The 70,850-nt window shown below is 33.3% G+C and overlaps 9 protein-coding genes, 1 long non-coding RNA gene and 1 pseudogene across 15 annotated transcripts in view; 3 read left to right on the top strand and 8 right to left on the bottom strand.

Moving 5' to 3' along the window:
• The window catches only part of LOC122602594 (DEAD-box ATP-dependent RNA helicase 38-like), a 6,747-nt gene extending 2,892 nt beyond the window's left edge, over positions 1–3,855 (bottom strand). The window contains exons 1-3 of one of the 3 annotated variants that reach the window (XM_043775191.1): positions 3,735–3,855; positions 3,569–3,638; positions 1,282–1,325 (exon numbers count right to left, since the gene is read on the bottom strand). In XM_043775191.1, the coding sequence (XP_043631126.1) occupies positions 1,282–1,325; positions 3,569–3,596 (72 nt within the window). In that variant the 5' untranslated portion in view covers positions 3,597–3,638; positions 3,735–3,855. Of the gene's footprint in view, positions 1–1,281; positions 1,326–1,469; positions 2,278–3,568; positions 3,639–3,734 lie in introns of those variants that run through there. The other 2 variants (XM_043775192.1, XR_006324334.1) reach the window with 2 other exon arrangements.
• A 5,070-nt stretch (positions 3,856–8,925) lies between these two features.
• On the bottom strand, positions 8,926–15,275 carry LOC122603573 (ABC transporter G family member 24). 2 transcript variants are annotated; one of them, XM_043776311.1, is made up of 15 exons: positions 15,195–15,275; positions 14,830–15,089; positions 14,061–14,137; positions 13,710–13,973; positions 13,564–13,627; positions 13,336–13,482; positions 13,218–13,252; positions 13,006–13,079; positions 11,733–12,604; positions 10,948–11,244; positions 10,344–10,844; positions 10,077–10,225; positions 9,631–9,920; positions 9,420–9,553; positions 8,926–9,287 (listed from the first exon to the last, which is right to left on the bottom strand). In XM_043776311.1, the coding sequence occupies exons 2-15, from the start codon at positions 15,051–15,053 to the stop codon at positions 9,131–9,133; spliced, it is 3,285 nt and encodes a 1,094-aa protein (XP_043632246.1). In that variant the 5' UTR covers positions 15,054–15,089; positions 15,195–15,275; the 3' UTR covers positions 8,926–9,130. The 2 variants fall into 2 exon arrangements, with proteins under 2 accessions (XP_043632246.1, XP_043632245.1); XM_043776310.1 differs by lacking the exon at positions 15,195–15,275 and having other exon boundaries at positions 14,830–15,176.
• A 3,070-nt stretch (positions 15,276–18,345) lies between these two features.
• On the bottom strand, positions 18,346–22,852 carry LOC122605890 (small nuclear ribonucleoprotein-associated protein B'-like). Its single transcript, XM_043778847.1, has 2 exons — positions 21,949–22,852; positions 18,346–18,560 (listed from the first exon to the last, which is right to left on the bottom strand). The coding sequence occupies exon 1, from the start codon at positions 22,771–22,773 to the stop codon at positions 21,952–21,954; it is 822 nt and encodes a 273-aa protein (XP_043634782.1). The 5' UTR covers positions 22,774–22,852; the 3' UTR covers positions 18,346–18,560; positions 21,949–21,951.
• A 4,044-nt stretch (positions 22,853–26,896) lies between these two features.
• LOC122605470 (serine/threonine-protein kinase PCRK1-like) lies at positions 26,897–29,166 on the top strand. The gene is made up of 4 exons (XM_043778425.1): positions 26,897–27,351; positions 27,749–28,009; positions 28,312–28,434; positions 28,543–29,166. The coding sequence occupies exons 1-4, from the start codon at positions 26,947–26,949 to the stop codon at positions 29,068–29,070; spliced, it is 1,317 nt and encodes a 438-aa protein (XP_043634360.1). The 5' UTR covers positions 26,897–26,946; the 3' UTR covers positions 29,071–29,166.
• A 621-nt stretch (positions 29,167–29,787) lies between these two features.
• LOC122605952 lies at positions 29,788–32,970 on the bottom strand. 2 transcript variants are annotated; one of them, XR_006324762.1, is made up of 3 exons: positions 32,650–32,970; positions 30,604–31,098; positions 29,788–30,118 (listed from the first exon to the last, which is right to left on the bottom strand). It is a non-coding gene; the product is annotated as an uncharacterized LOC122605952 (long non-coding RNA). The 2 variants fall into 2 exon arrangements; XR_006324763.1 differs by having other exon boundaries at positions 30,604–30,801.
• Positions 32,971–38,376: 5,406 nt separating this feature from the next.
• LOC122604865 (glutathione S-transferase T3-like) lies at positions 38,377–39,229 on the top strand. The gene is made up of 2 exons (XM_043777727.1): positions 38,377–38,760; positions 39,104–39,229. The coding sequence occupies exons 1-2, from the start codon at positions 38,377–38,379 to the stop codon at positions 39,227–39,229; spliced, it is 510 nt and encodes a 169-aa protein (XP_043633662.1).
• A 983-nt stretch (positions 39,230–40,212) lies between these two features.
• On the bottom strand, positions 40,213–44,115 carry LOC122603321 (OVARIAN TUMOR DOMAIN-containing deubiquitinating enzyme 12). 2 transcript variants are annotated; one of them, XM_043775997.1, is made up of 10 exons: positions 43,262–44,114; positions 43,034–43,179; positions 42,774–42,847; positions 42,593–42,647; positions 42,106–42,180; positions 41,269–41,342; positions 41,142–41,190; positions 40,960–41,044; positions 40,640–40,696; positions 40,213–40,468 (listed from the first exon to the last, which is right to left on the bottom strand). In XM_043775997.1, the coding sequence occupies exons 1-10, from the start codon at positions 43,641–43,643 to the stop codon at positions 40,413–40,415; spliced, it is 1,053 nt and encodes a 350-aa protein (XP_043631932.1). In that variant the 5' UTR covers positions 43,644–44,114; the 3' UTR covers positions 40,213–40,412. The 2 variants fall into 2 exon arrangements, with proteins under 2 accessions (XP_043631932.1, XP_043631933.1); XM_043775998.1 differs by lacking the exon at positions 42,106–42,180 and having other exon boundaries at positions 43,262–44,115.
• Positions 44,116–47,165: 3,050 nt separating this feature from the next.
• LOC122605851 (protein HYPER-SENSITIVITY-RELATED 4-like) lies at positions 47,166–50,196 on the top strand. The gene is made up of 2 exons (XM_043778809.1): positions 47,166–48,245; positions 49,625–50,196. The coding sequence occupies exons 1-2, from the start codon at positions 47,214–47,216 to the stop codon at positions 50,069–50,071; spliced, it is 1,479 nt and encodes a 492-aa protein (XP_043634744.1). The 5' UTR covers positions 47,166–47,213; the 3' UTR covers positions 50,072–50,196.
• A 7-nt stretch (positions 50,197–50,203) lies between these two features.
• Positions 50,204–54,710, bottom strand: LOC122604864 (pumilio homolog 4). The gene is made up of 11 exons (XM_043777726.1): positions 54,018–54,710; positions 53,353–53,932; positions 53,246–53,283; positions 52,179–52,729; positions 51,940–52,081; positions 51,753–51,860; positions 51,393–51,605; positions 51,207–51,314; positions 50,905–51,099; positions 50,647–50,821; positions 50,204–50,550 (listed from the first exon to the last, which is right to left on the bottom strand). Exons 1-11 carry the CDS (start codon positions 54,708–54,710, stop codon positions 50,513–50,515), a joined length of 2,841 nt encoding a protein of 946 aa, XP_043633661.1. The 3' UTR covers positions 50,204–50,512.
• A 2,306-nt stretch (positions 54,711–57,016) lies between these two features.
• On the bottom strand, positions 57,017–59,184 carry LOC122602524 (annotated as a pseudogene).
• Positions 59,185–59,918: 734 nt separating this feature from the next.
• LOC122602960 (amino acid transporter AVT1C-like) lies at positions 59,919–65,324 on the bottom strand. The gene is made up of 13 exons (XM_043775576.1): positions 65,200–65,324; positions 64,716–64,939; positions 63,784–64,109; positions 62,394–62,608; positions 62,271–62,294; positions 61,512–61,692; positions 61,208–61,430; positions 60,988–61,123; positions 60,881–60,900; positions 60,594–60,739; positions 60,465–60,508; positions 60,288–60,350; positions 59,919–60,198 (listed from the first exon to the last, which is right to left on the bottom strand). Exons 2-13 carry the CDS (start codon positions 64,901–64,903, stop codon positions 60,103–60,105), a joined length of 1,662 nt encoding a protein of 553 aa, XP_043631511.1. The 5' UTR covers positions 64,904–64,939; positions 65,200–65,324; the 3' UTR covers positions 59,919–60,102.
• Between the last annotated feature and the right edge of the window lie 5,526 nt (positions 65,325–70,850).

Raw genomic sequence — 70,850 nt, 5'->3', positions numbered from 1 at the left:
TAGCAGCCCCCATTACATTTGATTAATATTCCAAAGAGTTTTCAGCTCATCATAAGTACTACAACTTACAAACTTTAAGCTCAGAATTCTCAGCTTAATACATTCCAAAATCACGTCTTTCATTCTTTCTTTAGAATTGTTATCCTGCCTAAATAATCTGCCATCTCTTTCTTTCCAAATCGAATATACACTAGCAGCAAAACCTATTCTCTGGATAACATTCCACACAGTTTTGGGGAATTTTGTGTCAACAAACCAGTTAATAATATTTTCCCAGTCGTAGGTCTGTCACCCCCTTTAACTTTATCCTTCACCTCCTCCCAAACCCATCTGGTAACTCACAGTCGAAGAACAACTGGCTAATAGAGTCAGGTACTCAGGTTGCCCTTTACACAATACACATTCATACTTGTTCATAGGATACCGTTTCCCCAGTCTGTGTGTTTAGTGTTCCTTTCATAGCAATCCAAACAATAAATGCATGACTGGGAATGCATTGAGAAAACCACACCAGTTTTGCAACCATACTCTCTTGTGTCAGCCCAAACAGAGAACTTACTTTCCACCCCTTTATACCACCCTATCCTCATATCCATGCCCAAAGACTTCACACTGTTTGCACATAGCAGGTTTCCAAGCAAATTCAACATTTGCAAACTTAACATTTTTTACCAAACTATTCTCATCTAGATAGTTTATTTCAATCTCCTCAGAAAAACCTTTCTTTGCCTCTAATTCCACTAGGGCTCTACCAAAATCAGCCCTTCCTACTCCATCTGCACAAATTTTCACTTCCTCTACATTATTATCATTAGTTTTATCTGTAGTAGCATTTGTACTAACTTTATCTTGATTATCACTATCACTAATCCCTTTTCCTTTAGAAGTCCGAGTTCCATTTTTCTTCAGTTCGATCAGGCCATTCCTCTAAGAAATTAACATTCTTATCACTAGTATTCATAGGACTTACATTTCCCTCTATGCATTCCATTACACGCTTCCTCTTCCTTAATTCCATTTCCACTATGTGGTAAAGTTAATTTAGTAGTCGGTCATTTGGTCATTTTGTAGTAAATTCGAAATGGACAAGTTAACCTGTTTTTGAGATATATTAAAAGGATTTCCGCAAATTACGGAATTGAATCATGGTCAATGGTTTCGTCTTCTCTTAGTTCAGATTTTGGGACATTCCTTAGGGTCAAACAAGTGTGAAACATCTTGTAATAGTATTATTTCGTTAAAAGGATATCCTAGTAAAACAAATCGGTTTTAATTTTATACCTGTCTGAAAACTATGAGATCTTCAGATGGTGTAGATGATAAGCCTGTGATAAAACAAAAGAAAAAGGTCATGTTAAACACTAAAATCGAGTAACTAATACAGTAAAATGTAACACATAGTATTCACTAATGGAACCCTAATACTTTAATACATTTTCTAACTAAAAAAAACCCTTAAATTACCCTACCATTCCATGTAAAGGGTAAAGGAGGGCACCCTCTCTCCGGAAACACATTGGATCTCCATCATCCCACTCCCACCCCGTAAGGGTTATGATGCCGGTAAAATACCTTAACTTAATACCCACACAATTTGGCATCCCCAAGGATTGAACCCGCATCTCTCAACTTCACATGTGGGCCCAAGTTGCATTGATAACAAGTACCACTCCATCTATTGATGGATTGGTCCTACATTCTAAGGGGGAGGGAGTGGTCACCCTTCTTCCCCAGCACTAACCAATAAAAACCTTCCACCTCAATTTTTCTTAATTCTCCTCAATTTTCCCCATCTTTCCCAAATCACTGGCGCCACATCCCCCAATCTCCACCTCATCATTTACCACATAATTTAATAACCTATAAAAACTAAAACTATATAAAAAAAGAAGTGGATCCCCCACTAACTCCATCCACCAATCACCTCTTCTCTCTCCTCCCTCTCTCTTCTCTCTTCCCTTCCCCCCATTGGTGAAGCTCCCCGATTTTCCTTCTCTCTCTCATGGGGTAAACTAGTGGCGGCGGTGTTACCGCGGGGGCCGCTAGCGGGTAAAACCCACCCCGCGACCACTCCCTCCCCCCTAAGTAAATTACAACAACCACAACAATGATACCCAATCCCGACAATGGCGGGTGATGGAAGAATCTAGAAATTTAGAGAAAAGAAGATATTTTTACATCCGAATTGTGTTATTCAATAGCTATAATCGGTATTTATACAAGGAATATTAGGAACTCCCATTGACCAGCCATTTACTGATATGTCGCAATCTCATATCTAGAGAGAAAAATCTCAATCTAGAGAGAGACGTAGAGAGAGAGAACCATTTGATAGTTTTATATTCTAAGCTAAGTAGTTAATGACTGGAATATCGGTGTTTCGGTCCAGGACCGGTTTGAGCGATATTGGTTTTTTCGGTGGTATTTCGGTAATTTTAAATGTTAATATTTTATATATAAATTTTTACATTTTATATAATTCTATAACTTTTTAGTATAGAATAGGTAGAATTTTTACAAACTTTTTTGAGTTTTGAGGTAAGTATTCAGTAATCCTTACGAATCATGACTTGTACCATCTTGTAAACTTTATTTATGACTAATAATGCACTACTATAAAACAAATATTGTTACCTTTTAACATAAAATAAAACCAAAACCATAGTCTTTATAGTGACTTCCAGCTAAGCATGTTTTAATATAAGTTATAGCTAGCCGACATATCTTTCACACACATATATTTCTCTGCAAAAAATTAAAAGTGAAGAAACCAAACACCAGTAGTTCTGTTCTCTTTCGATCAATTAAACAACAACCACAACAAAAAAATCATCTTCCATAATAATAACATAAGAAGGGACGTCGGATGCTGCTTGAAGTCGTTGTTACTGCTGCTTCATTGAAGAACTAGATCTGATAATGGGTTTTGAAGAAATTAGGTTTGTGTTGTTTTATTTTGGATGGGTTTTGTTATTCATGGGTTTAATTTACATATGGGCTTCAAAAAAGAAATTTGAAGAAAAAAAATATCTGGTGGCTTGATTGAAGTCGCTGCTACTGCTTGAAGCCTTAGTGGTTACTACTTGAAGTGACGTTTTCTTTGATTGAAGAAATTTGATCCGATTGTGGGTTTTTAACGAATTTAGGTTGTTTTATTTAGGTGGGTTTTGTTATTGATGGGCTTAATTGATATAATGGGCTATCAAAAAGAAAAAAGGATGTTTTTTTTATTAAATTAGGCCCATAAAATTGGACAGGTAAAACCACCGAAATGGCCGAAACTGAAAAGTCTAAATTTCGGTCAAATTAATACCACCGATATTCTCGAAAACGAAATCCAAACCGGTATATGAAACCGAAATTATACCTACTGACAGAAAACCGGTATACCACCGAAATTGATAACACAGATTCTAAGTAAATTAATAAACCCTAATTTTTAAATAATTAGAAAATGAAAGTAAATAAAATAAAATAAGAAAATAAAAGATAAAAAATTGTTGAAATAAACCCTAAATTACAAATGCTATGTAAAATTTCTTATTAAAAAAATGTAAAGAAGACTTACCATATTTTTTGGGTCGCTTGACCGACATGAAACTTCTTCAGCAACTTCTTTTCCCCTCTTACTCGTTTGTCTTTTAGTTGAAAAAAACAAAAAAATGTAGAATTATAAGAAGTATGAGTATGAATATGCATGTACGAATTCGAAAATTAAGGATACATGCCCTTACGCTGTGACCTCTGTTAATGGAACGGAGAAATAAATGAATACTATGCGAAGATTCTTGTCAATTTCAAAAACATTCCCAGGATCTACGATCTATTAAATAAATAAAGGAATATAGGCTTTTATTATAGTACACACTATAATAAAAAATGGAAGTACGGAATTTTGTGCCGCTTTTTCAATTATTTTAATAATTTCGGATTATATTTTATGTGTAGAAAATAAGTAAAAGATATTTTTGGAAGAGTTGGCTACGGGAATATTTTTAGATTGTCTTCATCGATAGTACCTCTTGAGTTCGAGCCCAGCCCAACAACAATCACTTTATTTTTTTGTTATTTTCTTTTGTTTTATAATTCCTTCATCTACAACCAACATCCATTTTTATTTTTATTTTTTTTTCACTTTCTTATCTTATATAATATGTATATATATAGGGAAAAGTGAGTATGAGGCTGTTATACACCCAACTTGGGTGAAAAACCCTTCACATACTAATATTTTAATATTTTAAATAAATACATGGCCCCTTATGATTTTTACCTTTTAAAAAAAGATATGTGAGGGGTTTTTCACCCAACTTGGGTGCCTAAAAGCCTCATATTCCCTTCCCCAATATATATATATATATATATATATTTACACCCTACATAAGTTATATTTTATTTTGTTATTATTTGCATTGATCAATTTAATCGTTGTTATATGTTATTTTGATATACGTCGTATTGTAAGATGTCATATCATTGATATCATAATTTCTTTGTTTGTGATAGTGTAAATTATATTTTTTGATCAATTATTTTTTAGCTTTGAAAACAGGATCTTGTGACAACGCGCCGGGGTCACACACAATTTCTCCTTCCTAAAAACTTACGTTGAACGACAAATGAAGTTACTTCGGACGTAAACTTTCTATGATCTACACAGGCCTACCACCACTAATAACAGAGATTCAACTTGCTGATGCACATTTTATTTGCAATCTTGAAAGCTCTCTCCGCAAATCTCTATGTATATCGAGGAGCCATATTTTTAAGGTTATGAGTTAGGAGGGATTGAGGTTTTAGTGTTTGTTTATCAAAGGGATTTTATAGTAAATTATAAAGGAGGAATCTGTAAATCTTTATCTTTATATATAATAAAAAAAGATTATTTTTTAAACTATTTTTAGAAATAATTATGATGTGTCATGTCATCAAATTTTTTCAAAATGTTTTTATACTATTTATGATGTCATATTTAGTTAATAATTTTTTTAAAGATAAATAACCGATTTAATATCTTCAAAATATTTTATTTTATTTATGATGTCTACAAATTTATTCTTTTATTAAAAACAAAGTAAATTCTTTTTAATATAATATCATGAAATGTCTTTTTATGTTTTGTTAATGCAATATGTACTACAAACAATACTGCATTTGTTCACAGTTTTAATAAGTGTGAACAAATTAAAAATTTTGTCACGTTTTTTTGTGTGTAAAAATATATAGAAATAAAAGTGTGTATAAATTTTTTTCACACAAAAAAGTAAATAGCCCATTAAATATTTTCAAAATTTTTTATGTTATTATGATGTCTACAAATATATTTTTTTTATTAGAAACGAAGTAAATTCTTTTTAATATAATATCATGAAATGTCTTTTTATGTTTTGTTAATGCAATATGCACTACAAACAATACTGCATTTGTTCACACTTTTAATAAGTGTGAACAAATTAAAAATTTTGTCACGTTTTTTTGTGTGTAAAATTATATAGAAATAAAAGTGTGTATAAATTTCTCCACACAAAAAAGTGTGTAGAACTAAAAGTTCACACTTTTTAGTATGAACTTTGATAATTATTTTGTAACACCTCATTTGTCCATGCTTTTATAGTGGGGTACTAATATTTATAAATTATTGTGTTAATCAATTTAGTATTTCCAAGCCGAGTTATAATATATCAATATCAAAAGTTATATACACTTTGTAAATTTTTTTTTGCTTTTAATTTTTAGTTAAAATGTCCTGATTGAATAGCTAGTAAACAAAATATTGATAGATTGAATTACATTGAGTGAGTGACACGTGTTTAATTGAAAACTAGATATGTCCTGCCCGAGGACGATATATATATATTGTAGGCGTTCAGTTGAGACTATAATAACTTTTATATAGACATATCTAAGTATAGATGAAAACGTAAGTTACTCAAGTTGTAACCAGGGGAAACAACATTCAAGTGTATGTACATGTACATATAAAAGTTACATACATTATAAAAATGTTAGTTTAGCTGTCTACTGGTAGCAAACAAACCTTTTCAAAAAATGCTTTGAAAAATATGAGGATAATATAGGGCTGACTCACTGTAAGGTGGTTTTTATATGAGTGTGAAGTAAAACGCACCTTTCAAAACTTTTAGGGGGTGTTTGGTATTACGATTACAAAACAAAATCTGCGTTTTTAAAATAGATTATGCGTTTTTAAAACTGCGTTTTGAAAAAGCATGTAGGTACATGCTTCTCTAAAACTGCGTTTTCATAGCTAATAATCACTTTTTCATACAAACACCTTTTTAGATTATTTGCGTTTTACAAACGTAATAATCAGATAATCACTTTATAACGCAATCCCAAACACCCTCTAATTTAAACTCGATTGGTAATGGGTTGACATAGGGTTGATCCATCTAAGCAGGACAAGTGTTCCAAGCATCTACGAATCCAACACGTTCATTTCTATTGATTGGACCCGTCCTCGTCTACTTGGCTAGCGATTGAAGTTGGTAAATGTAGCAACAAGCTTTAGGCTTTGAAGAAAGCAAAACCCACCCACAAAGTGATCGAATATTGAGTGTATTCGAAAAAATAATTACTTAGAAAGGTGTATTTTTGTGTCGAGAGCTTGTCCCATTCACATCCTACTCCGTGTTCTATATTCACATATATTCATTATCACAGTCGAAGAGAGTTTCTACCGACAAAAAACTGATAGTGTTTGATTTTTTGTTGTTGATATTAATAATTAAACTTTTGAGATAATGGCATCATAATCACTTATTTTTTTAATTTTTTTTTTTTGAACGTTCATAATCACTTAATTACAAATGGTTATGTTGTGTAATAACTATATTTATTTATTCATTTAATTTTTGTGTATTGAACTTTCGACATACTCAGGTGATCATTTCATGCATGAGTTAAGTCGTCATTAATGAACCAAGCTCCGATAACACGTTTGAGTTTCGGTTGACGACATTCAAATAGTTTCAGATGAGTTTTAGACTATTCGGGTAAACAAATGAGTTTTAAACTATTGGGGTAACAGATTAGGTTTTTCCTATTTATAATACTTGTACCAAAACCTTTTTTATAAAACCGATTGGTACTTAAAGTGATTTTACCATAAAATTAAAACTGTCGATACTGATTTTTCGGTGTTTTTGCTTAATCCTAATCCTTAGCGAGATTCTAAACTTAAGTTTTTTGTAAATAAGTATAAGCAGAGACGGAGCCAACAATTTCTCTATGAGGGGACAATTTTAAAAGTCGTTTGTCATACTTATAAGATTCGTATCCAATAATTTTAAAAAAATGGACCCTAACTCGAGAATAAAGAATGGACCTTCAAAATAATTTTGTACCCCACACCGAGTGTAACGTTCATATTTAAAAATACCAGTTTTTTTAATAAATAAAAATCACATGTGTCGGACTAGGTCTTATTAAATGAAAACATCCAATTATAATGCAAGAAACCAAAATATATATTTTTATGAAATAATTAGCTTGTATTATATATTTCCTACATAACGATTATGATTATTATACATTGTTGTTTGTGATAAAGATATATAATAGTTTTAATGAAAATAGTTTTTCCGCAAACTACATTATTTATGTACTACAAATATATACCCAAACAAAAGAAAAACTTTTTTCTTCAACCCTTTTTTCATTCTTTCTATTAAAAATCAAAATTAACAAAAGGTTTTTATTGTTCCAATAGAGAGATCTATCTCAAAATTAATGTTTCGGTAACCAATGATTTCAAAAGAATAAGCTTATGATAACAAAGGTAACATTTTTATGTATTTCTTATTTTTTAAAAAATATTATAAATATATCATTTAAATTTTAAAAAATTACATTGTACCAAAATTAGAGTGGGGGCAGCTGACCCCACTGCCCCCAAAGTGACGTCGTCCCTGAGTATAAGATTAGTGACGGAGCTAAAATTTTTGGCCCGGATGAATCAAATAATTATCAAACAGAAACAAATGCCAAGACATCCAATTAATGCCCCCTTGTGAGATGGCCAATAATATGCTTCAATAAAAAAAAATAATAAACTAACAATATGGTATTCATAAAGATTTAAAACATGGTCAAACTAGACAACTCATCCCTCTATTTTTTTATTTTTTTTTATTCTTGAAAAAATTTAAAAGTTACAAACTTAGAATATGAAGAATTAAACTCCAAATAAAAGTACATCCTAGTAAATCACCTAAAGTGATATTTTCCTTTCATTTCTTAGATGCAAACTTTTTATAAATTGTGTCATGTCATAATCTATATTAGCTAAAAATTACTTTCAAAACTTAAAATTGTCAACTCATTCGCTTTTGTACATAAGACTATAAGGGGGTGTTTGGTATGATAAAATGGAAAGAGGAGAAAGAGAATGAGAAAGAAGAAGAGGGCATCAATTTCATTCTCTCCATTCTCTACAAATTGTAGAGAATGAGTGAGAATGGAAATTTTTTTATTTTTTTTTTAAAGATGTTATATGTAATAAATGTATTATTATTTAAAATTTTCTTTTTTATATATATTCATTCTCTGTGGGTACCAAACAACGGAATCCATTCTCTTTCCAAATACTCATTCTCTTTCTTACTATTTTCATTCTCTATTACATTTTCATTCTCGATGATTCGTTCCTACCAAACATCCCCTAATAACTTTAACCATTCGGTCACCTCAAAGATGTTTCTAACTTTCTATGTAAACAATCATCTATAAATATATCACTCGCTCTCCTTGGATGGCGTATAACACGATATTTTACAACATAGAGAAACCTGAGAAAAAGCAAATATTGCTTTCATATTCATTAAAAAAAAGAAAAGAAAAAATGAATGAATTTTTACTTTTTCTATCATTCAGACAGAACTTGAAAACAATCTCTTTAAGATAAGGTTGAATATACTGTTGAGGTAATGGGACTCAAAATCCGTGAAAGACGGCATAAGTATTACATTTACATTTAAATATTTAATTTTACTTTTTTCTAAAGGTTATAGTATAAAAGCTAACTAACTATGCTTAGTTGATACAACATTCATACCTCTATTTATACCGGTAAATAACTATATGTTGTGAGTTTCATAGCCTAAGCGTTAAGTCACCTCTTATGGACAATGTGCATGCCAAAAAAGGCAAAAATGCGGCAAACTATACCAATCATCATGAGGACGAATATACAAAGACCCCAATCATGTACATTGTACCCAAATCTTAAAAGTGCACCACAACGAGTTATCAGCCAGACTCCCGAATACCTGCAGTTCACAAAGTCGACCAATGATATAGTTGCTACGCTAGATAGACATCACTGACGAAACACTTGCAAATAACTAAACACCCTTATTTCAGATCACATTATTGATAAAAAGGCTGTGAGATGGGTTTACCTGTTTGCATTTGCTATTACAAACGCTTCCAGTGCCCACTTAGGATAGCACAACTTTGAAAGATTCCTCAGAAACTCACTATTTTGTGTCTGTGTCGAAATAAGAGTCAAAACTACAGGAAGGAGCACCGCAAACTGCATAAAAACATCGATTGCATGAGTATGAATGTAGCATACTTATTAATGAGCTTAATGCCAGATGTGTTACTCACCAGCTGTGATGGACCAGGATCAAGAAATATGGCTAACATGTAAGCTATGCCAGTTACACAGTACACAAGGCAGAGCATAACAGTGTAATTTTCTGCAAAAGAAGATCTGGGATAGCTGAAGAAGTAGAACATGGAGAGATAAACTGCTGGCTTTATCACTGTACTGAAATGGTCAACGGTATCTTTGGCTAGGAAATGAGCTAGGCTGCTAATGCCAGAGGCACGTTCTCTCCAATATTGTAATTTATCCAATGAAAATGTTCTCAATGCCGCAACTTTGCATAACAAAGCTGAAAAAACAAATGATTATTGCATGTTATTAAATTATTATTCACAACTTACCAAGATGCTATACTATCTGTGACATTTTATCACATACATTGGGAACTATTATGTTCTTGATAGAGAAAATACTGAGCCAAAAAGCAGTTGTTTGGTTTACTTACATACTGCGATAATGGAATAGGTGTATCCAGGTGCCCCAAACGTCTCTTCACTTGATTTAATAATGGATCCCAAGCATGCCCCGGCAAGTAATAAAATGAGATAATCCACTAACTGTAGCTTAGATTCTCGTAAACGCTGCTTAGCAAGCCTGAAAAAGTATCAACATCAGAAAAGGCAGATATGGCCTACCAAAACATTTGGCTGTTTTTGATCTGTTACCCAACCCGCCCATTTTGGCACCTCTTACATGTCTTGAAGACAGGTACCTTCCAAGAAAATATCGGTATTGCAGAAGAATTCCAGGAGTCTGGCGGTTGGACAAGTCCTTTGTTCGCAGGAAATTATGACAGATAATATCTCTTCTTACTTCCACATTTGATCTTACATCCTGCCATATTTCACCAGCAAATGAATGTTCCTCTGCCGCACCCTCATGGGCATGTAGGTCATTACCTGAAATCTGACCTTCTGGGAAATTTGTAAGCCCAGCCGCAGATGCATTCCTACGCATATCAGGGGGCACGGTATAACCCTTATGAAGCATCCATCTAACGGGAAGTTGTTCATAATTTACACCCGAACTTGTGTTTGGCTTAACCATCCCTTCCAAAACATCTATAAAATAATCTGGAGGATTAACACGCTCTGGAACATTGATTCCAAGCCCAGAAAAGTATTCTTCAACTTTCCTTACAGATCCATGATAAACGGTAAGTCCGCCTTTTGCTAAAATTATTAAATCATCGAACATCTGAAACAAAGAGTAGCTGCAGAGAAATATAACAATTAATCATATTGAAGTATTACCCTAAACCTTGTGCTCAAGAGTCAAGAATATGTAAATTGGGGGAACTGGGGAAAAATTATTACCTTGGTTGGTGAACAACCATGCTAACATTCACCCCTTCAAGAGTCTCGCGTCGAAGGGCTCTAAGAAGTAGCTGAGAAGATGAACTATCTAGACCAGAAGTTGGTTCGTCTAAGATCAATAGCGATGGTTCCATTACCATTTCCAGGCCAACATTTACTCGTTTTCTTTGACCTCCTGATATTCCGCGCTTTTCTACAGTTCCAACTAATGAATTTCTCACTGCTTGCAAACCCAGTGACTCTATAACCCTCTCAACAACTAGAACCCTGTCTTGTTTAAGCATATTTGCTGGTAGCCTGGAGTATTAAAGAAATATATCAACCAGTCAAGACTTTCTTCATTTTTTGGTGTTACCGTGTAACCCAAATTTCAGCCTCTTCTCTTCAATTTTAGGGGAGAGAGTCTTTATCATAATGTAGAAAAGAAAATTAAAGTAGAAAGAGATGGCACGTTTTCGGGTACTTTCTGCAATATAAGCTTTAAAGGGCCGAAGATGCCAAAGTGCATTTTTAATGTATAAAACCTCCCCTGTTACTTTATCCAAAAAAGTAGATTATTATTAACAATATATTAACTATCTATATGAGTATTTTAATATTGGATGCAATAGTCTTTCAGGTCAGCCCGGCCATTTGAAGTCATACCATAATTAAGTGTTTTTACCCAATCTTCTGAGGAAACAGGACGGCTAGCCACTAGGCCACCTTGGTGGTTATTCATTAAAACAAAGTATGTTATAGCATAGTTACAAGTGAACTTCTAGTACAGATGGTTCTTGACAAACCTGCACTTTGCACTGAACCAGAGATTCTCCTCTACAGTCAGATTACCATGGACGATATCATCTTGTGGCACAAAACCGATGATCTTTTTATATGAATGTATTGAGTCGGATTTCCCATTTACAAAAATCGAACCAGTAATCCTACACCCATGTGCTTTTCCAGCAAGTGCAGAAAGAAATGTTGTTTTACCAGCCCCAGATGGACCCATGACAGCTGTTATGCGCCCCGGCATGATTTTTCCAGTAACACACCTCAATAGATGTTTGCCTTTTCCTTTTAAAGTAAGAGTTAGATCTCGAAAAGAAATCTCAATTTTGGGTCTTTTTCTCTTTTCAGTATTTACTGCCATTGAGATTACTCCAGAGAAGGTAAGGTTTTGATTCTGTTGCATGGCTTTTTCTTTCTCGATTTGACCATACGCATAGTTAAATATCTGGCTATGAGTATGAATTTCCTTCTCCTTTTCCTTATGCATTTTCTTCTTATGATTCTTTGCATCTTTTTTCTCCATGCTAAGATCATAATTATAAAGATCTTCATCTATACCCTTAAATGTTTGACTTCTTAGCTCCAATCTGTTTTCCTGGTATGATGGAAGTGACATATCTGAAGTAATTTGACCATTATCCGTATGTAACATCGAGAGTTCCTCAGTTTGTGGGGCGGCCTTTTTACGAGAAAATGTACGAGATATTTGAGCTGCGTGTCTTTTAGCAGCTTCTCTTGCCATTTTCCACCTTTCATGTGCCTTCACTTTCTCTTTTGCACGTCTTGCAGCTGCTTCCCTAGATTTAGCATGTCTTCTTTCTCGAGTTGTAATTATTTGATCAGAGCAGTTGTATATGATGAGAAGAATGGTAATTATGGCAGCCTAGTAGAAAGTTAATCAAACGTTACATATATATATATATATATATATATGTATGTATATACCATCTGATATAATATAAAATTTATACAAAACCTGAAGATGCTGAAAAGATAAACAGACATCAAAGTTCTCAGTTATTTTCTTTGTTCCTTCTCTTGTGACAACATACAAAACAAGATCATAAACTAGTGGCATCGTATCCAGACTCCTCGGAGTCACATACGCATATACAGAGGTTAATAATAGTTTAAGCTGTTTACGAGGGTCAAAATGGACACATACACATAGATAGTTATATCCAAGAAACAAGTATACCCCCCTACCCCCCCCCCCCCCCCGGGGCGGGCGACGTGAACCAACAGCTATAATCAACAAACTGTCTGAATTTATAGGGAACTTACTATAAGCATTGCCCCGTACGCATGTATATTTTGAGTCGAACTGTTGCGTTCACATGAGGTCAGCTTGAAGCATGCTATAAGCAAGGACAATAAGGGATCATTATGAATAATGGCACGAAAACCAACATATGCATTCTTTTTTGTTATACAAACACAGTTCTATTTTTCTTTTCAAAAGGCACCATTGTAACTCAGACCGTTCGGTCACTTACATTTCTCAGATGTAGATCCTTGTTGACAGTAGTTCCTAAAAATCACAAGAAACAGAGATCAGTATTTGAAACAATATTTGGCTAACTTATATAAACTAGTGAAAACATAGATCAATACCCTTCGCTGCAAGGTATTTGCTGTGTACTTGTTGGACAATATGACCCCGGTGAACAGAAAAGCTCCCCACTAGTTCGAACATCTGCCCAAATGTTTGCTCCACCACAAGTATGATTAGGCATTGCAGCTGGCAATTGATAAGAATATCTGCACGTATATTATCAATACGTGAACTGCTCACTACAAATTACGAGTAACAGGGACCAGAAACGAGCAACCCAAACTTACGGTTTGCATATGCCACTAGCTCTATCAAGGGTTGCAGTTGGGCAGTGTGAACCCAAAGGGCAGGCTATAACAAAATCAATAACCCAAAGTTAGTGAAGAATCCAGTCATCAAAAACAGACATTTAAATGAAATCCAAGATACTTACGGATCATGCAAGTAAGACCGCTGGGGCAGAAGAAACCCTCGCAACAAGGTTGACAGTCTTCAGTTCGAGCTGGTATATGCTTAGAATCTCTCATGTCAACATTGTCGGTCCGTGAAGTGGCACAAGCCCATCCTGGCTCACAACCAGAAACCCGGGATGTTAAGTTACAGTTCCTGTTGGGCTTCAAATAGGTAGCACCCGAAAAGAAACCCCCAAAGTAGAATTTTAACTCTGCTGAATTACACACACGTCGTGTAACATCTCCTGTTGAATAATCACAGAGATCTATATTAATCAGGGAGTATCAACTAAAAGATCAAGGTACTCATAGGTTATAGGATGACCCCATACCGTTAGTTTTGGTAATGCAAGCACTCAAGAAATCCAAATTAGAAGAAAAATTAAATGCTCGATCCCACTCAACTTCCCTGTTAAACAAACATAATTTCACACATTTAACTCACATTCATCCAAAAAAATTGTTAACACTATTCATCACATTCAATTCAATAAATAAATAAAAAAACAGATAAGTGCATGAATAAGTATTTAATATGTCTCGTTTGACGATTGTATTTATCCAACTCTCAAACCATGTATCATACTATGTATTTACATTCAACTTTTGCTATTGAATATATCATATAATCTCTTCATTAGTTAGCAAGTATGTTTTGCTGATATGACAGCCAACTAAGTCGTCACATTATCAAAACCGGTGCCATGTCCACAAATCAGAAATTATGATAGGTCAGTCAGACACATACAATACATGATCCAAAAAACCGAGTAAACCTGAACATGTTTGTGGAAAATTGGTTGTTTTTCTTCCTATACTTCCTGTTAAGAGTAAAATCTGAACATGTTTTCTGTTAAAATTATATAGTTATATATGTGACCGAAACCGAAGCCAACTTTTCAGTTCAAATAGATCATCAATCATCATCAACATCCAGTAAGTAAATCTAACTAGATCATCATTTATTTATCAACATATAATATAAAGTACTACTACATTCATACGTACAATAGCATTATATTATATTGAGTATTACAAAAGATAGATTTATTATATTAACAAAAAAATGAAGCAAGTAGAATGGAGATAAATGAAGTTTACCGGTTTTTAACACAGAATGAAGATCGATTACCAATATCACTATTTAAAATAGTGGAAGTGAGATTAGAGAGACTTGCATATACAGTCTGAGTTACAAACGGTAAAAACGCGGTATCGTTGATCTGACCAGCGAACTCGTCTCCGATTACTTGACCTTTTACTTCCGGCGAATGCACAACAATAGCTGTAACTATAACTATAACGGCGGCGGTGATTAGTTTCATTATCCTCCTCCTCCGGTGTCGTGATTTGATGAACAACTACGTGCATATATAAATGTATAGTTAGTTAATTTTGAGCTAAAAGGTAATTAGGATAATACTATTACTGCTACAAAAAAAAGTAGTTATTTAATTGTATATAACCTTTTCAAAAAAGTAAAGTTAATTGTATATATAATAATAGAATAATGAGGGGGTTCGGACCACGTCCCGACCTTGCCGGCATTGACCCAAGTACATATCCCTTTCTCTCCGTCTGTCTGTGTGCGCGTTTACCTTTCTATATTTGGACACTTTCAAGCAGCAATTACTAACTAGTTTCTTTACTTCTTTGTTCGAAACTTAAATACATGATTTATTTGTTTTTATCTACAAATATTTGCTGTGTTTATGAAGAAATTATAGAATAGAGATACATCATACATGCTATAGTTATGATAAAGTTATGGAAAAATGTTAAATACAACTCTAAAGACATAAAAATAGTTGTATTTTTCATATAAAATGTCAATCTTTTGAATTTTATTTATGATAAATATATAATTATAATTCTATGCATTTTAACAATAGCATGTAAGGTTGTATTTAAACACACATTTATCCCATACAAATATAAAAACCAACGTATGTGTTAAAATTTTGTACTCCATATCAAATGATTGCGCGTAAAATACAAAAGGTCCTCAATCTCATTGATGGTACGAAGGGTGCTCATATAATATACATTTTTTTTCCCATTCTTTTCTCAATGTTGGTATTAAAAAGTTACAAAGTTGCATGCCTCATAATGATCAATAGATACATATGCTTTTGTTCTATTACTTCTTTTAGTTGATATACTTAATGGTTAAGTAGTGCTCTAAAAGATGACATGATATGGGATACACCAAACTCATATAAAAGATGACGACCTTCTCCCTTTTTTATGATCTTTTCCACATTTCCACTCACCTTATTGGATTAACTTTTACTTCTACCATAGATCAAAACCTTATATTCTCTATAAAAGAAAAAGTTAATATATATTAATAAACAAACAAATGTCAAGTATACATAATAATCGTGTCATGAGCAGATATAGAAAAATAAACAAACAAAATGATTACAAGTATTTAAAAACTATTAATATACAAGTCGCGCAATATCCTCATAAATGGACAGGCTAATCTTGTAGCAAGTGATTCAATGATGGGAAAGCCAACATGACTTGTTATATGTATCATTTTAAAAAGAAAAAAGTGATATCAATGACTTATGAAATAATGTTAATAAGTAAAGTATTTTATGACTAAGTTAATAGATAATTGATGAAATTCTATGTGTATTTTACATTACGAGTAATTCAATTATATAATTTAATACATATTTTTATAATTGAAATATTAAGAATTGAGCAACAAATTAGTTTCACTTAATATAAATCATCCACATATAATAATGTTAGGGTTTTGCTAATAAATTCTTTAATAGATGTATTTTTATTATACAATTTAAAAAGTGAGTTTTTAATATAAAAGGTAAAAAAAAATGCACGAAATCTTGACCCTTAGATTATGGTTAATTTGATGCACGAAAATTCACGAAACAATTGATACCCGGTGGTTTTTCATGATGCTTAGTGAATAAAAACTTATTGTTTTATCTGTTTTATTTTAATACTTGTTTTATTTTACCTAATACCATAAAAGTTAATGTTAATAAATGTTTCTCTATTATCTGATTATGTAACCAGATGTTTGATTTTAGATGGATTGAAATAACATCTTCATTCAAAGTAAGAGATTTAACAAATTGGATATATTTGTTAATGAGAGGTAATATGATTTTCTTGGTCAATGTATTCCTTTTGACTAGATGTAAATCATTCTAACTATATGTATGTCCATTAGAATTTAGAAATCAGTCTAATCCTTGTTGATATTGTTAAAAATCCCTATGTCCAATTAGAAAGCTGATATGGTAGACTTTTAAATACAAGTCCCAAGGGTAGATAACGATTCTTCAAATAGATGGAGCCTATCATTTATTAGTGGGAGACAACATGGAGGAGGATTACTAGATATTCTACATTTGGCGTAAGGCATGACACATTCTACCAATTCAATTAACGGATTCGACTACAACGATATAGTGATCTTCCAAATCTGAATACTTTTTCCCCGCATCACGTACAACCTTCTTTGCATTTCACATCGTTTAATACATTTCTCAAACTCGAACTTGTGATTTATTCTGATTTTGAGAAATATAGTACAACGCTCATTTCTTAAGTCATACTCATACTTGGTATTCTAAAACACTTAGATGATGATGTAGATGTCACAAGTTTTATAAAACTCCAAGCGGACAGGGAGATTCACCAGCTATAACTCCAAGCTCACAAAGTGGCTTGCTTGGATTAGACTGGTCATAAAGTGAGTGGGACACCACCCAAACTCATATGCAAGTAATGCAACGCATATGTAACAAGGAAATGTGACAATGATATGTATCTATGTACTGGTACAAAACAAAAAGACCTAGAAAAATAACATAATAATATTTTTGAAATGTGAAAAGTACCATAATATGCTATTATTAGAAAACGAATCAATTTTACCTTATTCCCAATTTGCAGGATATGATAAAGGATAATATATACTAAAAAAATTGTCAATGTCAAAATGCAGAAAGACAAATGGAAGCCAGACCAAAAATGGAATAAGAAAGCAATAAGGACAGACATATGCATATTATGCACGAGACATGCCTAACCATCCATCTAACTTCCAAGTGTACTCTTTCAAGTATAACTAACAGGCACTTAATGCATTAAAAAACTACCTTAATCTAGAAAATGCTAAATATTCACATACCCTTTATGATGTAGCAACGACATAAACATATGGTCATATGCACTGAAACTTCTATCCAATAATTTGAAACCTAAGCTTCAAAAGTCCCCGGTTCAACTAATATAATTCCATCAGGCCAAAAATAAAATTTTGCCAGCTTCACTCGAACTAATTACGTCAAAGATACCAGGTCCCACAATAAAACATATGATAAACCAAAAAACATGTCAATATAGCATCAAGCCTAATATAATTCCGTTAATCATAAATTTTTAGGTTCCAAAATAACTAGCATTGAGAAAATGGATATACCAAACAAGTTCAATCCGTGTGTTAGAACCGGAACTGATCTGATCACACCCTAAGCAAACAATTAAAGATTAAAATCATGCCAACATAAGAAAGATAAAAGATAAGCAGAAAATATACTTATAGCCATAAAGATCACACAAGGGCTCCGGTAGTTTAAAATTCAGGTTTGAACTCTTCTGCAAAAGTATATTTAGGAGTTACAATATGTGCTGATTCCAAGATAACAAAATAAAGTCTGACAAAAACATAATACTTCACTAATACAAACCCTAGATAGAAATTCAAGGAAAGATGTTCACTGCAGATTATAAGCATCGAATTCCAGCAGATCACCCTCATAAAATTGCTAGACTTGGAAACCACCCTGACACAAAAGAAGAGAGCGTCTGATATTAGAGGACCAGTATTCTCACAGGAAAAAAGAGCCATGACAGATGAACATAAATCACCACAAACATGCTCAATTATAACTTTAAGCTACAAACATATTCATATAAATCATACTATAAGGTTTTAACAATCAAAGAGCAGTGGTAAAGTTGATACAAAATTAATCGTAATGCAGTTATCGAGAACTGGATCTGATATCCAGGAGCAGCTATAAACTTAAAAAAAAACAGATCCAAACTTTCAAATTTTTGAATAATGTATCATGTCATCCATGCACATACAAATTTCTTAAGAATACTAATCTATTAGGATTCAGATTTTTCAAAGCCAGTAAGATGAGAAGATAGACTCAGAACTTACTGATGACTGCTGGAAATAGAAGCATAAAACAGAGGTTGGTGATTCACTGATTCCTATCATTAATATCCAGTTACCAGTACTGTTAGTTTTAAAATTCTATGGACTTAAGCATCCCAAGCCTATTAAGCCAAACAATATGTTGCCTAATCAAATCGTGTTAGAAAGTTGATAGAAATGAACTGTTTGATTAGTAACATATGTCCATCAGTTGCATATCAAAGATATTATAAACAATGTAAGAGCACTTCAATAAACATCAGATAGGATTCCACTGATTAACAGCTACAGTAAAAATTTCAACTAATATGCAAGAGATTAATCAAAATGGCCAAAACAGGCATTATGATAGCCGAAACTTAGCAAGTCACGCTATTTCTAAAAGCAACGTGTTGCCAGGGGCAGTTACCAACAAACTCTCCCAATAATAAGAGCTAATAGAGCTTTTCATGGTTATGTCAAACTGAAGTTAGAAAGATGGCGCAATTTAAAATTTCAAAATGAAATCGAAAACAGAGTACAACTAAATGTGATGTCCCATCCAGAAGTTCTTAAATACCCTGCTTTAAATTTTTTTTTCCGGTTAGCCTAAATTATGGGCTTATCAGTTAATAAAGATTTCATAAAAAAAACAACTATAAGCTCTTGTTTCCTGGCTTATGTAATTTTTTTCCGGTTAGCCTAAATTATGGGCTTATCAGTTAATAAAGATTTCATGAAAAAAAACAACTATAAGCTCTTGTTTCCTGGCTTATGTAATCTATAGTTCTATAAACTCAAATTTATAAGCTCATAAGCCAGAAAAAAATGAGCTTGTTGGTTTTTTAGAATGTCAATAAGCCAAGCCCAGGAAAGAAAAAACCAAATGAACTCTAGATGACAACATGAGAACTCAAGTGATGCTGCTTGCAAAGTCTATACGGATACAAGCCACTCGCAAGAGCTACATAACTAAATGTTAAAGGTGCAATACACACACACACACACAAAAAAAAAAGATCAGACAAATTTGTATTTGATGTGAAGGGTACAAGTATACATATGAAAGAAGTTTCTTCATTAGTAAAGTCACTTGCGACCTTTATTGATTTCGTCATATTCCGACACAAAGTTGGCACAGGTACGAGCCTATTTGCTTTATAGATGACATATCATGGCATGGTTATGTAAAATCACACACAAAGATATTATATAATTAGCAAAAACAAAGACTCAAGACTCTGTGTGCCTCTTTACAAAATGCAAGAGCAAGACATCTTTTTTTATATAGCAAGATACAACTTCTCAATGAATAAACTGGGATAAGTTAATTAAAACAGCCCCTATTGCAGTTATCTAGAACTGAGCCAAATAAAAGGGTGCAAGTTAAAATCTGAAAAGAGATATCAAACTTCTACAGTTTTATTCAGCCAGTGTACTTGTCATTCGTACACACACAGAACTTAAAAAGACTAATTTGTTAAGCTTTAGGGTTTTAAAGGTAATGCAACACCTAATGAGTGAGTGAAAGGAAAACTGGTTCAGATTTTGGTGTTTGCTAGGCTCTGAATAACTCCTAGAAACAGCAGTATAACATCAAAGCTTAATACTCCTACGCAGGAGATCAAGTTACAAAAACGTTAGTTTTCAACTTCTCTGGTCTTAAGCAATTCCTAAGGCTATCAAGGCAAACAATAAGGTGTTGCATAATCAAATTGAGTTAAAAATCAAAATTGAAAGATTTGATTAGACACCATATCTATCAGTTGCTGATGAAATATTCATTTAAATTATCTAAACAAGTTTCACAGATGTTAAAGTAAATTGAATGACCCTGACTGCCAGCTGCAAACTTAATTTTACCATTTCAATTGCTTATCATTATCGTCAGATGCAAGCTTATATACACATACAGTCTGATGGTCACTTGCATGATAGTTGTAGCGGTCAGGAAATCAAATGACAAACAAAAGCATAAAGGTGAGCTGGCTATGTGTCCCACGTTAATTACTAACTGAATGGAGTAACGATTATTGTAGCAGCCTTAGTTACAGTATAAGTGAGGCTAATGAGTGGATATCTCACACCCTCAACTGAGCAGTGGACTTCACAAGTCCAAACACCTATTGATTCTCTCCTGATCACATACATATGTCAGAGAACAAAGCATCCTAAAGACAGTAGCAACTGGAGACTGGAGTATATTCAAGTCAAGATACTTGACACCCCCCAAAAATGATCATCAATCAAATCATATAGAATAATATATAGATAAAAAAGTAACATGGCTTAAAGAGAGAGACGAGATGATTGATACAACATAAATTGGAATATATTTGGTTTTTTTAATCAATGTTCAAAAGGCTTCTATGCGGGATACTTGTTCCCAAAAAATAACTACCTGTTTCCAGACACAAGTTTTCTTGGACGAAAAGTGCTAGCAATTTGAAATTCTCCCACTAAAAGGATAAGTAAATGAGTTGAATCACTGGAGACTAACTTTAAGAAAACATTATACTCATTTCTGAATGGGAATGTATAACTCATAAGCTGGCTTAAACTTATTTATTTGTTTTTTAAAGCAAAAACATATTGTGAAAAACCAAAAAAAACAAAAAACCGTTGATGTCAAGATACAAATGAATGCAGTAAAATAGACTCGGACCCGATATCAATTTAAAACACGTAGTTGCGTCCAAGTTGTTATGCTGAATAGATGATGAATTCCAACTCAAATCCAAATTATGAATATTACAGATTCTATAACATTTAGCATCAAAACTCCGCTTATCAGACATGCATTTAACCAAAGAAGCCCCTAAAAACTAACAAAAACATATAACTATAAACCACATTCAAATCAATAGATACACAGATAAACAAATTAACACACATGATTTTTCACCAATGCAGCCATCATTAAAGCCAATCATCAAATATAAATATAAACCCACAATTAAAACAATAGATATAACATATATAAATTCACAATTATGCCAAAAACAAATAGAAAGACCAACACATACCAATCACTGCTGCTGCTGTTGTTGCTGGGAGTTTGGTGGTGGCGGCATACCAGGGCGGGGAGGTCCAAAAACCGGAATCTGTCCACCAGGAGGCGGCATTCCAGGTCTAGCAGGCGGTGGCGGTCCAGGCATACCAGGTCTTGGTGGACCTCCAGGAGGTGGTGGTCCTCTCATCATCCCCGGAGGCGGCATTCCAGGCCTCTGCACATACTGTCCAGGACCACCAGGCGGCACTTGAAACTGTCCAGGCATCCCAGGACGTTGCGCATACTGCGGTGGCATTTGAGGAGGCGGTCCACGCGGCATTTGTGGAGGAGGTCCAGGATACTGCATTTGTCCACCAGGCCTAATCACTGGAGGCGGATAATTCATCGGAGGTCTCGAAATCTGAGGCTGCATCATTCCAGGAGCCGGTCCACCAATTCCCCTAACCGGTCCAGCTAACCCAGGCTGAGCTTGAACCAAAGGCGCAGTCGGAATCCCTCGCCCAGCAGCACGTCCTAACCCCGGTCCAGCAATCGCAGCCGCACCGACCGCCTTGGCTCGGTTTTCATCAGGAGGAGGTGGACCTTCAACAGTCATTGAAATAACTTCTTCACCACGCAACAACACAAGCCCTAGTGTTCGCCTATCTTCACGCTCTTCATTCTTTTTAGCACCTTTTGCGGGAGGTAGTTTCCGAAACTCTTCGCAATCGCCGATAACGAGATTCATGTGACGGTCAAACGCCATGAATTTTCCGACTAACTGACGGCCGTCTTGGATCGTCACTCGCATCCTGTAGTTTATGTATTGTAACATCTTTGAGCTCTTCGACATCGACATCTTTGTGCCGATTCTAAAAACTAGGGTTTTTTGGGGAAAAAGGGGGTTAGGGTTTTCAAGTGTGTCTTTGTATGTATAGATTTAAAAGAGGGGTTTTTCGCTTCTTTTTTATGTATTTGACCTTTATGTTTTGGGTTTTGTTACAGTTTAGTCCTCCAAGTTTAGTAAGGATTTGTTTTAATTTGAACATTCGAGATAACAAGACAAAGGAATTGGGCTGGGCTAACGTGAAATTGGAAACTGAAAAGTACCTACTAATTTTTTTATTTTTATTTTTTTTATGTCTTAATAATGTATTATTAAGTTTATAAATATGTCTTAAAATAAAAGTAGTTTTAGACATACAAATATGTGATTCAATAAGTATTTTTCATATTATATTCAATTTAAAAGTAAAGGTTATAGATTTTTATAGGGCGAAACTATCTTAAGTCGTAATAATGATTTAGTTTTATAAATGTTGAAAATTTGTAGGTTTAATCAAATATTAACCTAAAAATAATTATTTAAAATATATTATATGATTCTATATAAACAAAGTTAGTAATATACTGTCAACGGGGTTGGTTCGTAGCCTATTAGTCAGGTTTTAGGCCTTATGGTATACCACTATGGTTCGTGTTTATTTTTTACATTTATAGAGTGGATTATTAAGCTGTTTTAAGAGTCTTGGTTATATCTCAAACATTCGTGTTTATTCATCTGTGTGTTGATTAAAAAAAAAGAAACATTAGCATATTGTGATTGTGATTGTTTACATATCTATCCAAATAACGTGTACTCCTTGCAAGCAACATAATCTTTTGTCTATTTTTCATATTTTGGCTTTCATTTTTAACTTTAATATAATAGTACAATAGATATAAAACTTTTTGAAAGCCTATCAATAAGCTGGAGAAAGTAAATCACACATTTTTATTAATTTAAGTAAAGATATTACACTTTTTAGTTTTATAAAAAATAAAAAAATAAAAAATTCACGAATTGACTAAAGAATAAAATAATCCCTAAAAGTTTAAAAAATCGAATATTGTTACTTTAACTTAACCGTGTATAACAAGACTAGAATTTGGTTAATTACACGTACGTCCAATATTTAGAATGAAATGATGAATAATCCTTCCTTCAATATTATATGTCAACTTGACTCACTTTCGAACACTCAATATGTAATATGAGTAGTAAGAAATATCATGAAGTTTCCGACAGGCAACAAGGCACATTTTGTCTAAAGCAAACGAAAAATGTCTTGGTTGACATGGTGAAAGGGAACTTACTATACTTAACTATTGTGAATAAAAAAAGCATGATAACTCTTTCCCGCCCCATAAACAAAACCAAAACGTGGGGTGCATATGCTAAAGTTCAAACCAAGAAACAGTCAAAAATATACCCTCTTTGACATGATATATTATTAAAACTTAAGTTATATAAACTATTTGTAATATATTAAACGAAAAGCTATAAGTACGTACGTATTTTTAATGGTCAATGACTAAGTTCAAGTATTATTCATATATACGATCTCATTATTCATTGTAGAATTTACCTATTAGTTTCATTGCATGCTTTTTTTCTTCTTCTTTTTTTTAACGATAAATTTGGGCTCAGCGGCATGCCTCTTCATATACCCAACTTCAATTCCAGAGGAAACCCATACTGGGAAAACTCTTGTCTCCATTCCTGAGAGCATTTTGCTCACACCAGAATTTGAACCCGATACCTCACACTCTCAGGCTCCATCATATATCAATCCATCTATTAATTATTGGTAGTTTCATTGCGTGCTTAACGTAAAAATAAACCAAGACTGACGACCGATGGTAATAATCCATTTTTCTGTTAAAAGTTTTGCACCTAGCTAGTTTATGATTTTTGTCAAGAATTTCATTCATATCATACTCCATATTAAACAATAAAACTTTGTACGTTCATAAAATGACATTTTATTTGTTTGTAACACAAATGAAGAATGACAGTGCATTCATGAGGCATATGCCAGCAATCCAAACAGACTTTATCCTGTTTGAACATTATATTATATTATATTACATACTTGTATAGTTGTATTAATTATTATTATTGATAAATATATAATATATAAATCGAGCAACTAAGTCACGCTAAGTGTCGCTAACTAATCACACTAGTTTGACAATTTCACATTATACAAATTATATATGCATGTATTGTCACATCATGTTACATATGTTAATCTTTGCATTTAACGAGAGGTTTTTTTTTATATAGATATTTACAAAATCAAAAATCAAGAGGAAAAAAGTAAAGTTAAATGAATTCTATACATACATGAACAAAAGACCAGGTCATGTCCACAAGTTGGTAAATTAATTAGTAGTTTCATTTGTTATGACGGAAAATACAGTTAGATTTGATGTTTATATATTATTGTTTACCGAGATTCCCGCACAATGTGACGACAGTGTGGTGGTGGCAGCGCATCTGGTGCAACTGGTGGTAGTGGTAGTGACGGCGATGGCGAATAGCTAGTATGTATGTTATTGATATAAAAAGAAATTGATGTATGGAGTCACGTATGTGTGTTTATTTTATAAAGGTATCTTTGACATTCTAAAATATAAAGGTGAAAAAAGGTGAGGAGATAAAAGAAAAATCAATTTATAATCTTTTCTTGTATTTTCGTGTTTTTTTTATGTATTATCTAGCTCATTGCTAGAATTCATATTCAAGGTTTAACATTTATAGAAAGTTTTATTGATGACACTAAAATCGGCTCGAAAATATAATTCAAATTGATAAAAAGTTTTATATTCTCTTTATTCAATTGATAAATTTTTCTACATCTCACTCAAAATGATTAAGTATCGTTGTTGCTTTACATAGATAAATTATAAACTTGATGGTAAAAATATATTTTTTTTTCTTTTACAGACTTCTATTTCTAACTTCAATATACAAAAAATACTAAAATAAAAATGAATACTTAGTTATGACTTGTGATCAATAAATTTGGCCGGCTAAACAAATGCAAAAATATGTTGTCACAGAGTCTGCACAGGTTACCAAAGTAAATATTAGTTTTTTAAATGACATAGAAATGTCACAAGTATCCCCCTTTTCCCTCCATATACATATGCATTACATATACATATATAAAATAAATAAATCCACCTATATATGTGTGTTGTGTTGGTTTAATTGGGTGGAAAATAAGATGTGTTTGGTAAGCTAAATTCCAGCTATATAGGCCTTGTGATCATTAGGTCTCCTCTATATCTCCTTAACTTCTATAGCTTATATTTCTTGGTTCCAACCGCATTTATTTCTTAAGGTATTTTTTCTTTTTTTTTTTTCTTAGTTTTCTAGTTACTTTAGTGGAAATCAGTTGACTGATCTTTCATGAAATTAGTACGTTTTTTAGAAGGTAATACGCATTTTATTGTGTGTATATAGTTAATAACCACCTTTTAATTTCAATCCTATGTTAAAAAAGTAAAAAACCGGAGGAGGTTTTGCTGTTCGGGTTATCCAAGGAGGACGGGTCTTTGACTCCTGTTTCTGAACCATAACCTTAATAAGATGAGGTTTTGTTTTGTTTTCTGTGTATTCCAAATTTGTGAAATTTGTTTAAATTTGGAAAGTTGTACTAGTAAGGTTCAAAAAGTTGGTTCAGTATATATATTGTTGTGGTTAAATTTTGGTTAAGGGAGTTAGAAAAAAAAATGTTTGTAAAGTTTTTTGATTCTGGCTCACTTTGATGTGAAAATATATGAAGATGAGTCACACAAAGTCGAGCAGGATTCACAAAGTGTCCATTTCAATATGACCTGACACGCTTACGTCATATATGGTTGATGTTTTAGGTCACCAATGTACATGAGTAGAAGAATCGACTCTAGGCCGCTTTTACTTAAAGAGTAGATGTATGAGTACCACCAAATTTGCAAACTTTTTTCCTGCTTTAAGAAAAAAGTGAAACTACATCACATGCTTTTTCTACACATAAATAATGGTGATGAATTTGATGGTAGCTATTAAAGTTGAAAGTTGAATTTATATAACATTGAATCAAAGACATTTCTTGATATATTAACACCATTTTTTGTGTGTGTTTGTACATATATAGTGAAACTGAAAAAGAAGAGATTTTTCTGATTTTCTTGTGATATGGCTGCAAAATCTTGTTGAACTATGAAGGTTATGAAGTGTTTCACCTTCTCTCATGATGACAAAAATGGTGAACCGAAGAACACCAAGTCAACTTCTGTACGCTCCTCCATGTTCATGTTAAATGGTCAAGAGGGGAGGAAATCAGGCTCTGAGTTTACATCAATAGATATTTCTGATGTTAGTACAGAGTCATCCACAAGGGCTTCATTCACAAGTTTGACTCAAAATCCGAGTGGTAGAAGTATCAATAATCTCCGGGAATTTGCATTTTGTGAGCTGAAAACAGTAACTAGGAATTTTAGTCGGGCCCTCATGATCGGAGAAGGTGGTTTTGGAGGTGTGTATCGGGCTATGATAAGAAAAACGGATGGTTCGGGTCAGAAGATTGATGTTGCTGTCAAACAACTAAGCAGAAGGGGACTGCAGGTTCATGTTTTTGATTTTTTACTTGTACTTTCTTGAATATGATGCTTGCTAAAATGCCATTTTCCTAGATTTTTCTTCCTTTATTCTTAACCTTTCTAATGTGCTATCTTGATTTGACTTCTTAGAGTCAAAGAATATGGTTCTCAAGTTCAATGTTAATAAATTTTCTACCTCATATGTGATGTAAATTGTAAATGAGTAAACCTGTTATCCTAGGTAAAAAATGCTGATACAATGTCTGCTATAAACTCTATAAATATCAATATGAATTTCGTGTTTTGGAAGTACTGTGCCTGACGTTAAAATGTAGTGCAAGATGGTTGTGTATTTGTTGTACATTGGTTTATCAATTATCACAAAACAAGATACTGAGGTTATGTTTTGATTAATTTCTCAGGGACACAAAGAATGGGTGACTGAGGTGAATGTTCTCGGGTTTGTTGACCATCCAAACCTTGTCAAACTTGTGGGGTATAGCTCCGAAGACGATGAAAGAGGGATCCAACGTCTACTTGTGTACGAGTATATGCCAAATAGGAGTGTTCAAGATCATTTGTCTAACAGGTTTCATACACCTCTTCCATGGTCTATTAGGCTAAAAATTGCACGAGATGCTGCACGAGGCTTAGCTTATCTCCATGAAGGAATGGAATTTCAGGTACCCTTCTGATGCTGATAGTCCTAACGGTAAATATGTTATTTCCATTGAAGAACTTCCAGAAAATGTACTTTCCTCAAAAGAAATGTTACAAAATTTCATGAACCATCCCAGAAAAAAAGTTTGATTGTTTTCTTGTCATATTGATCATTTTGTTCTTTGTAAAGAATGCTGGTTTGTCCAACATGCTTTGACCAGTTTACCCATCTTACCCAACCCACTCATTTTGCCACCCTAGTTGATGTTTTGATCATGAAATTATCTTGTTGATGAGCTCATGTAATTAATATATGTTTTTGCAGATAATCTTCCGAGACTTTAAATCTTCAAACATTCTCTTGGACGAGAACTGGAATGCTAAGCTATCTGATTTCGGGCTAGCCAGGCTTGGTCCTATAGATGAGACAGGCCATGTGTCAACAGCAGTACGTTAAAACCCTCTCTTGGACATATAACCCAGATAACACAAATAAACACCAAAGCAAACTCAGCTAATTCAAACCCAGATTATAACACTATATTGATTTTAACAGGTAGTTGGAACAGTTGGATATGCAGCTCCAGAATATGTTCAAACAGGACGATTAAGTTACAAAAGTGATGTATGGAGCTTTGGAATTTTTCTATATGAACTTATCACGGGTCGAAGGCCAATGGACCGTAACAAGCCAAAAAATGAGCAAAAGCTCTTGGATTGGGTGAGACCACACCTTTCCCATGACCTTAGAAAATTTGAGAAAATTCTAGACCCTCGACTAGCAGGGAATTACTCGCTCAAATCAGCACAAAAGTTAGCAGCAGTTGCTAACAAGTGCTTGCACAGACAACCAAGAATGAGGCCAAAAATGAGCCAAGTGTTGGAGATCTTGAACTCGATTGTAGAAGATGAGAGTGTCGAGAACCTGGAGGAATCATCACCGTGTTTTGAAAGTTTGCATACACCACAACATGGTGTTTTTGAGAGGTCAATAAAGGAGGAATTAAAGAGAAGACTAGTTGGGGTAGAGAACAAATGGTTGGTTTGTTTGACATGGAGCCCTAAAGTTATGAGCACTACTTAGGGAAGCCTGAATTGGTGCATATGGAAATTGTCTATATAGCAAGTATATGTACATAAAGTGGTTTTTCATTTTATAAATGTATGTTTTGAAGTGTAACTCTAATGACCGCTGATCAAGTTTTATAAGCCATTGTTGAGAATCCTTTTTCTTTTTGGCACAATACCCCCATATTTGGGACCAGCCCATTGTTGAGACTGAACCATGCTTCGTAACTAATGAGCTCCCAACATCAATGTCAGCCTCCTCACTCCTGACAACTACGAGACAGATGCACCTCTGATTTGTAATTCTTAACCCACCCATATTGTTGTTACAACTTCCAATAAACAACTAATGAAATAGATCAACTAAGTTCACCTTTTCATTTCTCCTCGCATGAATGAGGCTTCATGATAAATATAACAAAGATCAAAAGAATGAGACGAAAAACTTCATTTACAAAAGGGTCGGTAATGGATGATTAAGCAACGGTTTATATATGATGAAAAGGAAGAGGAAAGGTAATAAAAAGGAATAGAAGGAACAAATGTGAAGGTGCATTCCGGAACCACAATACACACCAAATATGAGCAAGGGACCCATTACTCAGACTTTCTGAGTAGCACTTCATGCCTTCACTCTTGACTTACCCAAACTCCATGTCTGCCATGATGACAATTTATAATCCTTTATTTATTTTAATAAATAAAAAGCTTAGAATGCCCAGTTTCCAACAAGTCATCACAAAATTCTGATATAATATTTTAATCAACAAGACTAATACTCAAGTAGCAAAGCAAGCAGGTAGTAGTAATATGCAACACTTAAAACTATCTATAATCGGCAAAATTCATCAGAGTGGTACTAATAACTAAGTGCTAGCTTGATAAGTTAAAAGGTCATACAGGTAACTCAGAGAATGGAAAACAATTAAAACAAACTGGAGATCTATAAAATGATCCTAATTCTAGCATACTGGATGTTTATGTACATGATTTGCCTCCAAATGCCAATCAACTCCCAAGCATCCATCATATTTTCTTCTTTGTGGACTCAATGGTTGGCAGCTCTGCGTGCAAAAACTTGGTCAGGACTGAGGAGTTTAGTACAACACAAGATATTCAGATACTTGATAATGTTTCCTCGCCAATTTGAGGAAATTCAATATTCTAGGATTATAGGTTTTATGTGTGTTTGCAGGTGATCAATAGGTAGCACTTCAGACATTGATTACAAAACATACTTCCTTCTGGGTAAATTGAATTTCAGTGCACCTCAGCCCAAAAACTCAAAAAGATGACTGCATGTAATTCAGGCCACTAGGCATTTAGCAAAACTTACTAAAGCTATTAATGTTGATGCATGATAAATAACCAAAAAAACTAGTATCGTGGTATGAATTTTATAGCGGGTCAAATATGACAATAAAATATGAGTCCACAAATGCATGTGTTAATACTGCAGATAATGGATACTAAAGGATATTACTGAAAGATCCCAATTCCCAACCTGGTTCGAAAAGTCGAGTAAAATGAAATAATTTCAGAAACTTACTTCTCAAAAGGGGTTCAAAAGTTCCTCCAAAGTGGTATATTCAACCGACTCTGCATAGCGACATATGTCTATAAGATCATTGGGTCGTTGTAGACATTTAATCTGTCGTGAATATCTTTTCCCTAGCTCTCCCTCGAGATCAATGAGGCACATACGCAAGTCAAGTGATTCAAGATGAAGACAACCATCAAGAATCGCCTGCAACCCAATATTTGACACATTGCTCCAAGTGAGTTCAAGATGCTGTAACTCAGGTAAGCTTCCTACGATAGCTATGGCCATCTCATCATCCACCGATGGATATGTGTCATTAAGTTCTAATATTTTAGCATGGGGCAACAAGAGCCTAAAGTTGCAATAATTTCTTTTGGTATATCTGTTTTATAAACACTGAATTCCTCCAATAATGGAAGCTTCTTCAACACTTCAGTCCAGATTCCAGATATGTCACCAAATTCGAGAAATCCAATTTCAAGACGCTTAAGCTGACTTGATCTGTTAGCAGAATAAAAATAATTTAAAACAGCTACATGCCGTATTAAGTGCGCCTATATTAGTTTTATGGGCAAATAGCTTTATTAGGGTCCAAACAAAAAATGCGTCCTCTATGGCCTAAAACTTGTCAAAATCAGCTTTTGTGAGGTATCCGTTATCCTTTTAACAGAAAATGCTGACATGTAACTTTTGGTTTCATTTACCATTTATTGCTTATGTGGATATTCCACCTCATTTATTTATTCCACCTCAATATATATACATACAAAAAATACATGATTAACTCAATATACATTCACTCTCACTCTGTATCTATTGTTCTCTCCCTCCCTGTACCTCTCTCTCTCACCCACACAGAGAGCACCACCTCCATCAATGGCGAAACACCGATCTTCATCATCTCTCTAACTCATCACTCTCCTCACCATCTTCTCCTTACCACTTCACCACATCTCTGCCGATTACCACTTCGAAGGCTTCGACGCCGACGACGAAATCGATCTCCCCCTCCACCGGCCATCACCTTATCAGCCTCAGATCCTCCGCCTTCTATATTCCATCTCCGGATTTATCGGCCGATATATCAGAGATATATCAGTTATCGGCTCTTCACCGATAAGAAAAATGACTTATCGGGCAATTTATCGTTTTAGTCAAATTTCGGTCAAACTCGGCACTTATCGGTCAATATCGGTCAAAAAAAAATTTTGACCACTTTTTTTAAAAAAGAAACTGGGTTTTTATCAAATATTAGGGTTTATTACTTTCTTTAATTCAATTTTTTCTATTCAATTTTTAATTAATTCTTTAACTTTTGAGTTAATCTTTAATAATCTTTTAATTTCTAGTTGTAAATTGTAATTACTTTCGTTACTACCTTCCTTTTGAATATAGTCTATAGATACTTAAACTTCGAAACTTTAATTGTAATTATTTTCTTTTCTACAGTTTATATCCTAATTATTGATGCATTGTGTTACAAATTGTATATATTGCTAGTACATATATAAATTTTAGATAAATTCCTTTACATTTTAGGGTATCCGATATATCCCCGATTCGCTTATCGGGGGTCGGCTGATAATAAACCGATAACCGATATTTACAACCTTGATATTTTGTAAAATGGGCTTAATTTTATGGATATTTGGACTAGTACTTTCATAAGAAAAAGGAAAAATTAGACATATCACAAGGAAAGGTAGCAGCCACCCGAAGGCAGCAAACCGCCAGCAGCCCAGCAGTGCCATTGCCTTTTCACATTAGTCAGGCATCTTTTTTTTTTTGTTTCCTAACGAACTAGGCCTCCAAAATAAATCTTGCTTAAGGCCTCCAAATGTCTTGAGCTAGCAGCCTAGCACTGAAGGTCATAAAGGACACATTTTTTGTTTGGACCCCAATACAGCTATTTGGGATAAGTTGGAGTACTTTTAAAGCAACTAAGCCCTAGATTTATACACCACATCCTAATAAGGAGTAATAAAAATTGAAAGAAAATATAGAGTCGAAAAGTTGTCTATAACACAAAAAGTGAAGTGAACTCTCACATACCTATCAGCAACATACTGAAGCAAATCCTCATCACAAAACTCCAACATAGTGATGTCAACCAACTGCCCTTGGCTTCTATCAATAGCATCCTTACACAACTTTCGGGTTGCTTCTTCCATCGCCCAACCAAAACGCTTTTCTATAAAGGCATAGTCCATAAATATGACCCTCCACGGTGGCAGGATAATCCTTGCACAGTTTGTACCAAGCACTGCACACTTTTTATTTCATTTTATCTTCACAGATTTGCAGAAATTTGATATGGGTTTTTTTAAATAAATATAAGAAGAAAGGTTTTCTTTTAGCGAGAATAGGCTTGGTGAAGAAGATGTACTCGTGTTATGTATGTTGTTAGTGGCTTTTTTTTAAGGGATTAGTTTCCAAAATAATTAAAATGGACACATGCATATAGTTGTTATGTATATTTTCTTACATACAATAAATATTTTTTCAAGTTGCTAACATACAATACACATAACTTTAGTTTTTTCCTACTATAAACATTCGGTCAAAAATAATTACATTCCAGGAAACTAATCCTTTTTTTTTAATTCTTTAATCTAGCGTATATATGCCTAAAAATCAACCTTAAACATACGTGGATTCCACTAGTTCTCTTTCCTAATCTTGCCCCTGATTTTTTCGCATGTCATCATCAGACATATCTTTAGGCACATCAATTAAGTTGATTTATCATTATCTATATTTTAAAACAACTTTACAGTTTACCTCTCTAAAATATTTTAATATTTATAGTAAAAAATTTGCTACCCACACAACGTGTCGTGGCGTCAACGGTGTGGTAGTGGAAGCGTTGTCGAGTGTTGTAGATAATTGATGTAAAAATAAATGATGTAAAAAATTAATGGAAATATTTTAAAAGATAAATTACTAATAGTGTAATTCAATATATAACACTAATAAATGGTTCATTATAACGAGTCAATGTGTTGTTGACATGACAAAAATAAAAAGTGGAGTTCTTGATGCTCTTATAACTCTAATGAGAATTCAAATTATTATGAACACCTGCCAAGACTCCCATATTTGAAACCAACCCATTGTTGAGACTAAACCATGCTTTGGAACCAATGAGCTCCTAACATCAATGTCATCCTCCTAACTCTTGTGGAATATGAGACAGATGCACATCTACATCTAATTCTAAATTCTTAATCCACTCATTATTTTTACATAGTTCCATTAAAGTATTAAACAACTAATTTGACGAATCTACTAACTTCACCTTTTCATTTCACCTCGCATAAATGAGACTCCATGATAAATATAACGAAGATTCAAAAAATGAGAGATGATAGGCTTCTTTTGTTGTATTTGAAAGGGTGGGTATTGGACGATTGAGCAATGGTTTATATAAGATGTAGGAAGAGGAAAGGTTATACACTTATACAAAAGAAATAAAAGGAACAAATGTGAAGATGCACCGGATATACCATACGATTTTCAGCAAGGGACCAAATATTCTGACTTCTGAGTAGCACTTAATCCCTTCATACTCGACTTACCCAAACTCCATTTCCTCTATGATGACAATTTATAACTAGATTAATACCCGGTCGGTGACCGGGTAACCAAATAAACTTAAAAACCTTTACTAAAATATAAAATTTACTATGACATCGAGCAAAATGTTAAAATAAAATATTATCTTGTACACTTTTCGATATAACATATATAGAGTTGAGTTATTATATATTAAGATAGTTAATACTCGACGACCTTACTTGAAATTTGGCTTGAAACGACTTGGAAAACTGAGTTAATGTGGTGAAATCTCGACCTGGTAACCCATCAACTTGATTTCTATAATATTATTTTATTAGGTCAACCAGCCAACCAAAAAATATTTAAATTTTTATAATATTTTTTATTAGGTCGACCCACCAATTCACTTGATCTAACATCTCACTACCCGTTTGACTTGAAATCAACCCGCCGCCAATATATCTTGAGATCAACCCACCAACCCGATTAACGCGCCAACCCACCACCAATGTGACATAATATCAACCCACTAATCCGTTTAACTCGCCAACCCGATTTTTTTGGGGTTGGTGGTTTGGTTCAGGTTGACAGGTTTTTGTTGAGATTTTCAAGTTGATTTTCATATCTAGTCAGGTTCGGGTTCAATCCCGAACCCATTAGCCCAAACCCATGCATTGAAAATTTTAAAGTCGACGATCGATGAAGTGGGTCGTCGTCATTCTCACCCGGGTACAATATTTCTTCCTGACATTCTTATTTTTCAATTTTGCATCAACAAATAACAATAATAATCTAAAGCGACAGTTTACAATGTCGGTCGTCATCACCCCTTTATCACATATAGTAATAAACTAATATGTAAGCTTTGCTATAAATTTGACATGAAATGAAAAACGTTAATTTTCTTAATTTGTAAGTGTTGGTGCATATTAGGCATGATGAAGTGAATAAAGACGTCTCTCACGTTTTAATGATGATTAACAATACACGAAACGATTGTTAAAGGATATAAATATTGATTTATGCATGTATACGCTATTTCCAAGCTAAAAACCGCAAACTTCATGTTTGAGCAAATGTGTAGCACTATAGCTGAGTACTGTTGCAAGCGCGGCCTGCCGTGCTTGTGGCCGCAGTAGGTCTGTTCAAATGTGTAAGGCCCGTTTGATTTTTTCGTGACTTGTAACCTTCAGAATATGCTTATTCTAACATATCTAGGAGTTCCAATTTGTTAGAATTTGCATATGTTCACTTTATGTTTTTCACACATTTTGGCCTAAAAATTTCACTAAGTGTTGGAGGGTCAATGAAAGTCAAATGGGTTGGGTCTAATATATTAACACTTATAAAGTGTTTTATCTCAGATTTCTGGAAATAAATTACCCATTTGAAAAAGCAAAATCTTATCCCTTCTTCCTCAAACAACAAAAAGTGACTTTACTCATTTTCAAAACCCTCATGTGATCTTCCCCTCTTCAAGATATCTCCATTAGAAGTAAGCATCTAATGTTCTTTCTAAATAGTATTTATATAATCTTATGGCAATGGAAAGATGCTTGGGTTTGATTTTGACATTGCTTGAACGGATTGAAACTTTTGCCAAGAACCAAGTGATAAAGTGAATCTGCAGGAAGCATGGCCACTGAGCACGGCTGCTCATGCGTCTGTCTGTTCTAACAGGCTGAATTTTTCTCTTCCTATATATTCCAATATTGGCTTCAAGTATTCTCATCTCTTGCATACACAAAACCTCCTGAGATTCAAAGTGATCATTTTCAGATACATATCTACTTTCAATTTGATAAATTAGCAAGAGTGAAAAATTGTAGTGAGTGAAAATTTGTATAATTGTCAATTCACTACAAGTTTAATATCACACTAGTGAGTGTGAGTAGTGATAGAAGAGCTTGGTGAATAGGTCTTCTTGAGTGTTTATCAACTCTAGTAGTTAAAGTGGTGATAATTCTTGAAGTGTCAAGAATTGATATTTCCTAGTGGTTAGGAATTAGTGAGTCTTGAAGTGTCAAGATTGTACCCGCGGACTCTCCACCGGTTTTGGAGGATTTAGTGCTACTAACTCTTGATTTGTGAATCAAGGAGTGGATTACGGTGAATTCGTTAACATTCACCCGAACCACTATACATCGTGGTGTTCATATGTGTGGTGATATATTTCTTACTCTATCTCTTTACTTATTTTAAGTTTATTACAAACATACGTAGATATATTGTTTGATAGAGTGAAGCTAAGCACAAACAAGTTTCAAATAAATTTTTCAAACATAAGTAATCAAAAAGAAGTAAAAGTTGGTGTCATCTATTCATCCCCCTCTAGATTACACTTACAGTAAGCATTAAAATGTCAACTCAAATAATAATTATATCTTATAAGTAAAATTATATATATTTGAGAAAGTAGTACTATTGAATTTTTAGACAATGGTTTCCTAATTAAATGGCTAAATGCCTTGATGTTAAAATAGTATGAAACATGTCGTTACTTCAAACAAATTATTTTTTGAATTCTCATTCTTAGTAAAATTTTAAAGTCTAATATGAAATCCTTCATTTTAAAATTGTTTTTTGGTGACTGCCAATGGTGCAATTAAATGTTGAATTTTATTATTTTAAAGAGTAAGTCATATTTAACATGATTCTTTTAGTTAGTTTTATAATTAAAATAATACTTGTAGAAAATTAAATAGAGTTAATTAGGTACAATACGAGCATGGTATCCGCGCAATGCGGCGACAGTAGTGGGGAAGACGGTCTGTTAGAGATTTTGGGTAGTTACATAATGAAAAAAAACAAAAAAGTCTGAGGACAGATCTGGTAATTTAAAGGCAAAATTACCTAATTTAGAATATGTCATTTCTTTTTTATAGATTATAAATTACAGGACACATTAAATAAATTGAATTACTTACCATATTAAACTTAGATTTATAATTATATATATATATATATATATATAACAATTCATATATACAATAGTACAATATCACTTTAATGTTCCCGACTGTAAAAAAACATATCATTTATATCGGATTGAGGGTATGCATGATTATTATACTCAAAAAGTTAGATGATGTCGTTCATTTTCAATAAGAAATTAATTGTAATATATATCATTTGTCAAATTAATATAAAACGTCCTTAACAAAATTTGTTATATTTGTAATCAATTTTTCCATTGAACAATATGCCTTTTAATAATATACGTAATCATGTTATTAGTATTTTTAAAATGCATTATGACTTGACTAACGAAACTATATGTTAAACATCACTATGTGTCCATTGAATTCTTATATATATATATATATATATATATTTTTTTTTAATGGCAAACTTTATTAATTGTATTTTTATGGTTACATTTTTTAGGTGGTAAACTTTATTTTTTAAATTGCGTATTTTGTTTTTAATTCTTACTAATAATTAATACATGTTTTATTAAAAAACATTTCTTCCTAAATTATTTACACGGCATCTATGTAAATAGTACAGTAAGGGGGGTGGGAGTGGATGTGGGGTGAGGCGCGGTGAACCCCGGCCCCGCGTGGGAACATCGCCGCCGGTGGGTCGGGGTGGGGAAAGGTGAAGCCGGTTTGGGGTTCGAACACCGAAGAGAGAGAACACCGTGGGGGGCCCGCTTGAAGTCAAACAACCAACCAGCAGCTGCCACGTGGACGTGGGACCCAGCCAACGGCTAGTTGTTGTTACCGTTTGTTTTTTTGTTTTTTTAAATCTCACCCATCTTTCTTTTCACTATATATATCCAACACCATTTTTAAACAACATTACACAACACAAACTTCAAATCCAAAAACCTCCACTTTTATAAAAAAAAACAAAAAAAACTTCTTCTTTATAAAAAATAAAAACTCATTACCAATGGATCCAACGAAAACCAAAAAAAATCCTTTCAACAAATCAAAATATCGCCTAAATAATCCACAAATGCATGCCAATTTTCATCCAAATCAATTCATGCCTCCACCAAATAATCCTCCCCCAAATCAATTTTATTCTCAATCATCTCAACCTCCTCCAAATCAATATTCTCAACCTTTTCCAAATCAATCTTATTCTAATCCATCACCATATCAATTTTCTCAACCTTCAACTCCATCCGCTTATTATCCACAACCGGCGTCTCCACAAATGTTTGGCTACGGTTCAAGCCCATCTTCGCAAACCAACACCCATTTCTTAAACATGGCTAGAATGAACGATTTTATTCCGATCGAAGAAGATGTTCATCAAGATGACGAAGAAGTTGAAATTGTAGCGGAAACCCAACAAGACGATGTTCAAAAAGATGATGACGTGCAAGAAGTCCAAGATTGCGGGAAAAAGACGAAGACAAAGCGTGAAAATTGGACGCCGGCACAAGAGGTTGCTTTGGCACAAGCTTGGGTTCAAATTTCCGAATGCAAAAAATATGGAAATGAACAAAAAGCGGATGGTTTTTGGCGTCGTGTACTTGAGCATTACACCACACTTGTCGGCCCGACCACACGGATCATTCATGGGTTAACGCCAAAGTGGAAACAAATGAACGTCACCATGGGTCTCTTCAACGGGCTATACAATCAAGCGGTACTCTTACTTATATAGTATTTGCTTAGTTTTCAGTAATTATATAGTTTTTGCTTAGTTTTTAATAATTATATAGTTTTTGCTTAATTATTAATAATTATATAGTTTTTGCTTAGTTTTTAGTAATTATATAGTTTTGTTCGTAGTTGTTAATAATTATATAGTTTTGTTCGTAGTTGTTAAAAATAAGATAGTTTTGTTGGTAGTTGTTAATAATTATATAGTTTTGTTCGTAGTTGTTAAAAATAAGATAATTTTGTTCGTAGTTGTTAATAATTATATAGTTTTGTTCGTAGTTGTTAATAATTATATAGTTTTGTAATATGATATTCTTTTTTTGTAGAAACAAGCCAAGGGAAGCGGGTGCAACGACTTGGATGCTCATATAACCGATCCCGTGATGTTGGAAATCGTTCTTAGCGAGAAACGCGAAATTGCCGTAAGACATGGATGGCAATGCCCTTTTTAGTTTCGTTCGTGTAATGTTTTCATTCGAATAACTGTTGGACTTGTTTTTAGTTTCATTGTTTTTTTTTCCAAGTATTATTATGTATTTTTTTAATTATTAATGAATGTTTTTTTATGTTTTAAATTTATAGAGTAAAAATAAATGGAAATAAAAATGATGATTTGGAAATTGGGGTTGGGGTGAGTGGCGCCATAGTTTTGGGGTGAATTGGGGAAGTTTGAGGTGGAGGATTTTTATTGGAAGATGGTGATATAGAAATTTGGGAAATTTTGAAGTTGGGGAAACCACTCCCACCCCCCTAATAATTTTTAAAACATGTATATTAAATAACATTAAAAACTTACCATATATGAAAAGTCAAAGTTGACTTTCAAAGGCTATGATTGATTTGATTATCTATATCTATATCCATATTTATACTATATTAATAAACAAACTATCCTCCACTCTTTTCAACCCTGTACTTTTAAAATACTTTTAATTTTTAACACATTTCTAACTCATACACTAGAACTACCCAATATATCCTTAAAATATATTACACCCATATTTATCCAAACTATCTATCTTTTTTATCAACTAATTTTAATATTTTCACCTAATATCTCTATAATATTTTTAATAAAATTATTTATAAAAGATACATTCCTTAACCATAAAATAACTAAATTACCATTTACGTCAATTACTTTTAGATTAATAACCACATCGTTACTGTCACTAGCACCACTCGTTGCCGCCACCGTCGCCGCATTGCGCGGGTACCCATCTCGTTAATTTAAATGGCTAGTATCTAAAGTTTTATTTATTCTTTTCTCTTGCTCTACCGGCAATATATATATATATAATATATAATGTTTTTTTGTTTAATTATTGCGCAAAAAGTTAAGCTTGCAATTCCCATTTGCCAAAAAATCAACACAAAAGTCATAATAACTTTTAATAAACAAGACATATTCAGATAGCAAAGGAAGAGGTAGTAGTAACACGCAACACTCAACTTTCTATAATCGGCAAAACTCATTCTAGTGGAACTAATAACTAAATGCTAGCTCGATTAGTTAAAAGGTCATAAAAGTAACTCAAAGAATGGAAAACAATTAAAACAAACTGGAGATCTATACAACGATCCTAATTCTGGTACACTGGATGTTTATGTACATTGTTTGCCTCCAAAAGCCAATCAACTCCCAAGCATCCACCATTTTTTCTTCTTTGTGGGCTCCATGGTTGGCAGCTCTGCATACAAAAACTTGGTGAGAAGGGAGTTTAGTACAACACCAGATGTTCAAATACTTGAAAATCTTTCTTTGCCAATTCGAGGAAATTCAATATACTTTAAAATAGATGTTTTTGTGTGTGTGCATGTAACAGATAGGTAGCACTTCAAACAACGATTACAAAACATACCTCCTTCTGGGTAAATTGAATTGTAGTGCACCTCAGCCCAAAAACTCAAAAAGATGACTGCATAATTTAGGCCACACAGCATTTAGCAAAACTTACTAACGCTATCAATATCGTTGCATGATAAATAACCAGAAAAACTATTATCGTGGTATGAATTTTATGGCAAGTCAAATATGACAATAAAGTATGAGTCCACAAATGCATGTGTTAATCTTGCAGACAATGGTTACTCAAGGATATTATTTAGTATTTTATTTTACTGAAATATCCAAACCTGGTTCAAAAAGTCAACTAAAATGAAAAGAATTCCAAAAACTTACTTCTCTTTGACTTTTGTGCAAACGGTAGAATCTCAATGTAACAAGTATCTTTAAATGAAGTTAACACAAATATCTTGACCCCAAACTGCAATTATAAAAAATATTAACGTGGCAAAGTCAATTTCTAAAAGAAGATAAACAAAAACTTGTGTAATTGTTATGCAAAAAAAGGTTGTTATTACCGCATCGGCAGCAGCCTGCAATGTTACATGATCCCCCCATTCGCCAGCCCTGTAAGCATTTTACTTGGATGTTAAAAATAATAGAAAAGAAGTGCATAGTCAATGCCAGAGTAAACAGGTAATGTACGTGCTGATTTTCTTTAAGTACTCATCATAGGCCATGGGAACATAAGCCGCATACAATTCCGGATGACACTTGAGCTGATACAAAAAATAGAAGATTGTCAACATCAAATCTTGCAAAGGCGCATCACGAGTAGGCTAGAGGAAGTGTGACGTTATGCTCATGATAGAGAAAAGACAATGTTGGCTGTAAGCATATGTTATTTGAAATCAGGATGTGAGGTAACAACCAAAAACTTGATACTCTTAGCATGAAAATAAAACACTACTCAAAATATGAAAGCAATTTTTATAAACTTCTGCACGACATAATTTCTTACAAGCAAAAACATTTAGCTTCTCAGGGCCAACAGTTATGATCAGTGGTGGCCAACATTACTCAAGCACCCGAACCCAAATCTAAATTTAGGTGTGGCACTTGATTTCTTTTTTCTAAAAGACTATTAATCCCATGTTTTTTTATATTGGCTTGATCTCACAATTCGTGGTCAAGGTTGTAAGTTGCAACGATGAGCAAACCAAGCAAATTCTCATGTCCAGTTACAACAAATTTTTTGGCCCATGTGAAGCTCAACCTTGTGTCTTGCAATCATCGAAATAATGTCTTAATAAAGTATTACAAAAAGTTACAACCTTGTTTAAGCAGGTTGCCATAAGAAAATGTCTTCTTTTTATACAAAGGCTCTCACATTGTTGGTTGCTACATCATGTCATGAATCTAAATCACACGTGTTTCCATCTATCACCTGACAAACGTCACACTTCCTTTACCCTAGACCAGATGTGCTAAGAATGGCATATAACAATGCCACCAATATAATAATCTGTTTACTCGACCAACCTGACGAACAACTTGTTCTCTCACAAGCTTGTGGTGCTCACTAGAGCGATAGATTTGATCCGACAAGGAGCGGAACTAAAAAAAAAGCGGATGAGTAATTGGAAAAGAATTCACTGATACAAATATTTTTATTTCTCATGACGGTCACATGTTAGGTGGACTACCCAAAAACAAAGGTTGGATAAGCAAGGCAGAAGCCTAAAAGCAGTTCACTTAAAGTACTAAACTACAAAGGAAGTATAAACCATAACTGTTCAAGAGAAGGGCAAAAGTTCGTTAGAAACTTACATTCATCTACTATACTGAGACCCAACAGATTCAAAGAATTCTATGCCTAGTGAATCTAACTTGAACTCAATTTCTAGAAACAACGGAAAAAGCAGAAGCTTTAACATGTTCTCCATAAATATGACGAGTTGTACATGTTACATGCACACTAAATAATATAAGCATACATCAAATATAAGAAAATATGTGAGGTCCAGACCTGGCAGTTACCGTCCCCTGAAACTTTTAGTTCAACTAGATCATAAACCTGCAATCTGAAAAATTAAGCACAATCATTGCAAAGTACAAGGCGTCGCAATAAACAACTGGATATAAAAGTCGCCTAATTCCACCACAACCAACTAAAACCGTAATGATGCGCTAAATACAATAAGACTAACCTGTCCATTAGCCTCTGATGATCCGATGTCGCTTCATCAGCAGAAGGCATTTCTCCATTTACCTTCGGGACGTGCTGCATTACACCGGCAACTATAAGACTTCATGTAATCCATCAGTTATAATCAAACGTATTGCTTATTTTCTTATACAAACACTTTCATCAAGCAAGTAAGTTTATTAGCGAAAGCTACCAAGTTTCTAACATTACAGGCAAAAGAAACCTAATATAGACTCAACTTCCCAGAAGAAAAAAACTTACACGAATGGGAACCATTTGATTTATCCTTTTTCCTACTTCACCATCAAGAGCAGACTCGTCCGCCATCTCAGGTGAACAAGATCGATCGTCATCTTCCCCCGATCTTTCTCCATTAACCCAATTTTCTTCCTGATTGTTCTCAACCTCTGCAGTTGATACGACGCAATATTAAACTGCATCCTAAAGCCAAAAAGGAAACTCGACGTAAATACCTATTACCAGCTTTACCATGTCTTTTTGACGTAGAAACCCAATCCTGAGCAAGCACAGATTCCTTCAGTAAATTCTCCCCCGATGATCCATCCTTCTCCTCAACCGCCAGCCGCGACAACTCTTCTTGAAAAGCACGCGCAATCATCTCATCGTTTTCAACATTCGCGTTACTCAAAACGTCACTACTCATATCATTATTATTAGCATAACTACTCAAGACCTCATCATTCTCGCAATAACCTTCGCTAACATACTCAACCCTAGATAAATCCTGATCGTAACGAGTAAAAACACCGGGCGATCCACCGTTACTTACAGTACAAACTTCTATTAGATGATGAAGTCCCCATCTAATCACATCAGGATCTTGTTCCTTATAATACATCTTCCTATACATACATAAATATCTATATCTATATATAAACAATATATATAACTTCTACCTGAAATCAACACTTTCTATTCCAGGAATTTTCTAAAATAACAAATAGTAATAGTTACATAGAAAACCTAGGGCTCAAAAATTAATACATCAAAATTAAATTCATTATAATAAGCGGAGTAAGTATACCTAACATTTACACCTGATTAAGCGCGTGTATACATAAGAATATATGAATTGATTTAAATTTAAATTTGAACAAAAATTAATAATTATAATTAACCTATAATATTGAAGGCGAGAGAATAGGGGAACGTGGTGTGAACGCGCTAGAACAAGTTTGAATGTGAAATCGGCTGTGGCTGTTGTATCATACCGGCGGCATTTCTGAAAATCGGTTACATGTGTGAATGGGTGGGGCCCATTTTTGAGTAACCGAGAAAGAGGGTGATCCTTTAACGGAACCGGTTGGTATTGGAATACGTGGCGTCAAAGTTCACTCACGCCACCTGATGTTTGGTTTGTTGGCCCAAGTATGTTGATCGTTAGCCCATACCGTTTAGTTGGCCTGTTAGCCATTTAGCCTAGTAAACGTCACGTATTTTAGCCTCGTTCTCTCGGCCATTTTTTCAGATATCTATATGAAAAATGTTACTAAATGATATTTAGACTAAGAGGAGTGGAGGTGACTTTGCCCGACTCTCGCCCTTTGTCACCAAGAGTCGCCCCCACACCACCCCCTTGCCCGACTTGTGTTTTGACCGACCTCCACAGCTCACCTCTTTGTGCTCCAAAGTCAGCCAAAGTCGCCCTGAACACCACCCCCCTCACCGACTTCTCCTAAATCCACTCATTTTTACCTTTTTTACATACAACACTTCCCTACCACACATGCCATATGGCACAAGTTGTCCCACTCTTTAAAATTCACCCATTTCCACCTTTTTTTAATGGGCAACTCTTCTTAAACCACATGACACATGGCGCAAGTCGCCTCTCCCTCCCTTTCTTCCCACTCCTCTTAGTCTTAGACTAAAAGGAGTGGTGCCAACTTTGGCCGACTCTCGCCCCAAGTCACCATAAGTCGCCCCCCACACCACCCCCTTGCCCGACTTGTGTTTTGCCCGACCTCCACAGCTCGCCCCTTTGTGCTCCAAAGTCAGTCAAAGTCGCCCTGAACACCACCTCCCCTCGCCGAATTCTCCTAAATCCACCCATTTTTACCTTTTTTACATACAACACTCCCCTACCCCACATGCCACATGACACAAGTCGTCTCACTCTTTAAAATCCACCTATTTCCACTTTTTTTAAGGGGTAACTCTTCTTACATCACATGACATATGGCGCAAGTCGTTCCTCCTTCCCTTTTTTTCCCATTCCTCTTAGTCTTACTAAATAGATTTAAAAGTTTATGTTAACACATGTAGCCTGATCAGTGATATCAATTTCCTTTTACAAAAAGATTTTATGTAACTTTTCATTTTCTTTAAGCCATCATGACATGTGTAAACAACATATTTATATGCCCACCAATGAATCCTATGTATTATTATTTTGTCTATTTATTAGACTATTAGAGGACTAACAAAATAAGCATTTACCATGAAGAATGTTGATCTATGTATTTTTATTATTTTTTTTAGATTTTGGCCAAATAAGAGGTTAAAGTGTTTTATGAGACCGGTTAATCAGATTATTTTTTTATTCACCCGTGACCCGGAAAACTTTTAGCAGTGATTTTGTCTTTTTATTTACTACCACCTTTAGCAATGAAATGTGATTATCTGAAAATTTTTAATAATTTGAATGCATTAATAAGTATAGATAAGTTAACAAAATTATACACTCTTTCAAAATGCATATAAATGATCGATTTATAGCTGTATATCTTGAGATAAGGTCTAAACAACACAACTGTGAGATATTGATATTTCCGTATTGAAACTTACATAAATTCTATGCCACTTTTTATATACTTAATAACTATCATATACTGTAGTGTATGAAAAACATATTAACAAAACAAATTATAATAATAAATAAATAATGGGAAGTGATATTCGTACCACAGGTTTTGATAAATCTACCACACATGTTTTAGTAACTTGTACAATGTGTTCAAAAAGTTGTACTGTGTGGTAAATTCATTAAAATTTGTGGTAGGAATATCATTTCCCATAAAAAAATATAAATTGGTTTATATCGGGTTGGTGGCACAGCCGGCTTAATAGAATTATGGGTTTAGGCATGGGCCTAAGGCCCACCAATAACAAAGGTCGCAAAATTTTCAATAGTTTAGCCTGTAACTACAAGGTTACAACTAGATTTTTCCTAAAGGTTAATAATTTTTATGGTTAGGGTTTGAAAACATCTCTTTTGTCTATGAGCAACCATCAACACTTTTCTTGGAAATCAAAATTCTATTATTCTCTTAGAAAAATTCGAATATAGATTTGTTAATTATGGCATTCAAGTTTATAAAAGGCTCTCAAAATTGATCTCACTTAAAGCCCCCCAAAACCTTAAGCCGACACTGGTTGGTGGCCAATTTTGTTAGCAATTAAATAGGGGTACCTTTAGCGTGGGTTAAAAGTCAAAAAGCGTTACGGTACCCAACAGTAGTTGTGTCCTTTCGTATTATTACTATTATACCTTTAACAACCGGTTAAAATAGTAAAAACTACATGGTACCCGTGTAATGCGACGGTGGTCGTGACGACGATGGTGTAGTGGTGGGAGCGACAGTTGGTGGTGGAGGTGGCGTCAAGTAGTGTAGATTATTGATGTAAAAGTAATTGATTTAAAATGTTAATGAAGATATTTTAAAAGATAAAAGACTGGTAACTAGTGTAATTTAATTATTAATATTATTTTAGATAATTTCCCAAAAAACATTTAAAGAGAGTTGTTTTTTTATTAGATAGTATAAAATTATAGATTAGTTGTATAATGAAAATAAGATTAAGAAATAGAGGCATTCTGGATAAAAAAAAAAAGTGTTAAGGGGTTATAAATAAATGGTTGGAATACAATACTCGGTTTTTATTATTTTGTCAAAAAGAAGACCCATCGTATGACTAAAATATCACCTTCGTTTTTTTTTTTTTTTTTTTTTTTGGGGGGGGGGGGGGGGGGGGAATGAGATTGGTACTACACTACTACCAAGTACCAAACGCTACTAAGGGGGCGTTTGTGTTTACGTTTGTAAAATAGATTATGCGTTTAAATACTGCGTTTTGAAAAAACATGTCCTCATCTGCTTTTTCAAAACTGCGTTTTCTCTCTGATTAAACGCAGATAATCACTTTTTTGCCAAACACATTTTTTGATTATTTATGTTATACAAACACAATAATAAAATAATCAACTTAAAACTCAATCACAAACACCCCAAAGTTCAATTTAGAAACATGCGGTCAAGAGGTTCAACTTGAATCATACGGCCAAAAGTCATCAACCAATGAATGGTCGACTTGAAACATACGGTGAAAACGGTCAAGCATCGTGACGATATATTTTAGTACAACATTAATTACACATAACCAATTAATTAACGAGTTCGACCAGTAACACTTTCCAAAAATGTCAACTGATGACTCCAAAATCAGCACGGCCAAAGCACTGATCTCGACCATCGGTTCCGTCGCGGCGGCGGCCATGGTTGTTCGCAGCTTCTCCCGCGACTACTTACCTTCTGAATTCCAGGACTATTTTTATCTCACTTTCCGAAAACTCATCAACAAATTCTCCACACAGTTGACCATGATCATATATGAATTCGAAGGCTTTAGCGACAACGAAATCTACACCGCGACACAAGCCTACCTTGCAGCCCGGATATCGTCTAATATTCACCGTCTAAAGATCACAAAAACCCCAAATGAGAAACAAATAAGCGTTGCCATGGAATTAAATGAAGAATATGTGGATACGTATAATGGGATTAAGTTCACATGGTCTCTAGTATCTAAAAAAAAACCAACTAGAGAATACTATACTCATGATGAAACCGGAAGGTCTTCAAAATCCGATTTACGTTCCTTGGAGCTCACGTTTCATAGAAAACACAAAGACTTGGTGTTGAACGAGTATTTGCCGTTTATACTAGATGAAGTCAAAACAAAGAAACAACAAGAGAAAACCGTGAAGCTGTTCACGGTTGAAAGGAAGACGAGTTACACCCGATATCCAACGGCGTGGACGTGTGTGAATCTAGACCATCCTGCAAAGTTTGAGACGGTGGCGATGGATGACGGAATGAAGGAGAAAGTGATCAAGGATTTGGATAGGTTTTTGGAGAGGAGAGAGTATTATAGGAAAGTCGGAAAGGCGTGGAAGAGAGGGTATTTGTTGTATGGGCCTCCTGGGACAGGGAAATCTAGTTTGATTGCAGCCATGGCCAATTATTTGAATTTTGATATATATGACTTGGAGTTGACTGAAATTAGATCCAATTCTGAGTTGAGGAGGTTGTTGGTGGCCACGGGGAATAGGTCGATTTTGGTGGTGGAAGATATCGATTGCTCGGTTGAGTTGCATGATCGGATGGAGGTGGAAGCCGCAAAAGCTATGGCTCGAAGAAGTCAACGACCAGGTTATGATGATGAAAGCAAGGTCAGTAACTTAGTACTAGCTACTTGTCTTTGGAAAAATGTCATTGATTAGCACCTTAATTAAGATGGTTCATTTTGGTAGTTATAGTCAATAATGTCCGAATCTTATAATAACTCTAGTATTGTTTACATGGAACTATAGCATAACATAATCATTAAATCCCTGAGCCCATTCCACTTTCATTATCATGTGAAACTAAAAAATGCAACCACATTTTAAGACCTTATGCGCATGTATAGTGATCGATTAGTGAAATTAAGAATGACTTGTTACCTTGTTACAAAATTGAAACAAAAAACAGATCGATAGATGATTTCAAGACGTTTGTTTCCTGATCACTTGATGAGAAAAAGTAGTATTGTTTCAAGAATTGGGGATGATAAGCAAATACTGTAACTTAGTGGCTAACGAGCCAGGACAATATATATGAATTTATCCATTGTTTGTGGCCAATTGGTGATGCCCTAGTCGCCTATGGAACAACCAATTTGTGGGGTTAAGACTCTTAATCCACAGGCCTGGGCCACACAAAATGTGCCCGATATATGTTAATATTTGTAGTTTAGTCATTTGCAGGCCATGATAAAATGGGTCGGCCTAGTAACCAACTTTTGCTTTAAAAGCAGTAAAGCCTATTACTCATGTGGTCATGTCCCATTACATCTCATATCTCATTATTGGCCCGTTTGAATGTTGAAACTAAAAATAAGTTCAATTTACCTTTCTCCTACTTGAATTCGAGATTTCTTTGTAGCTCTCTGACCCTGTTTAGGTTTTGAAGCTTCTCCTATTTTCTTTGTCACCACCCATTGGTTAACTGTTGTACCCGCCTCAAAAAAGCCAATAAACGTTCCTTTAGTTCGATGTAAAGAAATGACATTCTCAAAAAGAATCCAAAAAACCAGTAGGTGAAACGACCTTGGAGTCCCAACTGCATTTAGTAGAGAGACGAGCGATGGAATATATATGGCACCCCATTCTGATAGTTATAGATAATAATGTCCGAATTTGATAATAATTGTAGTATTGTATACATGGAACAATTGAGGGTTAATACTTAACCCTCATAAGCAGGTTTTTGGATTGCTTTTTTTGGAGTAGTTATCTGCTTTGAAAATCAACATGTTGCTTATGTTAAAATGTTGATTTCTCAAATTACACAGGTAAACTGTACAATAGTTGTCTAGTATCAAATCCTCATAACCTGCTTATGGCATGATTGGGTACCGTTGTTGTTTGTAGTTGTCGAGTATTATATTCTACTCCTAATCCATTCAAAGTAACTAAAAGGTAGTAATTTAGCAGATATGAAGAAACTTATGGTAATATAAATATATAATTATGAATTGATCTAATAGCAATTGATTTATTGTGATTAGGTAACATTGTCAGGGTTTCTTAACTTCATAGATGGCTTATGGTCAAGTTGTGGCGATGAGAGAATCATCATATTCACCACAAACAGAAAGGACAAACTTGATCCTGCACTTCTTCGTCCAGGTCGTATGGACGTTCACATCAACATGTCATACTGCACTTCAAGCGCGTTCCGATTGCTAGCATCCAACTATCTTAGTATCAGTGAGCACAACCTTTTTGAAGAAATTAAGGATTTGATCTGTGAGGTACAGGTTACCCCTGCCGAAATAGCAGAGCAACTTCTCAAAGATGAAGACCCTGATATTGCTCTTGGTGGTCTCATTGAGTTTTTCGACATTAAGAAGAAGGAAAATGAAGAGGCCAAATCAAGGGAAAAGAAGAAAGAAATGATCACAAAGGAGAATGAAAAGAAGCTACAAGAGGATGGCAATGCATCAATCAATTAAGATAACTTGGTACTACTTATTGAGAACATTCCAAATAATTTCAAGTTTACTCTTGTAAGATGGAATATATTGCTCAAACTTGGCTAGCTACGGTTTATTTATAATAGTACTTGATGATTATCAAATCTAGCATATATATACATATATAAACAGGTCCTATACATAGCTGCATATCAACTTCTCCTGTTAACTTCTCTACCAACTGAGATTATCGATCATTTACACTCCTCTTTACAAAATATAAACCATATATTTATAGCTATCAAAATCAACAACCCATCTACATAACCCTCTCTTATGTCCATAACCTATTTTACCAACTGATCAAAAATTCAGACCTGATATTCACATAGAGATCAAACTATCCCAAGTTTATTATGATGCCATATTATATCAGCCATATCCCTTTCCTTATTGGTTCTTCATCCAAAGCAGTATATCTCATGAACTCGAAAAAGACGATGCTGCAATGTGCCTTTCTGCATGTACAAGTAATAAGGAAATTCATGAGCCATTTTTTCTTTAAAAACTTTTGGTTTTGATAAAGTGTTCACTGTTCAGAACATGTTTCTTACCTCCTGAAGCGATGAGCTTTTCCACACGAGTAACAATGTGTTTACCAAATGTGTATCGTTTCAGAGCAGCAAAGTGGATCTTTATGCGAGAAAGAATGAGTTCACGACTCTGGTCATCGCAAGTTTGCAGAACCTTCTGCACCACGTAGTTCCCAAAAGGGTCTTTCATCATTACCTGTATTGACCAAGAAAGAAGTTTAGGATATAATCTAAAGGAAGTAAGGGGAATATGGGAAATGAGAAGAGAAAGTCTTTTGCCTGTAATGGCTCATTTTCATCAGTTGAACCAAGCATCTCCTTCACCAGAAGTTGACACTCCTCTGGACTGCCATAAGTCAAGCATTTCTCGACAACATTAGAAGCGAACTTCTGAAGACTCATCTTCACTATTTGTCCTGCAAGCTGGCTGATTACAGCTGATCGCTCGTGTGGTTTACCATGTTGCAACACATGCTAATCAAGCAAAAAATGTCAAAAACTATTAAGGGTAATTTAAGACATCTCACAGTCAAACACTTGCATTAAACTATGAGCAAAGTTAAGTTACTTTTAGTATTTACCTGAATCACATAGTTACCGTATTGGTCTTGTGCAAGAGTACAAACTGAGTTCATGATTTCATCCATTACGATTTGTGTATTTGGATCATCACAGTGCTCCAAAACCCTCTGTTGATATCAATTACGATTTATGTATATTTCCAATATAAGCAGAAGAGTAAATAAATTATATAGTTATTATTTTACCTGTATGACCCGGCAGCCATAAGGATGTGATGAAAGGGAAACAACTTCTCCAAAGAAAGAGGAAACCATAAATTGGATCCTATCTTGAGGCACACATTCAATACACTTCTGGATAACGTGATTGCCATTCTGATCACGAACACATGTCATCACTGAGCCATCAAGCTCCCTTACAATTTGTGTCTGTTGATCAACATTGAGCACCTCCAATGCCTGAGTATAAAGGTAACATTTATATATAATTAATTAAAAATCCTTATAAGAAAGTTATCAGGATAGAATCTTTTTCAAGGGTAAGCGATCAAAACCCAAAATATGTTATCAAGATAGGATCTTTACTCAATTAGGTAAAAAGATCACCTTCTGTATTACTCTGCAACCATACATTTGAAGACTAAGAGGCAAAACATGACCGATAAGTTTACCAGCTAAATCCTTTCTCTGACTTTCAGTGCCATGCTCAAACAACTACACATTTACATATAAAATGTTAAGTTTACAGTACTAAAGCGGTTAGAAATGAACAATGATGAACAATTAAATATACCTTTTGTATGACATAATTCCCAAAGACGTCAGTCATCAAACTACGAGCATGAGGTATAATCTCGGGGAATATTAAGTTCTTTTCTTCAATGGTAGCTGCTTCGAGCTTCTGCTGAATAAAACGGCTTCCATACTGATCCGTACTACAACATAAAATGGAAATAAAGTACAAAGCAATGATAAATCTGTATAAAACGACAAAGAAATAGAAGTAATAAACCACAAATCAACTTGGCATACCTAAACTCGATGACATGACCCACAACATCAGAGATTTCACAAGACTTGGTCTTATTGTTCTTCATCTCATCTAACAATGATAAACCATTCCTTCGATCTAAGCTAACATCAGAAACTCCAGCGACTTGATTTCTGAAAGCAGGAGCAAATTGGATGGTTTGTTCTTGTTGTGACAATATACAAGAGTTTTCCATTAAGTTTTTCTGAAATGGTCTACCACGACAATATGTAGGATTCCCATATATATGATTTAAGCTGCCAGATCTACCAAAAAATGGTAATCCGTATTGCTGGTCCTGTTGAGCAAGCAACGCCTCAAGATAAAGTTTGTGGAGAGCTTGCAAATCTTCATGGCCATGTGAAGCAACAAAGTTGTTATTAGCCCCACGAAGATTACCATGCCAATAATCCATTACTGGTGAATGACTGTGGAGAGAATCCATGACTGGTGGTGGGTAGTTACATCGCCTCAGGAATTGTCCCCTTCCAGCAGCGTTTACAGCTGAAAAAAAAGGTGGAGAAATGGGCGGGTCAGGCAATAAATCAAAACACTAATTTTAGCGAGTCAAAATAGGTCAGGGGGGGTTGAGCTAAGATATGGATGCCTTTTCATTTCATTGCTATCATACTTTAAGATATTAATATGTTACATAAGACCAGCATATGACAAAATAACTAATGATAATCTATAAAACAATGTAGAAGGTTTTATGCATTTTGAATACAGTTTGAATGACTTTTGACCGTGTGTCTCATTCAACTCGTTCCATTTTAGCTAATTGATACAGTACACAATTACTATTTTTCGTCTCCATTTTAGAGAAAAAAAGATAACCCGTATTGAACTGTTTTATATGAACAGGTCAAAACATCCATCTTTTTTTATGTTGAAATGTTTACAATCTGGGCATTCAATTTAGCGAAACACACAATGCAAGAACAAGACTTGCATTTATCAAGTCAGATAAATTAGATAAAAGCGCTCATTTATGCATACCAATGTGCTTTATGAGTAATGTTTTTCACAAGACTGATGGCTGCATGGTATGATATATTGTTTAACATACCAACTCACTACATTTTTTTTTCAAAAAAACTGAACTGTCTATATGTAAATGTTAATAAACATGCATATCATATAATAGCAGATTATATTACAGTCGAATACAATTACCTGAAGCAAAGTGATCATTTGGTGCAGAACATCTAGTAGGCATCTGGCCAGACAAATCAATCCCAGGGAAACTATCAACTCGATGGCCTATGTTTGAACCTTCTAATCTTGAAAAATCAAACATGCCTCGGTTAGAATTTAAATCAGCAGAAGAAACTGCCCTCCTATGAAAGTTCACCGGTCCAATATCATCTTTTCTTGAAGTATCAGCAAGCCGATGCTGAAAACTTAACCTCTGATCTCCTATAGTATCAAGATAATTACATTGTGAATAATTATCTCGGTCCGGAAGCCAGCTGTTTGAGAGACTCAAGCTAGATAATGAAGATGCCACATCAGCAGGGCGAACCACGCTAGACACAGGAGGAAGGCCAGGACTTGGGGATCTCCTAGCCATTTGAGGCTCGGGTGTTCTGTTCCTTGAAAGAGATGGACCCACAACTGGTGTAAAAGAATGTGGAGCCGATACACTTTCTGTTTCGTTACATAAAACTGATGAATGAGCATTAGAGCTAATTGCATTTTGGCTTGCAGGGTGAGAAATTCGATTGGATGAAGATGCAGGCTGTTCAAGTCCTTCCTGCACAAAAATTATAAACACAACTTTAGTTAACATCAAGAAATCCAACGAAAAGCAAGATTTTAAAAGATAAACAATATATCACCTGAAGAATATCTGCAAAGCTTTTCCTTCTACTGCCCATTATAGGAGCCGGTAAACCAGTTAAATGATCGGGTCTGCTAACCCATTCAGCAGGGTTATTCTGGGCCTTATTAATCTCAATCAATTCAGAATCTGCATCCTTATATAATCCTAAACCGGGCTGCACGGAAAACAATGAAGAACTACCATTACCATTAACACTACTACTACCCGACGGATTCTTCTTCCACCAATCTCTAGTTCCTTCACAAGATGACCCGCCGCCTCCTTGAAATCTTTGTGAGAGCCGCCAATCCTCTTTTGACAATAATGGAGGTGGGAGTCGCGGGTTGAAGTTCCCATGAGCATAATAATACGACAAATACATAGGACTCGACCTAACTTCATCTTCAGTAAACATATCATAATTAGTACTATTATTAGTACTATTAAGGGAACCATTCCTATCATCAATACTCACTGCCTCAACATCAATATTACTACTATACAAACTTCCAACTGCGCTTAATGACCCTTCAACAGTCGGCGGTGCACTGCCACTTCTATGCATATTCACACCTCTTTCGTTATCTCTTTCATCGATCACCGCCCCCTTACTTTCCCTTTGATGATTAAGTATCAATTCAAGCTCACTTTCTAAACTATCCAAATTTCCTCTTAATGGGTTCATCATACTTTCTTCCATACTACTCATATATCTAAGTATATATATATTCACCTCAAATAAACACCTAAAATTCTCTTTGTATATCCGAACCAAGGCTCTATCTTTCCAATGCCAAGAAAATAAAGAACAAAAGCATTAGATCAAGTTTTAAAAAAAAAAAAAGAAAACCATAAATATGCATTAAAATTACTAATATACTAGTATACCAGAATATTCACCAAGAAATCTCAAAGAAGAAGATAAAAGAAATAAAACCCAAATGGCTGGGATTATTATTATTTTTATATATATATATATATTTACTATATAAATAAATATAAATATAAATATATAGAAGAAAATAAAAAGATTGAATGGGAACATACATTGTTGTTAAAGAATAACGAAGAATCAGGGGCACGTGAAATATATGCTGGTTTGAATTGAATTGAATATGGATATGAAAAAGGGCGAAAGAGATGGAGATTTTTCGAAATTTTGATAATTAAAGATCGATTGCTAATTATTATTTTTTTAAAGTATATATATGCTATTAAACGTGCAATATATGAATATATTCGTATTGAACTATCGTTTGGTTTAAAAAGAATTTGGGTGATATAATTTGCAGGTGCGACATTGATTTGATATATATATATATATATATATAGGTTTACGTTAACTTGCATGAGGGGGGAAGCCATCTTATTTTATTTACATAAATAAATATCTTACTTAAATTAAATAATCTAAATTATAGCTTTATTCATGGAAACATAGATTTTTTTGGAAGGAAATTTAAATAAGGAGGGTTTTGATGGTCTAGTTCCGGAAGCCATTTAAAAGTGTTTTTTGCTGTTATGTATTTCAATCATAATTTTACACAACTAGCTAATAACTCGGGTTCAACCCGGCTTTTTAATAAAAGTTTTGTGATATTAAGTTACCTCGATATCTAAGAACTATGAGATAGTTCAATCATACTCAAAATCTCGAAATAGTACACATTATATTTTGAATATACGAGTATGGTACCTGAGCAATGCAGCGACAGTGGTGGGGAAGACGGTTTAGTGGTGTCGGTGATAGTACTATTAGTGTTGGTGACGGTGTCAAGTGGTGTAAGTTGATTTAATCGTGATAGTGAAAAATTTTTAGAAGATGAAATAATTTTTATAAAGGAGTTTAGATATAATTAGCTTATTAACCCGCATAATATGTAAATACTTTAAAAATCTATCACGATTAAATTATTTAAATGATGAAAATTTAAAAGACCATGTATAAATGGTTAGAGTTTTCAAAAGAAAATTAGAACTAATTTTATTTTTTTTATAGAGAAGGATATCATAAATAACAAAAATGAAATAAATTTAAAGAAGGAAAGTTTGGTATCATGAGTAAATTAAATAAAAAAAAAAGAAAAAAATAAATTAGACAATTACATATTAATTTACATTAATTTGGTTTATGTTAAAAAAAAAGACATAAATCATAAATTAAATAGAAAATATTTTAAACTTTAAATATGATGATGTCATAAATCAAAAAGATAAAAAAAAATAAAATTGAAATAAATAAATGTAATAATGACAAGTAAGCATTATTTAAAAAATAATGATGTCATAAAAATCTTATTTTATTTATATAAGAGATAAACCTTTGAAAGAGACATTATAAGTTTTTAATAATAAGTTTATTTTTTTTAATTATATTTCTAATAATTGATAGTTTTAAACATATTTGAAATTGGGTTACGAAAGGCAATGAGACATATTGAGATCCGAGTATATAATACGTTTATTCAAGCTGTTAGACGTACGTGTCAATTCATTTATGACTTAAACATTTAGAGTCAAAAAAGGCCCAAATCCAAACTCGATTATTAACATCAGATTATTATTGCTTTAGAATTGCCGGAAATATCAAGCAAAAGAAAGTCGGCTAACCATCTGAAAAACATAATTTAAGAGTTAACTCTTTAAAAAAAAAATGAGTTTGAGAAACATAATGTCTTTTCAACCAATGACTTTGAAACTTACCATCAATGGTACATATACATATGTGTGTATTTTGTTTGTGAAAAAATAAAGTATATAAACTACTATATGCTCAAAGCGATTACTCAAATGGTAGCAAAAGTCTGATACTCTAATCTACTTGACACTATTTTCAACTTTTGCAACACTGTCCAATGATAGACTAAAAACAACTGATACCAAACCATCGAATAAGTTGAGAAGGCATGAACCTTCAATTTGTAATAAAGAACCAGAGTCCGTATCTACTACTATATGATGACTCAAAATGAAATATAAGTAGCTAAAATAGGAATCACAACCATCAAGGGAAGGCATTTCAATTCCAAAAACATATTATAAAATCTCAAAACACAATGATGGATCATGGATATATGACCATCTTTAGTGTTGTACAACAATTTAAGCACAATGATGGATATATGACCATAAACGTTTGGAGATTTATAATTACGTTCCCGGTATTGAACTACCATCAGGTGATTACGAAATTAAAACTTTTTGCCACATCCATCAGTTGATAACAACGTACACAGTCTTCAACGCCACAGTAGAAAGGATTAGCATTAAGATATCTACAGCCATATCCTTTAAGATAATCATGAGGAAGCTTTAAATGTTTGATCTGCTCAGAACATCTTTTTCCAAGGTCCCTTAAGATCAATGTACCAACACTGATGTAAATCAAGTGATTCAAGGTGATGACAACCATCCAGAATCGCCTTTAACCCGATATTCGTCATGGAATTTTCAATGAGTTCAAGCTGTTTTAACTCAGGTAGGTTTTTCCCAATTGCTACAGCTAACTCATTCCTGGGATTCATATGATCCATATCATTGTAAAACGCCAAAAACTCTTTTAAATCAATTTTGAGTGCTTTTAGCAGGGGACAGTGGCGGCCAGCAGCTTCGATATCTTTGCCGCGGATGTTTATTGTGGTAAGGCTGAGTTCCTCCAATAATGATACATTTTTCAAAGATTCACCCCCAAGTTCATCCAAAAAACAGACACCCTTGATAATTTCGAGACGTCTAAGTTTAGATGATCTGCTAGGGAAATAGGAAAATGGAAAGTTATCATCATTTCATTGTATATAACTCGGGACTGTTATACTTTCTATCTACAAGTACCATACAATACAGGGGTCTACCACTTATTCTACGGATCGATAGAAAGGAAGCATGTTACGAAAGGAATGCAGATAGACTTTATTACTGTAATATTTATATAGGGGCAATCAAATAAGAACAGTCTTAAAATAAGAACGGTGAGAACACTTAAAAAACATCATTTTTATGCATTAAAAGTCCATAAAACTAATATAGTGCATAATTAATTATCATTATTTAAGTGTATAGCAACACATTGGCATGTCAAAATCAAGAAAATCATGTTTTTTGTTTTGTGCATCCATCTTGGATGCATATTCTTCAAAATGATGCATCCACCAAAAAACGTAATTTTTTCGATTTTGACGGATCAATGTGTTGTTAAACACTTAAATGATGATAATTAGTTCTGCACTATGTTAGTTTTATGGACTTTTAATGCATCAAAATGATGTTTTTTAAGTGTTCTCACCGTTCTTATTTTAAGACTGTTCTCACCGGAATGTTATATATATAAAGATAGAGTTTATAACTTTATATAGGGGGATAAGATTAAAAATTAAACTGGGTATGTTGAATTACCAAATGGATTATTTTCAAGGCTGCCAACACTTACCGAAGTCCATGATGATAACCGATAAGTATCAAATTCACTAACAATATGCTATATTGATTTTTTTTTGTATTTCTTATAAAGCTGCTGATTTAATGTTCTTATAAATTACTGGCATTTTACATTGAAAATATTGTAAATATATCATTTCTGACAGAAGATGATTCGAGTTACTGTCTAGACAAAATTGGGTTTTAGAGAATAACTACCAGCTGCCAAGTTAGATTTTATGACCCTAGTGCCAAGGAAAGTTATATTCAGCTACAATGTAATTTCTTAATCCACGGCAGCGTTTTCATCATATTGGAAGCCATACTTTAAAACAACAAATAGGTAAAGAAAAATAATCAACTTTCATATCAATTTAGCACATGAGTTGAACCGAGAAGCAATAAAAAGCATATTTTAAGTGTTATTATAAGCCCATCCACAAGGTTTATTAAACTCAATATTTATATAACAATTTTTTAGTCTAAAACTTAATTAACCCATAAAAAAACATAAATTTCTGTTCGCCCTTCCTCCCTAGACCTCAAATACGTTACTAGAAAACTGAAAAATAGAATGAGGTCGGTTGCATACCTCTCGATAATATACTCAAGAAGGTCATCATCGCAAAAGTCAGTGATGGAGATATCTACCATCTGGCCTTGGCTTCTATCCACAACATGCTTACAAATTTAGTAACAGCAATAACCTAATAACAAATCAATAACAATAAACTGAAATTAATATTTCATCAACAAAATCAAACATCATCTTTAAATCCTCATCAAATAACATAAAATTCGAGTTTTGTTCATAAAAAAATGAAAATATGTAAACCTTTTGTTAGAAAAAAAAATTATATAAAAAAAAGGGTGCAGAAACATAAACAAACCTAAATTCTTCTTCGTGTTCGATCAATTCAAAGTGAAGCAGCAGGCGCGAATCAGCCTATTTAAATCAGCCTATGTGTGTGTGTTTCACTGTTTTTTCACTTTTTGTTTGTGGGATTTATGGATTTGAGACACGTGTATTAACTTATGTTGGGCTGGCCCAGCTTTATTGGACTTATTTTGTTTCTGTATTTCTTTGGTGTTCGAATGATAGGCTTAGCCGCTTAGTCCCTGAGCCTGGTTTTGAGTGGGTTCGGTTGGTTCTTGTTTTCAGGGAACAATTTAGTTCACGGAGTTTGTGAGGTAGGCGTTATCTTACCGTATTAAATATGTAGTTGATCAGTCTTTATTCGATAAGGATTGATCGAACCATATGTTTTTTACTTCAAAATACGGGATACTTGTATGTTTATATGACATGCTTGAGAGGCTAAAGAGAGTACATATCACACCTAATAGTTGTGTATATCTTATATTTTGTTGGTATTAATCCATATTGTATTTTTTGTTATTCTTATCTTATTTCTATTACTTTTCATTTTTGACAGAGGTCTCTAATCAATCTTTTTACCCGTAGGTAGATTACCTTTGGTAAATGTAAGAATGCTCATATACATACTCGAAAGGCATAACTCAGATGGATTAATTCATTCAAAGAGTACACACAAAAAGGAACGAAACATCTTTTATGCTAAACAATTCAAGCATATATATTTTAATAGTAATAATGGTAGCAAAAATGTCTAATCTACTTGTATGCTCGCCTCACAGAATCTCAAATTAAAAGTACCAAAACATTATCAGAACAAACGTTGAAAGATTTCAGATAGCGACGTATAAGTTCCAATAACCGAAGAGATAGTGCCAACCACGATGATCAATACACATAGTGATCTCTGCCAATCAAACCGAAACACGAGAGTTAAGAAATGATAAGCCATGTAACATCTGACATGTGTTTGTGGATAACATATCATGTTTATACCTGAAACCGAGTTATCTTTCCCCTTAGGATGCTCAAGTAGCAAGCACAAGGAAGAATCAATGTCTGTAATTAAGATTATCATATTAAGTTATATCAAAATTTTCGTTTCTATGGCTGTAGAATTTGATACTAGAAAGGTGTAAGTGAAAAAGATTGAAATTGGGAACAAAAATATACCACTAGCATGGTCAGTAAAGATCCGATAAGTGACATCACAAGACCTGTAAAAAGAGTAAATCAGGATCTTAGTTTTACAAAGAACAGAAAATGTATAGGTGGGTATGGATGCATCATATGGAAATTTACCGAAGAAAGGGATGGAGAGGGCTACAGCCAAAGTAGAGAAAACTAAACCCGTTCTAATCAGGAAGGAATAGTTAAAACAAGACTTATGGCCTGGTGGTATCAATTCCTCAAGACTCATAGCGACGGGAGACATGGTCAAAGCATATGTGATTCTAGTTAAGGATATACAATAAACAGATGATAGCATTAATGTAGAAATGGAGATCTTTTCAGATATACTATTCAATGATAGACAACATTTAGTTTATAATACAGAGATTTCAGCTGTAGTTCAGTCAAAAGGATATTTGGTAAACGGATTAACCACCTGCAAAAGATAAATTGTAGGATATGAGTACACATGAGTTTTGGAAGTTAAATGTTTGATATCTACGACAGTTTGTAGTTACCCTACCGTAGTCCATACAGCAATATTTGAGGCAACCAAATTTGTTGGCAAGTTAAGAGTGAACTGAGATTCTGTTGATTCTCCAAACATCATGTATCCCATTACAGCAACCGCCGCATACAGAACACCACAAATTCCAAAACTACATAAATAATAAACACTTGAATATGCATGTTAACTCTTAAACTGGAGGGTAATGGGGATGACTGCATCACAGGTACATCACCTAGTTAAGAGGACCATAGGAAATTGACTTCTTTTTTCCATTGATGTATATATATTAGGAAAGACAGCATGTCCTGAATAACAGTAACCATAAAGCCCTATAGCCACTGGGAAACTGGAGAGGTTCAACGTCTTTGTTGTTTCAATCTGAAAACCAATGTCATCCACCAAGCCAACCCAAAACAAACAAATGGCCACAAGAATTGATGCAATAACTCCTCCAGCTAGATAAAAAGCAAAGAAAAAGTTGAAAGATTCTATAGTTTTCGAGCTTTTTTTCATTTAAGATATATCATATTACTTACCAGAGATGTAACTGAGAAGACGCATATCGGTAAGGTAAACTGTAGGAAGCACGGCAATTGTGATCGTAATTGCAAATAAATAATGTGCATTGAGTATATATCCTCCAAGATTTAAATGTGCATTTGGAAACAGAGAAGATAGATTATCACTCTCCAGGATTACATATTCAACACAACATGCCTGCACCATAATAGAAGCAATCTAATAAAACTTTGAACTTAATTTAACTAAACTCGTAACAATCACTAAAAGAGAAATATGTTTTTAACTTTGAACTTTTCCCAAGAATGAAAAGATCGTGCTTTCTGTAGGAAAGTCTAAGATTGAAAAATTATGCAATTCAAGTAGGATGAGAGGAGTACCACTTATAAGAACTTGATAGTTCTACTTTTTACCAAACGTGCATAACGATGTATTGATACAATTTATTATAAAAAAGTAACCTACTTATTATGAAGACAGTTAATATGACACTAATTTGATCCAAGATAATTGATGGTTAATATTAGAAATATATCAAGAAAAAGGGTAGAATTTGGTCAATCTTGTTAAAAGGTAAGAGCAGATTACTAAAGAGGAAAACTTCCTGAGAGTAATATGAGAAACAGTAGCACAGCCAAATAAAATCTTCTCTACTAATTTGTTTGGTATGGTAAATCTAGCTAGCTCTAGTACATCATATGAAGTTAAGTCCTATGAGAACTTAGCATATATACAAATAATTGTAATTGAGCCATAATCGTGGCAGATATACTTACATATAGCTCCACATACAAAATTATCTGCAGAAAAAACCAAAATCAAGAGTTAGGATAGAACAGTTAGCAACCAGATAATATATTATACGAATATGTTCTCTTCAAGTATCTCATCAGACTTACAGAAATTATTAGTCGTCCGGTGGTGCCAAAGGCAGCTTGACCAATATCAGGATAAGTTGCAAGGTCAGGCTGACTGTCCAAGCAATGACGAAGGAGGATACCAGTGTAGAAAGAAAGGACACCAAAGAGAAATAATAACAAAAGTCCAACCCATCCTCCTTCTTTGACCGCGTATGGTGTTGAAAGAAGTCCAACTCCACATAGAACATTTACGCCTACAAAAATTTATCAGGGAAAGATTAAAAAGTTACGTGTTGGCACGTACAAGAATATGTAAATTTGAGATATAAACTCAACCATGATATGAGTATATTAAATCAGATCAAACAAAGTATCAGTTACACTGAACAGTGTGCTAAGATAGATACTTTTATAAATATTGTGGTCCAAAAATGACTCGGTCACATCTCTTTTACACGAAAAAGAAGAGACAAATATGTGATTTTTAAAAGATTTCCGTTAGCCTTCGTGACAAGTTTGACACATAAGATACAAGAAACATATTAAAGGTTGATAGAGATGTTAAGATGTTCATACTACCACCCTTAATTCGGTTGAGTGTTTCAAAAAGGACCACATACTAATCATATATATACATAAATATACATCTCATAGGATATGGTCCATATAGAGTAGTCCAAATGGGTAAATAGGGACCAAACCGGTCTTGATTAATGATTCAAGGGGTCCATCAGACCACCCTTAACCATGGTTGAGCAAATTAAAATGCAGCAATCATAAATTGTGGCCCTTCAGTACCCGGATTATAATTGCTCTACATTGGGTAAACCTAAGACACAACTAGGGCCACAAATGCTAACTTTTAAAGATGGAAATACTCACTATAGCCTTGAAGTAGACAAACTAGAAAAAGCACTTATCTTCAGGTAATACCTTAGTCGGATAGCTAGAAGACTTGATGGTCAATGTGGAACTGACGTTAACACTATGTGTATGGAAAAAGCATAATCCAAGGGAAGCCCGGTTAAAAAGTTAGTAATATAGTAAATTGCATATTTTCAATTTGCAGGTCAGAAAATAATAGTTGCCAACTATGGGTGGTATACCAAATTGCAACCTAAAAAATCTGTGGTCAACAACCATACAAGATTACCCATATACTTTCCAAAACTATGTTCTTGTTAGATTTATCAAGCTAGTTATTAGGCACGGTTCCACTCCCAGATTTTATAATATAGCAACTCCCATCCATTATCTTAGACATATGAAGTATTAAATCTAACAAGTGTATGATAATAATACTTTAGTAATTTAGTATGTGTCAAACTTCAGATGCTTATTGTTATGCACGTATCAAATATATCGATCTTATGTAAGTTGCTTTCAAGGTACTCATATCAGAAAACAAAGTTTTGGTCATGCGGCATACCATTAAGCACAGATTGACCAAATGAGCTCTGGTTTGAAAGCGGAAGTTCATGGGAAGCCTTAGAAGATTTGTGAACATGTGGCAACTTCTTGGCAGATGATCCTCGTCGTGGAGGGAGAAGAGAATGAGAACTACGCCTTTCTTGTGGCTGCTGCTGGTTGTCTGTTGATGCCAAGAGAGGTTTGCCCAAAGTTGGAAGTATCTCAGGAGTTTGTCTTCTTGTAAGTGTTGAGCCAAGAAATGAACTGCCTAATCGCGACAAATTAGGCGTCCCCAAAAAGTTCAAGCTTGGCGATGGTACACTACTGTAAAGATCGATGGATTGCCTAAAACATCATCATATAAAGAAAATTGTTAAGTGTCCACTTGTCTTCCATATCTAAGTACTTTCCAGTTTCCAACCATATAACATATGTTACAAATATATCATCATCACCCCTAGTTTCGCGATCATGTTAAATAGTGTTATCAGACAATGCAAAATATACAAACCAAAAACTAAAAAATAAAATAAAATAAAGAAAGTAAAGCTGAGGATTTAACGTGGTTATGACCTATCAACGTGATGAGTTAAGTCCACATGCAATAACCAAAATGATCTTATATGAATCTTGATTTCCCCATATTAACTTAATAATAACATGACAAAGGAACATAATTCCGAATTCCTTTTCTCCAAATTCTGTGAATTCGGCGAACCAAACAGCCCCTAACAATTTAAAAAGTTGGGGACTTTTTTGAGGTGGAAAAGATAAAGTAAGAAAAACAAGATTCAAGATTCATAAAAGCTTTTTTCTGATATATACTACTGTACTTTCTAAAAGCAGATTCTTAAGAAAGAAATCAAAACAGAATCTACAAAAGTGAGATATATATATACATACATACATACAAACAGTAGCAAAATATAGTATGGTTTATGGGAGACATGCCTGTAACTTTGAGGCCAAGAAGGGTTTAAGGAGCTAGGCTTGCCCTGATGACTATGAGGGTCATCTTCTTCCGAATAATTCGAAAACTCGGAATCATTCCCATCATCTTCACCTCTAATGGAAGGATCTTTTTCTTCATCTTCATCACTCTCAATGAAAAAAGCTTGCTCAGATTCTGAATTCTTCATTTTTCGTGTTTCAACAATCAGCAGCCTTCCTTCTCTCTACATATATTATATACATGGAAATAAAATAAAATATATATAATATGCATTAATTATAAGAAAAGACCAATATTCCTTTATCAGTGTGCAGATCTACCAGAATATTAATATGGTATAAATTCAAGCATTGACTCCTTAAAATCCGGATTAAAGTTAGAGAATATACTACTGTAATATTTAGCGAAATTCAAATATATACAGAGCAAATATATAGATATGGGTTCAAATATATATATATATATATATATATATATTCTTACCTTTTATATATGTGGCTGAGCTGGTAAAATTGAGGAAAGAAAAAAGAGTCAGAGAGAAAACAGATCAAGAACAGAGGATGCTCTGTTTCTTCTTGTGCTTACTGGGTCGTTTAGTTTTATATGAGAAATTCGGCTGCCTTTTATAATAATGACACACACACACACTCTCACACACAATACACACAGTAGTTGTGGGTTCTCTGTGACATGTGATTGTATAACTTACGGAGAAGAAGACAAGATGTGTATTTTCTTGTGATTGGTGGGTTTTTTTTTCTTTGTCCGAATTTGTCGTTCATAGCCCCTTTGGACTACTTAAAAATGTTTACATATGAAAAATTATATTTCAACTTGTTATATGTTATTTCGACTTGTTATAACAAAATCTATATCTATATCTATATAATTATATATAATTATAATTATGCGTCTTATTCATAACCATCAAGGGTACGAATAACAAAATCCTCTATTGTTATATGTAATTTTGACTTGTAAAAATGTATTTCGACTAGTAAAAGTGTGATCACGTTAGGATTTTGAAAAGATTTTGTTGAGATATTGGCTTTTGCGGTAAATGCGTGATGGTTAGATTGCTATGCACATGTTAAAAATTGTTTTTAAAGATATATGATTATTTGGATATTGACTTTATTTTGTGGTTAGTATCGATATCAGCCAAAAATATAGCAATGTATGCGTTGATTAGTACTTTGATTTTATTCAAAAACATTGTGAAACACATGCTTATTTTGGTTTAGATTAATGAAAGAAATATAATTAAAAGCACATATTAATTTTTAGGATTTGTTTTGTTTGTAAATTAGATTTGAAATAAGTTTGTTAAAGCCTAAAGGGACGTATATTGTATGTTATTATGTTATTATATCACAATTAGACAAAAATGTCTATTGCTCGTAAAATATTAATGTTACACACAACTTGCATGCTCATGAACGGAATAAAACATGATTATAAGAAGATATGCTTTGTGGATCCCTTTGCTAAATCAAGTATTTCCTAGATACCTTTTATGTGAGATCGCGTTGTGAATATCAATCAAGTTATAAAGTTTTGATCAACGATGATGGATTGGTTATTATACATAAACATAGATAGTGTACATTATTATTACTTATATAGGTTTAACTATTTTATAATGGCACTCGCGCAATATGACGGTTGTTAAGGTAACAGCGGTGGTGCAGTAGGGTGACTGCGGTAATGGTGGCAACGAGTGTTGTTGGTGATGATAATGGTAAAATTGTAATAGAAAAAATATGGAGCGCTAAATGTATAATTTTTACATTAAATAATCATTCTGGTTCTCCTTTCATTTGAAAAAGAGTTTCAAAAAAATTACTTTAAAAATGATTTAATTACGCTTAATGAACACCCTCGTATGGAACTAGTTATTAAAAATTAAATAACCTAATATATTTTTTTTTAATTAACTAATTTACGTCTTAAACTTTATCTTATTAATTTACTATTACTTTTACATCATTTTTATTTACATCAAGGATTCCACACCATTTGACATTGTCACCACAACAATATTTGCTCTCATTCACCACTCGTAGTCGACACCATCATACCCTCGTCACGGCCACCCAACATAAAATATTTTATCATATATTAATATTAAAAAGCTTACTTAATATTATACGTCACTGAATTCTTCAAACTCAATATCAGTTAAGGTGATATCCATCAATTAGATGTAAATAAACATCCATCAATTAGATGTAAATAAACAAAGAATATTACAACAATGATACGTTTAATTAAGATAAATGATTAATGCTTTTAATATATAATTTTTAAGAAAATATTATACGACCACGACAAATAACACATTAAAAGATGAAATTTAATAAAGAAAATCAGTAAATTATTTTTGCCACGAAATGAAAATATTAAAAAATTTATCAAGTTATCTTTTAGAAAATATATCATTATCTTTTTAATTAAATTGACTAGTTGAGTACTACTACTAGACTATTAAACTAAAGACTCTTGGTGTCCATGATAGGACAATGTGCACCAACCATTGGATACGTGACATGCCGCTATTTGCTAATCCGGTGGTCACCTATGCTTGTAATATGTTACTCATATGAATATGTTGTCAAGTTGAAAACAATTGCATAGAGAGAGAAAGAAACACGAAATTAAATTTGACAGATCAAGACGTAGAATGTGAAATATCACATTCTTGAAAACCTATTGAATTTTCCAAGATTTGCTTATCAATATCGATTTTCCCCTTCACATGCCAATCATCATCATGACAATACAGTGGCATTAATATAAAGCGTATATTTTAGGGGAAAAAAATATTTTATATTACTCTTTTAGACTACCCACCTCAGTGAACCAATCCAACCCAATCTTCAATTAAAAATTAATTTTTCTCTCTTCCACCTATACAACTCAATCTAACTCAAATTTTCACTATCATCCACAACCTAACCTAAACCAATTTTTTATTATATTAAAACTAGCTAATAACCCGGGTTTAACCCAGACATATTAATAATAGTTTTAGAAAAATGTATCTTCCCTATTAAAGTTGTGATAAATGATTAGATTTTTTAAAAAAACAACAACATTTTTTATACAAAATTTACATCATATATAATAAAAATAAATATAAAATAAAGTTTAAGAAGGAAACTATTTATAACATCATAAGTAGGTTAAAAAAAAAAAGAATTAAGCTTTAAGAAAAAATTGTGAAGGTGACAAATAAGTTAATCTTATAAAATGCTTATGTCATAACAATCTTCTTTTATTATATATAGAGATGATTTTTACTTTATAATATTAAAACTTATTATTATAATCTAAAATAAATAAATTACTTTTATGATAGTTACCTAAAGTATCACAAAAAATAATTAAAAAAATACAAATTTAGTAAATTACAAATATTTAACATACATTAATTAAACATTAAATAATTAAAAAACAATCAAAGTTACAATTTTAATTATTCATTATAAAGTTTTTGCCATACATTCTCAATTAGGTCGTTTTTCAAAGCGATATAAGTTTCTCTATTACGAAGTTGTGCCCTATTGGTCATATAACTAGATATATAAGTCTGCAATCCGTTCAGTAGATAATTAAAAAGGTTCTTCATCGTCTACCAACTTTTGGATATTGTTCAACCTTTTAATAACTCTACCTTTCAATAACTCTATAAATTCAAATATCACAGAAAATGTCGATGGTGGTAATAAACGTACTATCTTTATATAAATAAATTTTCAATGATTGATAGTAACCTAAGTCAATAAAATGTTATCTATGTACATTTACAAATGAGAAAAGAAAATGACTACTCCAGCCGTAACATGCATAAAAAATTATATTTTTTATATCAAATCTATCTTAAATTTATGATAAAAATCACCTTAACAACAACCCATATAGTTCTTTAAAAAAATACATTGACATTTTATGTCTTAGATTCTTTTATTAATTCCAGATTGTTAGACGTCTTTCAAATAAAATATTCAAGGTGATGAAACGCTAACACATTATTTTATATATATATATATATGTATATATATATATAGTTATTGAATGTATGAATCATTTCGAATATTTTGGTATGTTTTGTGTATGGGTTCCATTTTATGTAGATTAACTAAATTATGCCTCCAATTCAATTTTCATATCGAATTTTTAACTATATATGATAACAATATCTTACAATAACTAAAATGTCATTTAATAAAGATTATCTTTATATATAATAAAGAATGATTGTTTTTTAAACTATTTTTAGAAACAATTATGATGTGTCATGTCTACAAATTTTTTCAAAATGTTTTTATTCTATTTATGATGTCACATTTAGTTAATAATCTTTTTAAAGATAAATATCCCATTAAATATCTTCAAAATGTTTTATTTTATTATGATGTCTACAAATTTATTCCTTCATTAGAAACAAAGTAAATTATTTTTAATATAATATGATGAAAAGCCTTTTTATGTTTTGTTAATGCAATAAGCACTACAAACAATACTATATTTGTTCACACTTTTAATGAGTGTGAACAAATTAAAATTTTTGACCTTTTTTTGTGTGTAAAAATACATAGAAATAAAAGTGTGTATAAATTTGTTTACACAAAAAAGTAATTTTTTTCAAAATGTTTTTATTCTATTTATGATGTCATATTTAGTTAATAATCTTTTTAAAGATAAATAGCCCATTAAATATCATTATGTCTACAATTTTATTCTTTTATTAGAAACAAAGTAAATTATTTTTAATATAATATCATGAAAAGTCTTTTTTATGTTTTGTTAATGCAATAAGCACTACAAATAATACTACATTTGTTCACACTTTTAATGAGTGTGAACAAATTAAATATTTTGACTTTTTTTATGTGTAAAAATATATAGAAATAAAAATGTGTATAAATTTCTTTACACAAAAAAGTGTGTAGAACTAAAAGTTCACACTTTTTAGTATAAATTTTGATAATTATTTTGTAACACCTCATTTGTCCACGCTTTTGTAGTGAGGTACTAATATTTATAAATTATTGTGTTAATCAATTTAATATTTCCAAGCCGAGTTATAATATATCAATAACAAAAATTATATACACTTTTTAAGATTATTTTTGCTTTTAAATTTTAGTTAAAATGTCCGGGTTGAACCCGGGTTGATTAGCTAGTTAAGTATTAAAGCAATATCTTCGACATGTTAAATAATTTAATATTAACATATAAAGCTAAAGAAAGTAGTTAATTTAGGGTAGCAAAATGTGAAAGTAATCTAAGGGCCGAAAAATCATTTAAGCTTTTCATCTATGGTTGTGGTTTTTTTAGAAAGCATTTTAGGTGGCTGGTTTAGGATTATTGGGAGATACATAGCCTTGATGAAATAAAATACACCACTAGTTTTTCAACCCTTATAATAACTACACTAATTATTATATCATTATATTTACATCAATGGCATACACTACTCCCCGTCACTACTACTAGTCGACGCCACCACCTGTCACCACCGCATTGTCACCACCGTCGCGGCATTACGCGGACACCATGATAGTTAACTTAGTACTCCCTCCGTCACATTTTAATTGTCCTATTTTGACTGGTCAAGTCCTTTTCTTTTAACTTTGACCATAAATATCTTTGTTTATGTTATATATTAGTTGATGAAATTAGTTATATCTATGAAAAGTATATTTAAACTCAATCAATTTATATATGTTATATCAAGTGTTATATAACACAAACAAAAATATTTACGGTCAAAGTTGAAAGAAAAAATCTCAAAAAGTTAAACCAAGACACTTAATATGGGACGGAGGCAGTATTACACAAATCACTACAAATTATATTACAATTATCCACACTTTTAGTTAAAATTTTATTCACGCTTTTATGTGTGTTAAATTATATTTAACTAAAATTGTGTAAAAAATTATCCATATTAAAAATTGTGGTATTAGAAAAGTTTACACTTTTCAGTGTCAACTTTCATATTTAATTTGTCATACCACATTTGTCCACACTACATTTTTAGTTAGTATGAACAAATATGGTGTAACAAATTAAATATGAAAGTCTATATTAAAAAGTGTAAACTTTTAAAATATCACAATTTTCAG

This window comes from Erigeron canadensis, chromosome 6, assembly GCF_010389155.1.
Source record: "Erigeron canadensis isolate Cc75 chromosome 6, C_canadensis_v1, whole genome shotgun sequence".
Lineage (NCBI taxonomy): Eukaryota > Viridiplantae > Streptophyta > Magnoliopsida > Asterales > Asteraceae > Erigeron > Erigeron canadensis.
This window is presented reverse-complemented; position numbering and strand designations above follow the sequence as displayed.

Coding starts and splice junctions, on each gene's coding strand:
- LOC122603573 (XM_043776311.1), bottom strand. CDS start 15,053: ATGAAACTAATCACCGCCGCCGTTATAGTTATAGTTACAGCTATTGTT. Junction 13,974..14,060: donor TTGCATTACCAAAACTAACG/GTATGGGGTCAT, acceptor ATTATTCAACAG/GAGATGTTACACGACGTGTG. Junction 10,226..10,343: donor TACCGATATTTTCTTGGAAG/GTACCTGTCTTC, acceptor ATACTTTTTCAG/GCTTGCTAAGCAGCGTTTAC.
- LOC122605890 (XM_043778847.1), bottom strand. CDS start 22,773: ATGTCGATGTCGAAGAGCTCAAAGATGTTACAATACATAAACTACAGG.
- LOC122605470 (XM_043778425.1), top strand. CDS start 26,947: ATGAAGGTTATGAAGTGTTTCACCTTCTCTCATGATGACAAAAATGGT. Junction 28,010..28,311: donor ATGAAGGAATGGAATTTCAG/GTACCCTTCTGA, acceptor ATGTTTTTGCAG/ATAATCTTCCGAGACTTTAA. Junction 28,435..28,542: donor CAGGCCATGTGTCAACAGCA/GTACGTTAAAAC, acceptor TGATTTTAACAG/GTAGTTGGAACAGTTGGATA.
- LOC122604865 (XM_043777727.1), top strand. CDS start 38,377: ATGGCTAGAATGAACGATTTTATTCCGATCGAAGAAGATGTTCATCAA. Junction 38,761..39,103: donor ACGGGCTATACAATCAAGCG/GTACTCTTACTT, acceptor CTTTTTTTGTAG/AAACAAGCCAAGGGAAGCGG.
- LOC122603321 (XM_043775997.1), bottom strand. CDS start 43,643: ATGTATAGGAAGATGTATTATAAGGAACAAGATCCTGATGTGATTAGA. Junction 43,180..43,261: donor TTCTACGTCAAAAAGACATG/GTAAAGCTGGTA, acceptor TATCAACTGCAG/AGGTTGAGAACAATCAGGAA. Junction 41,343..42,105: donor GAGAACAAGTTGTTCGTCAG/GTTGGTCGAGTA, acceptor TTTTTGTATCAG/CTCAAGTGTCATCCGGAATT.
- LOC122605851 (XM_043778809.1), top strand. CDS start 47,214: ATGTCAACTGATGACTCCAAAATCAGCACGGCCAAAGCACTGATCTCG. Junction 48,246..49,624: donor GTTATGATGATGAAAGCAAG/GTCAGTAACTTA, acceptor TATTGTGATTAG/GTAACATTGTCAGGGTTTCT.
- LOC122604864 (XM_043777726.1), bottom strand. CDS start 54,710: ATGAGTAGTATGGAAGAAAGTATGATGAACCCATTAAGAGGAAATTTG. Junction 53,933..54,017: donor GCTTTGCAGATATTCTTCAG/GTGATATATTGT, acceptor ATTTTTGTGCAG/GAAGGACTTGAACAGCCTGC. Junction 52,082..52,178: donor GGTCATGTCATCGAGTTTAG/GTATGCCAAGTT, acceptor TTTATGTTGTAG/TACGGATCAGTATGGAAGCC.
- LOC122602960 (XM_043775576.1), bottom strand. CDS start 64,903: ATGAAGAATTCAGAATCTGAGCAAGCTTTTTTCATTGAGAGTGATGAA. Junction 62,609..63,783: donor TGGTCAATCTGTGCTTAATG/GTATGCCGCATG, acceptor AAATTTTTGTAG/GCGTAAATGTTCTATGTGGA. Junction 62,295..62,393: donor CCGGACGACTAATAATTTCT/GTAAGTCTGATG, acceptor TTTTTTCTGCAG/ATAATTTTGTATGTGGAGCT.